Source organism: Sus scrofa, unplaced genomic scaffold (genome assembly GCF_000003025.6).
Source record: "Sus scrofa isolate TJ Tabasco breed Duroc unplaced genomic scaffold, Sscrofa11.1 Contig44, whole genome shotgun sequence".
NCBI lineage: Eukaryota > Metazoa > Chordata > Mammalia > Artiodactyla > Suidae > Sus > Sus scrofa.
In genome coordinates this window covers 8,842-80,930 of record NW_018085208.1, presented here as the reverse complement: position 1 = coordinate 80,930, position 72,089 = coordinate 8,842, and the positions used below count along the sequence as shown (strand labels likewise).

At 38.1% G+C, this 72,089-nt stretch overlaps 2 protein-coding genes and 1 pseudogene across 2 annotated transcripts; all 3 read right to left on the bottom strand.

Annotated features, from left to right (window-relative positions):
* Window positions 1-16,944: 16,944 nt before the first annotated feature.
* LOC110258796 lies at window positions 16,945-17,738 on the bottom strand (annotated as a pseudogene).
* A 159-nt stretch (window positions 17,739-17,897) lies between these two features.
* LOC110258795 (olfactory receptor 1571-like) lies at window positions 17,898-48,879 on the bottom strand. The gene is made up of 5 exons (XM_021082066.1): window positions 48,687-48,879; window positions 29,201-29,322; window positions 28,478-29,119; window positions 24,576-24,585; window positions 17,898-17,929 (listed from the first exon to the last, which is right to left on the bottom strand). Exons 1-5 carry the CDS (start codon window positions 48,877-48,879, stop codon window positions 17,898-17,900), a joined length of 999 nt encoding a protein of 332 aa, XP_020937725.1.
* Window positions 48,880-52,167: 3,288 nt separating this feature from the next.
* Window positions 52,168-53,100, bottom strand: LOC100521715 (olfactory receptor 7A17-like). Its single transcript, XM_003123444.1, has one exon. It carries the CDS (start codon window positions 53,098-53,100, stop codon window positions 52,168-52,170), a length of 933 nt encoding a protein of 310 aa, XP_003123492.1.
* Between the last annotated feature and the right edge of the window lie 18,989 nt (window positions 53,101-72,089).

Sequence of the window (72,089 nt, the reverse complement as noted above, 5' to 3'; positions counted from 1 at the left end):
GTCCAAGCTCAGGAACTGAGCAGAGGAGATATTTACCGCTCTATGCATCTGCTCATTAGGTACAGTTGCTTCATGATTTCCCTGTGGGATTTGGTCTGGACAGAAGGATTTTTCCTGCTGATTCTCTGTTCCCAAGATACCAGTTATAAGCCAGAAGAATTCAATTTTTTTAAATTGGAGAATAGTTGATTTACAGTATTGTATCAATTTCTGCTGTACAACATAATGATTGAGCCATACATATATGTACATTATTATCTTCTATCCTGGTCTATCCCAAGAGACTGAATATAGTTCCCTGTGCTATACAGTTGTACGTCATTGCCATTCTTTTTTTTTTTTTTTTTTTTTTTTTTTTTTTTTTGTCTTTGGTTCTTTTAGGGCTGAACCTGTGACATATGGAGGTTCCCAGGTTAGGGGTCTAATTGGAGCTGTAGCCTATGGCCTATGCCACAGCCACAGCAATGCCAGATCCAAGCTGCATCTGTGACCTACACCACAGCTCATGGCAATGCTGGATCCTTAACCCACTGAGCGAGGCCAGAGATCGAATCTGCAACCTCATGGCTCCTAGTTGGATTTGTATCCACTGCTCTGTGAAGGGAAGACCCGCTTATCCATTCTAAATGTAATAATTTGCATCTGCCAACTATAAAGTCCCTGTCCATCCCACACCTCCCCCTGGGAAAACACAACCTATTCTCTATGTCCATGAGTCTATTCTGTTGTGTAGGTAGGTTTATTTGTGTCATATTTTAGATTCCACACATAAGTGATATCATATGTCACTTGTCCTTCTCTTGTCTGTCCTTGGGGAGGCCCCACAATTTCCTGCCCAGTTTCACACTAACTAACTTATACAATAATCTGATCAGATAGAACTGAGTGCAATAGTAATAATTTAATTCTGCTTGTTCCAGGCGTTCATTCTTCTATTTGAAGATAACATGCATGATTACTCTGTTATTCAAGTTTATTTCATATAACTGATTAAAAATTAACTCCATTAGTGTCCCTTTGGGGTCACATGGACAGATTGGAAGAACAGGGATATTTGCATGACACTTGTGACTCTGAATCACTACTTGAACAAGAATCTAAGGTTTCTGGGGAGTCATCCTTTCATTATGAAAATGATATATAATGGATGATATGGATAGTGTTCATTCTCTGCCTTTTTAATAGTTGTGAAAATATTGAAGAGTGGGAGATATTTTATTTGAAGAAACAGAAGGAAGCATATTTTGTGAAGGCACTGGATATTTTCAAAGAGAAAAAGAAAATAATCAAATAAAAAACCAAAACCTCCCTCCAGTCCTTCAGTTTACTGAATGCATCTTACAAATGGACATCGATACTCCATATTTCAATGAGTAGATTAAATACCTGAAAAGTATTTCTCATAGAATAAATTTATGATTTAATATTTTGTTTCTTCAGACTTAAGGTCAAATCAATCCTAAGGCTGTATTATATCAATCTTTTTTTTTCATAATTGTCTTTCTGTGTAGATGGCACATGGAGACATGTATTTTACTATCAATTTTTGCCAGTGGTTAGGGTAGATGTGGTGGATACACGCTGTATAGAAGAGCAAGATTCTAATGAGTAGAAAAATATCCTTGAGCAGTGACAACAACCAGTATGTTAAAATTTGGACTGTCAAGAAGAGCAATTAAGGTAGTGATATGCTACGAATGATGTTTGTGAAAGTGAAAAAAACCCCAGAGGTCCCAGATTTTTATCTGTAGTAAACTTAGAAATGGCTTTCGTTGTCAAGAACTGTTTTCTCCCAAAGAGATAGTATAACTCATGACTACTTTTTTTGTCAAACAAACAAAAATACTCAGTAGGTTATATTTCTTTTGAGAAGAAATTATTCTTGAGATCCCTTGAGATTATATGGGAATTTTCAAATGCTTCACATCCATGTTCAAGAATACAATTGGGACAGTATAAGAATGAAAAAAGGAAAAGGCTCTTGGATATCAGAGACCTCACAAAATTTACAAGTGGGTTAATAAATTGTATAGAGAACTTGAAATAAAAATAAAAATTCCAAGAATAATAGAAGAGGTATGTTCTACTTTCACAATGTGATAGAAGACTGGTAGCATTTTACTTGGTCTTTGGGCTCTTCTATCAAAGACAGTGCTTACACCATAGAACGATAGAACCTTTTATAGTTTCTTATCCAAAGAAAATTTTCAGAGTCCTCTTTAAGTCTTTATTCCTCAGACTGTAGATAAAGGGGTTCAGTATGGGTGTGACCACAGTGTACATCACTGAGGCTTTTGCCCTTGCGTGTGTGAGCTGTGGGTAGCAGCAGAGCTAAAGCATATTCCTAAACCTGTCTAATAAAATAAGGGACAATTAAGAGGTGAGATGCATGGGTGGAAAATGCTTTATACTTCCCCTGAGCTGATGAGATTCCACGTTTGGAGGAACCTATCTTTGAATATGAGTAAAATATACCAAAGAGGGAACCACCAGCCAGAAACACAACTATGAAATACATCACCATATTGTTGAGAAAGGTGTCTGAAGTGGCAAGCTGGCTCATCTGATTGAGTTCACAGAAAAAGTGGGGCATTTCTAAGACTGGACAGAAGGACAGTTATAATACCAGCAAACTTTCTAACAGGGAATGCAGGGCACTTATGACCCAGGACACCAGAACCAGCAGTCCACAGACTCAGGGTTTCATGTGTAGTGAAGGAGGTGTGTAGTGCAGGAGGTGACAGATGGCAGCAAATCTGTCATAGGCCATCACAATCAGGAAGAAGATGTCCAATGCTATGAAGAATGTAACAAAACACATTTGGATGATGTAGTTTTCATAGGTTATTACTTTGCTTTGTGTTTGAATGTTAAGAACAACTTTGGGTGGTGGTGGAGGTGAAACAGATGTCTGCAAAGGAAAGATGGAGAGGAAGAAGTACATGGGTATGTGGAGATGAGAGTCAGAGATGGTGGCCAGGTTGATGAGAAGGTTTCCAGACACTGTGATGAGGTACATGGAGAGAAAAAGCAAAAATCTGAGTGGCTGCAGTTCTGGCTCCTGTGAAAATCCCATAAGAAGAAATTCTGAAACTCTGGTCAGGTTTCTTGGTGCTAGGTGGTGAAGGTGACTGCCAGGAAAGGGGAAAATAATATGACTAATCTTCATAATTGGGGCATTACTCACATTGTTGAAATGCTACCATTTCTATTTTGCCAACAATAAATGAATCTCAATATTTTTTCATGGATTTGTTCCCCTTTAGAGAATCTCCTGTGTCATCTCTAAATAGCAAAAGTGACCCAATCTCATTTTTTTCACCCAAATGTCATGTATTCCCAGTTTTAACAGGAAATTAAACTTCAAATGCAAGAAAATTGTAAATTGAAAATCTACATTTGAAAATTGTAAATTGAATTGCGATATTGTTCTAGATACTGTCAATGCAGGGAGCATAGGGTGCTAAAATACAAAACTCCTAAAATCCAGTTATGATGAGAGCATGTAAGGAAATAAAAATTATGTAGCATATCAGATGGTTACAGGTGTTATGAAGAAAAAGAGTACAGGTGTAAAAGAGAGAGGGAAGAGGGATTACTATTTTTTTTTTAAATGGGCATATCCACTGCATATAGATGTTCTCAGGCCAGAGACTGAATCCAAACTGCCACTGCCACCTATGTCACAGCTATAGTGCCAGATCCCTAACCCACTGTTCTGGGGCCTGGATGGAACCCACAACCTCTGCAACAACCTGAGCTATTACAATCAGATTTTTAACCCACTGCATTACAGCAGGAATTCCGAAGAAGTACTATTTTTTTTGTCATCATTTCTGGGGCCACACCTGTGGCATATGGAGGTTCCCAGGCTAGGGGTCAAATCGGAGCTGAGGAGGTCCTATCTTTAATGTGTGTTTAGGCAAGACCTGTGAACACGGTCCTATTTGAACAGAGATATCAAGGCAGAGAGAGTTGGTGCCATGAGCTTACCTGCGAAGTATGTGTCTGGCAAGGGAACAGCCAGTGTGAAGGCCCAGAGGAAAGTGCTTGTTTTATATGGTCCAGTCCTTAAACAGAAGCCAGTCTTGTGACGAAATTGAGCAGGAGGGTGAGTAAGGAGAGATGGTGTCAGAGACTGTTGAAGATTAGGTGTCCTCCCTGCTACTTCTGGAAATTCAAGTCAGAAGGGTCCCTCATCCATGTTATGTATCTATGGCAGTTTATAAAATTCAGTATTAAAAAACTAAATGAAAGAAAATCAAAGGAAAATCCCAAACTAAATTCTAAAAGATATATGGTTATAATTGAATAGTATCACTAATTCAATTTTTGATTGCAAAAGACACGAAAAGAAATAACCTGACAGCAAATTTTAAAAACATGAGATTGAAGCACTAAGTTTATGATACCCTCTTACATAGAAATACATGGATTCAATTAAGCATACACAAGATAAAGTGACATTTCGTCAAATGTAAAGAAGAACATCTGAAGAGAGGCTGAACATAATTCAACTTATTGAAATATGTCTATTCAGAGAAGGATGGAAAGACACTAAGGAACAAATGATTTAATAGAAAGCAGTTGGAAATATGCATAAAACATGATTTATTTGCACAAAGTATGAAGAACATTCATTTTTATTTTTGTGTAAGGCAAGGATTCACAAGTGAAGTATATTTAAGTGACAGCTTAGTTCCTTCAGTCAAAAAACAAACAAGGGGGAGAACATAAGATGACTGACAGATTTTACAACAAAATTTTGTTTTTTGTTTTTTGTTTTTGTTTTTGTTGTTGTTGTTTTTGTTGCTATTTCTTGGGCCGCTCCCGCGGCATATGGAGGTTCCCAGGCTAGGGGTCGAATTGGAGCTGTAGCCACCAGCCTACACCAGAGCCACAGCAACGCGGGATCCGAGCCGCGTCTGCAACCTACACCACAGCTCACGGCAACGCCGGATCATTAACCCACTGAGCAAGGGCAGGGACCGAACCCGCAACCTCATGGTTCCTAGTCAGATTCCTTAACCACTGCGCCACGACGGGAACTCCCACAACAAAATTTTTAAACTCTCAGACATTCTGTATGAATGATTGTATATATATACATGAACTACCTAAATGGTCTACAGCAACTTATGACAAAAATCCAATACTTAGTTTGAAGGAATACCGTGAAAAACAGGAACAAGAACATGCTCAATTCACTGTAGGAAAGCAAAGGACTTGAATATCAATTTCATTTATTTTTTGTCTTTTCAGGGCAGTGCTCCCAGCATATAGAGGCTCCCAGACTAGGGGTTGAACTGAAGCTGTAGCCACTGGCCTCCACAACACCCACATCAACACCAGATCCAAGCCATGTCTGCGATTTACACCACAGCTCATGGCAACACCAGATCCTTAACTGACTGAGAGAGGCCAGAGATCAAACCTGTGTCCTCATGGATACTAGTCAGATTTGTTCCCACTGAGCCACGAGGGAAACCCCTGAACATCCATTTTAAAATGAGAAAGTAGTGGGCTAAATAATCTGCAGATGTATTCAATCTTGAAGGTAATGAAATAAATGCAAAGTAAGCTCTTAGAATACTAATTTTCACATAATAAATAAAAAATATTTAACTATTAATAAGTTGGAGATACTGTGAAATGTGTGTCTCCTGAACTGCTGCTGCAGGAAAATGTTTGCCCACATTCCTTGATCTGGATATTACTCATCATAGTCAAATATGCTCATTTGTAGAAAAATATCCTACATCACAGTACATGCCTCCACAGCTCATTGTCTAACTTCACTTAGCATGATATTTTCTAGGTCTACCAGGTTGCTGCAAATGGCATTATTTCATTCTTTTTATGGCTGAGTAATATTCCATTGTGTATATATACGACATCTTCTGGATCCACTCCTCTGTTGATGGGCATTTAGGTTGTTTCCATGTCTTGGCTATTGTGAATAATACTGAAATAAACATCGGAGTCCATGTGTATTTTTGAGTCATGGTTTTCTCTGGGTAGATGCCCAGGAGTGGGATTGCTGGGTCAAATGGTAGTTCTATGTTTAGTTTTCTGAGGAATCTCCATGCTGCTTTCCACAGTGGTTGCACCAATTTACAATCCCACCAGCAGTGTACTAGGGTTCCTTTTTCTCCACACCCTCTCCAGCACTTATTGTTTGTAGACTTTTGGATGATGGCCATTCTGGCTGGTGTGAGGTGGTACCTCATAGCGGTTTTGATTTGCATTACTCTAATAATGAGTGACACTGAACATCTTTTCATGTGTTTCTCGGCCATCTGTATGTATTCTTTGGAAAACTGTCTGTTTAGATCTTCTGTCCATTTTTGGATGGGGTTGTTTGTTTTTTTGGTATGGAGTTGCAGAAGGTGTTTATAAATTTTGGAGATGAATCCCTTTCAGTTGATTCATTTGCAAAGATTTTCTCCCATTCTGTGGGTTGTCTTTTTGTGTTGTTTAGGGTTTCCTTTGCTGTGCAGAAACTTTTAAGTTTAATTAAGTCCCATTTGTTTACTTTTGTTCTTATTGTCATTACTCTAGGAGCTGACTCTGGGTAGATGTTGCTGTCCTTTATGTTGGAGAGTGTTTGGCCTATGTTGTACAATTTAACATTTAGAAAACTTTATTCTATGAGGTAGAACTGCTATGAACTCCATTTTCCGTTGCAGAAATGAGGTTAATGGGGACTAGTGATCTGCCAGTTACACTATGAATAAGACATGGGAGCTTTCCTTGGAATTCTGTCAAGTTGTTTCCAGTGTTCAAACTCTAGGCATGTGGTACGCAACTGAGGATGACCCGAGGGATATATGGTCATATTAAAGGGATGCTTCTAAACACCTACAATGTAAAATACAACACCCAACACAAATTTATCAACAGTGAGAGAATGAGTAAACCTATTCTAGACAATTATTTTTCCCACTTTATTGCACATACCAGTCACCCAGATGCTAGTAAAAATTCAGCTTCTGATTCAGCAGTTCTTGCTTGTGAGCCAAGAGGCTCCTGGATGATGATAATGATGCCAGTGAACTGTGGAAAAATCTTTATGCAAGCAAGCCTATGGTTATATTTTAGAATCATATGTATATAATTGTATCTTCTTCACTCAAAAATCATCTTCACATGAAATTTTGAATGAAAAGGTTGTGAATTCATTTCAGACTTGTGAAAAATTTTGTATCTAATTCTCTTATTTAAGGACTCTTAAACCACAACAAATAATATACTTCTGAAATAGGTTGAATAGACGTTTCTCAAAGAGGACATATAGATGACCAACAAACAAATGTAAAGGTGTTCTCATCACTAATTATTAGAAAAATGGAAATCAAAACACTGAGATATCACCTCCTTCCTGTTAGAATGGCTATTATCAAAAAACAAGAAATACATGTGTATGAGAATGTGACTGTCCTTTATTGAAGTGACCGTCCTTTTCCCATTGTATCTACTTTGCTCCTTTCTTGTAAATTAATTCCCCCTCTACTCTTTTTCTCTAGTATATATATGCATTTATCTATATATCCCATACTTTTGATAGGAGTGTAGATTGGTACAGCCATTATGGAAAACCCCATGGAGATTGCTCAAAAGATTAAGAATAGGACTACCTTATAATCCAGCTATTACAGTTTTGAGTTTTGATCTCCCACATACAAAAACATTAATTTGAATTGATGTAGGCACCCCTAAATTCATCACATTATTTTAAATAGCCAAATATGGAAACAACCTAAATACCCATAATGAATGGATAGAGAAGAAGGCACATTACACAATGGAATACTAATCAGTCATAAAAATAGATGAAATCTTGGAGGAGATCAAGATGGCAGAGTAAGAGGGTGTGGAGCTCAGCTTGCCCACGAACACATCCAAAATACATGTACATGTGGAATAATTCTCACTGAAAACTATCTAGAAACTGACATAGACTGTTGTACAACCAAGACTGAAAGAAAGATACATACCTAATTGGGTAGGAAGGGAAGAAAGGCAATTGTGACTAGACCTGTGCCTCTGGGAGGGGTCAAGGGGAAAAAAGAGATTGCATGGGTGGATAATTGTCCTGGGGAGTGAGCAATTCAACCACAGGCTTAGCATCCCATCTTGGGGTCCTAAGTGAAGGATATAATCCCCCTTGGGTGGTTAGAGATTGTTGGAACACGATAGAAAGGATAGAGAAGCCTGAACTCTACTTGTGAGGAGTACATTCCCATATGCTGCCATCCCCAAAGTCAGGGCAGAGAAAAATCTGTTCTAGCTTCTGCTAGGTTTTCCATGACCACCTCATCAGGCAACAAAGCTGAGCTTAGTGAATGTCCAGCCCTGGTCACTCCATGCCACATCACAGCACTGGAGCTGGGACAGCAAGACTGGGGAAAAGACTCAGCCTTGGCAAACAGAGATGACCTGGTTTCAGGGAAGATTCTGAGGTTAGGCTGAAGCAGCCATTGTTAAGTCTTACTCAAGCAGTGCCCCAGAAGGAGTCTAAATTTGGATGGCAGTTGCTCTATCACAGCTCATCCCCTGTTGCGAGACATGTTTTTATAATATTTTCTTAGCCTCTTTGCTGAAAACTCCATCTTGTCCTTCCTTACTTTGTCCTGTCTTCCTGCTTGAGAAACAGTCATGGTGATGGTAAATGACTTAAGCTTAAGAACAAAAACCTAAAGGCATGGGTTATTCATGGGGTCAGCTGAATGAGGACATAATACATTGGTCTAGGCACGCTGGACCTGTGCAGATTGGCATGCCATTCACACAAGCTGATATATCCTCTAAAGAATAAGAGAAAGAGGAACCTCATGACCAAGTGGTTTATGAGTGGTCATTAGCAGAACATGCATTAGCAAAGAGAACCAAGGTGCAAACCTAGGCACACAGGGTTGCCACAAATAGGCATGCCATTTTGGAAGCACAATGAGGATTCTCTGAAATGCTATGCATAGATAGCTAACTCAAATGCTAATGATTCTTAAATGCCTAAAGTTTAGAGTAAAAGTTTAACCATCTACCAGCTAAGTGACTTTTAAAATAATAAAAGAACTTATAAAATAATAAAAAAACCCTATATCCTGCACCTACAACCCCCTTTTTACTTGATGTAATCCTCAAGAGCACAATAAAAGCAGTGTGGTTTCTTGAGGCAGGGCTCTTGGTCCCTGACACCTTGAGTCCCCCAGTTCCCACCTTACTTAAGATAAATGTCTCTGTGTCTTATGTTAACTTTTTTTCCTTAAGTTCCACAGCGCCTGTTTTTCAGCCCCATCCTGCTGAGCTGGTCTCAGCAGTCCCCCAATAAACACAGAAAACATATGGGCCCCGCCTTCCCTGTGGTGCATGGCAGAGGCAGAGAGAGTGATCAACTGTAAGGAACAGGAGGATTTTGCCCTGAGGCAGGGCCGAAAGAGCCCTGCCCTAATGGCTGCTGGTTTTCTCTCAGCTCTCTCACCACTTACTCCAGCCTGAGCTGAGTGAATGCAATGTCCCCTGTTCATTTAATACCACAATTCAGCACTGATCTCCTTCACCAGGATGAAGAAAAAGACCTACTATGGGCTCCATTTGAGTGGAGACACAGACACCTACACTGGCACACATTGTATCTCTGTATGTGCACATGTCTCACTCACTTCAATACTACCTCCTCTGGGACAAAGATTCCAATGTAGGGAGAGGAAAAAAATCACACTTAAAGGGAACAGAGACAGTTTGAGATAGACCCTCAGGGCTTCTACTACAAACTGGGGATCAGATTCCACCACTGACAGGGCAGTGACAGCAACTGAGCAAAAAGCAGTACCACATCACATATGGTGCCAGCTCTAGCTCTTCAGTCAACAGAGTCACCAGTTACAAAGGTGATAGCTGCCAGCACACCATGAGGAAGCATCCACTTCAAATCCAGCCATTGTACCACAGACATTGGGCACACTCAATCTACATAGGGCTGCCCCCACATAAGTAAAATGAAAAGGAAGATGAAAAATGATTAAAAAGGAGAGAAAACTGTTGAAAAAATAATAAAATAGAAATAAATAATTCAGTAGGTGAAGAATGAAAACATTAGCAATAAAGTGTTAAGTGAATCAGGAAAACAAGTGATCTAATTGTTGAATATTTTACAAGGAACTAGAAGCTACAAAAGAGACCCAATCAAAAAGAAGTAATTCAATAACTAAAATAAAAACACACTAGAAGCAATGCACAGCACACTAAATGACACAGAAGAATCAAGAAGTGTTCTGGAGGCAGAGTAATGGAAATTTTCCAATCAGAACAGCAAAAAGAAAAAAAATAAATTAAAAAGGAAAGCAATTTAAGAGATTTCTGAGATAACATTTAGCATTTCAACATTTGCATTAAGGGTGCTAGAAGAAGAGAGAGGAGGGAATCGATAAGTGTTTGAGGAAATTATGGCTGAATACTTCCCAAACCTGAATTAGGGAACAGATATCCAGATACAGGAAGCACAAAGGATCTCGACAAAATGAACCCAAGCAGACACAGTATAAGACACACTGTAATTAAAATGGTAACAGTTAAAGAGACAATTATAAAGGCCGCAAGAGAAAAACAAAACATCATATACAAGGGAACACACCTCCTCTTCCAGTAAATCTAGGCCATCAGTTTATTTCTCTGCAGAAACTCTTCAGGCCAGAAGAGACTGGCATGATATATTCAAATCCCTGAAAGGGAAAATCCTGCAACCTAGGATATTCTACATAGCAAGATTATTATTTAGAATAAAAGGAGAAAAAAAAAGAACTCCTAAGATAGGTAAAAACTAAAGGAATTCATTGATACTAAACCTACCCTAAAGAAATGTTGAAGATTCTTCTTTAATAGGAAAAGAAGTAAAAAATTTATAGGATGGTAAACATCCTACTAGGTAGGCAAATATACAGTAAAGATCAGAGAACATTTAAATAAGCCAGTCCGTAGGTTAAATAACAAAACTATAAAAGCAACTAGAACTATACTAAATAGTTAAAGGATAAGGATAAAGACGAAAAATATGCCATCAAAAACAAAATGCCAGGGAGAGGAGTAAAAATATATCTATTAGATGTGTTTGTTTTTGGTCATTCTTAATTTTAAAGAAGTAAGAATAATTATGGGTCAACATATAGGAACCTCATGGTATACAAATCAAAATATTACACTAGATACACAAAAACCAAAAAGAGATGAACACAAGCCGTGTACCAAAGAAATGATCAAATTTCAACAGATAAAAATTAATACACATAAAAAAATGACAAAACAACCAGAAAACAAGTAATAAAATGGAAATAAGTACAGACATATCAATAATTATTTTAGATGTCAATGGACTAAATGCTTCGATCAAAAGACATAGGATAGCTGATTGGATTAAAAAATAAGATCCTTCAATCAGACTGAAAGTGAGGGGATGCAAAATGATATTTCATGCCAAAGAAAATGACAAGAAAATGAAGGTAGCAATACTCTATTGGACAAAATAGACACTAAAAAAGTTGTAACAAAATCCAAAGAAGTGCATTATTGAATGATAAATGCATCAAAACAAGAGGAGAATATTACACTCTTTAATATATATTCACCCAATACAAGAGCATGTAAGTATAGTAAGCAAATACTAACTGATATTTAAAGGAGAAATTGACAATAATACAATAATAGTGGGGGACTCTAGCAATGTACAACAATGGATAGATCATCCAGACATAAAATCAATGAGGCATCAGTGGTCTTAAATGACTCAATAGACCAGTTGGACTTAGTAGATATCTACAGGACATGACACCCCCCAAAGCCGAATACGCATTCTTTTCAAAATCACAAGGAATATTCTTTAGGATACATCACATACTAGGCCAGAAAACAAACCTCACCAAATTTAAGATGGTATAAATTATATCAAGCAATTTTTCCAACCACACTGGTGTGAAACTAGAAAAGTAGAAACTAGAAAAGCACAGAAAGAAAAAATGAAAATAACCAACATGTGGAGACTAAATATGCCACGAAAAAACCCAATGCATCAATGAAGAAATCAAAAGAGAAATCAGAAAATACCATGAGATAAATTAACATGAAAAGAAAACACTTCAAAATATATGGGATTCAGCAAAGCAGTTCCAAGAAGGAAGTTCATAACAAATCAGGTGCTCATCAAGAAATAAGAAACATCGCAAATAAACAAACTAACCTTTCTTTTTCTAAAGGATAGAAAAAGAAGAACAAACAAAGCCCAAGGTCAGCAGAAGGAAGGAAATAATAAAGATCAGAGAGGAAATAAAATAATAATAAAAATGGAAAAGATCAATAAAACCGAGAACTGGTTCTTTGAAAAGATAAGAAAAACTGATAAATCTTTAGTCAGACTCACCAATAAGAAAAAAGACCCAAATAAACAAAATAAGAAATGAGAAAGGCGAAATTATACCACTACTACAGAGGTTAAAAAAAAATCGTAAGACAATACTATGAACATTATTAGCCAACAAATTGGACAACGTAGAAGAAATGGACAAGTTTCTAGACACCTACAACTTGCCAAAATCGAATCATGAACAAACAGTTTGAACAGACTAATCACTACTAGTGAAATTGAATTGGTAATAAAAAATTATAGGAGTCAAAATACCGGAAATACATGCCTTCACAGGGTAATTCTACCAAACACGAAGAATTACTAATAGCTATAAACAAAATAAGAATGAAAAAGGAGAAATCTCAACAGATACTGCAGAAATTAAAAAAACCATAAGAACAACTATATGCCAGCATATTTGACAAACTAGAAGAAATGGACAACTTTCAAGATGCATACAGTCTGCCAAAACTGAATCAAGAATAGATCAATTGAACAAACTTATCACTAGAAATGAAATTGAATGTGTAATAAAAACAGTCCCTACAAACCAAAGTCCAGGACAGATGGCTTCACAGGCAAACTCTACTAAACATGTTAAGAATTTATACCCATCCCTCTTAAACTTTTCTAAAAGATTGAAGAGTAAGGAATACTCCCAAAGAGATTTTATGAAGCCACCATCACCCTAATTCCAAAATCAAACAAAGAAACTACCAAAAAAGAAAATTATAGGCCAATATCTTTGATGAATATAGACGCAAAAATTCTTAACAAAATTTTAGCCAACTGAATCCAACAACATATAAAGAAGGTCATACAACACAACCAAGTGGGATTCATCCCAAGTTCACAAGGATTGTTCAACATATGCAAATCAACCAACATCACATACCACATTAACAAAAGAAAAGTCAAAAACCACACGATCATCTCAATAGAGGTGGAAAAAGAACTCAACAAACTCCAACATCCATTCACGATAAAAAGTCTTACCAAATTGGGTATAGAGGGAACATTCCTTAACATAATCAAAGCCATTTATGACAAACCCATAGCAGATATAATACTCAATGGAGAAAAATTAAAAACCTTCCCACTAAAATCTGGAATAAGACAAAGATGCCCACTCTCACCACTGTTATTCAACATAGTATTGGAAGTTCTAGCCACGGCAATCTGACAAACAAAAGAAATAAAATTATCAAAAATTGTCACTGTATGCAAATGACATGATACTATATATAGAAAACCCTAAGGAGTCCACACAAAAACTACTCAAACCGATTAATTTGGCAAATTAGCAGGATACAAGATTAACATTCAGAAATCAGTTGCATTTCTGTATACTAATATTTCATTAAATATTAGAAAAGGAATATAAAAATGCAGTACCTTTTAAAGTTGTACCCCCCGAAATTAAATACCTAGGAATAAAACTGACCAAGGAGGTAGAGGACTTATATGCTGATAACTATAAAACATTAGTCAAGGAAATAAAAAAGGATTCAAAGAAATGGAATGATATTCCATTCTCCTGGACTGGAAAAATTAATATTGTAAAAATGGCCATACTACCCAAAGCAATCTACAGATTCAATGCAATCCCTAACAAGTTACCCATGACAGTTTCCACAGAACTAGAACAAACAACCCCAAAATTTATATGGAACCACAAAAGACCCAGAATTTCCAAAGCAATCCTGAGAAACAAAAACCAAGCAGGAGTCAAAACTCTCCCAGACTTCAGGCTATATTACAAAGCTACAGTCATCAAGACAGGGTGATACTGCTGCCAAGACAGACATACAGACCCATGGAACAGAATAGAGAAGCCAGAAATAAACCCAGACACCTATGGTCAATTAATCTTTGAACATAAAATGGGAAAAGACAGCCTTTTCAGTAAGTGATGCTGGGAAAACTGGGCTGCTGCATATAAATCAATTAAAGTATAACACACCCTCAACACCATGCACAAGAATAAACTAAATACCTAGTTTAGTTTAAATACCTAAAATAAAATAAGACACAATAAAATTCCTAGAAGAGAACATAGGCAAAACATTCCCTGACTTCCACTGTACAAATGTTTTCTTAGGTCAGTCCCTCAAGGCAACAAAAATAAAAACATAAATAACCTAGTGGGACCTAATCAAACTTACGATCTTTTGCATAGCAAAGAAAACCATAAAAAAAGACAACCAATGGAATGGAGAAAATATTGGCAAAGGACTTATCTTTAAAATGTACAAAAACCTTATACAACTCAACAACAACAACAACAAAAAACCCCAACAACCCAATGAAAAACGGGCAAAAGACCTGAATGGACCATTCTCTAAAGAAGATAATCAGATGGCCAACAGGCAAATGAAAAAATGCTCAACATCACTAATTATTAGAGAAATGCAAATCAAAACTACTATCACCTCACACTGATCTCAGTGGCCATCATTAGTAAGTTAATAAATAACAAATGCTGGAGAGGGCGTGGAGAAAAGGGACCCCCCCCCTTTACTGTTGGTAGAAATGTAAATTGGTATAACCGCTATGGAAAGCAGTATGTAAATACCTCAGAAAACTAAAGATAGAACTACCATATGACCCAGCAATTCCACTCATGGGCATATATTCAGACAAAACTTTCTTTGAAAAAGACACATGCACCCATGTGTTCATTGCAGCACTATTCACAATAGCCAAGACATAAAAACAACCTAAATGTCTATCCAAATGAATGGATTAAGAAGATGTATATATACACAATGGGATAGTACTCAGCCATATAATAGAACAAAATAATGCCATTTGCAGCAACATGGATGGAACTGGAGATTCTCATACCAAGTGAAGTAAGTCAGAAAAAGAAAGACAAACACTATATGATACCACCTATATGTGGAATCTAATATATGGTATAAGTGAACATATATACAGAAAAGAAACAAACTCCTTGACAGGGAGAACAGACTTGTGGTTTCCAAGGGTGAGGAGTGGGATGGACTGGGGGTTTGGAGTTAGTAGATGCAAACTATTGCATTTGGAGTGGACAAGCAATGAAATCCTGCTGTATAAAACTGGGAACTATATCTAATCACTTAAGATGGAGCGTGATAGAGGATAATGTGAGAAAAAGAATGTGTATATATGACTGGCTCACTTTGTTATATAGCAGAATTTGACCAAACATTGTAAATCAACTACAATAAAAAATAAAAGTCTTAAAAAAAAAACAATGATTTGGAGTTCCCATCTTGGTGCAGTGGAAATGAATCTGAGTAGGAACCATCAGTTTGCGGGTTCCATGCATGGCCTCGCTCAGTGGGTTAAGGATCCAGCATTGCCATGAGTTGTGGTGTAGGTCGCAGATGTGGCTTGGATCTGGCATTGCTGTGGCTCTTGCATAGGCCAGCAGCAATAGCTCTGATTAGACTCCTAGCCTGGGAACTTTCATGCGCCATGGTTGTGGCCCTAAAAAGTAAAGACAAAACAAAACAAAACAAAACAAAAACAAAAACCCCAAAACCAAAAACCAACCAAACAAACAAAAAACCAAAGAAAAAAACAAAACAAACCAAACCAATGACCAATACCTAGGCTTCTCAAACAATTCCAAAAACCTGAAGAGGGTGTAGCACTCCCAAATTCATTCTACAAGGCTGCCAGTATCCTGATACCAAAACCATACCAAAAAAGAGAGAAAATTACAGGACCATATGTTTAATAACATAGATGCAAAATTTCTCAAGAAAATATTAATAAACTGCATCTGACAGTATATTAAAAGGATCATATACCATAATCAGCTTGGATTAATCTCAGTGTTACAAGTATGGGTCAACTTGGCAAGTCAATTCACACACCTATGGTTCATTAATCTATGAGAATGTAGGTAAGAGTATTGAAAAAATTCTCTTCATCATGTGGTGAAGTGAAGTCAGACAGCAAGACACTAACATCATATGCTATCACTTACATGTGGAATCTAAAAAAAGGACACAATGAACTTCTTTGCAGAACAGATACTGACTCACAGACTTTGAAAAACTTATGGTTTCCAAATGAGACAGTTTGGAGGTTGGGGGATGTGCTGGGGATTTGGGATGGAAGTGCTATAAAATATCATTGTGATGATCATTGCACAACTATAAATGTAATAAATTTCATTGAGTATAAAAAATAAATAAATAAAGCAAATGAAATAAAAACAAAAATAAATGTGACTTAGACTTAAAAAGTGCAAGGAAAAACATTTACTACCAGGGAACAATCATAAAGAGGACATATATAATGAATGGTTTTCATAAAGTACATTCATTGCTCCTTTCATCATTATGACTAATGTTAGAAAAGATGGAGATATTTCATTAAGAGAATGGAAAGATTCATGAGTGGGAAACACTGGAAGTTTTCAAGGAGAAATAGGAAGATAAAACAATAAAAAGGCATAAAACAAGTCATCAGCCCCTTCATTCCAATGTGTAAGCACCCTTCTTCATGAACATTGATTTTCCATAATTCAATGAGTAGTTAAGACTCATGACCCTTCAATCATGTGATCTTCCTGAGTTGAGGACAAGTGGCCTTTTTATAGCTGTCATTCTGAAGAATGCCATCAGAACCCTCTTTATGTCTCTGTTCCTCAGACTGTAGATGAAGGGGTCAAGCATGGGCGTGACCATAGTGTACACCAATGACTCTGTTGCACTTGAGTGTGAGCTGTGGGTAGCAGTAGAGCTAAGGTATACACCGATGCTTGTACAATAAAACAAGGAGACAACAGAGAGATGAGACACACAGGTGGAAAAAGCTCTATACTTTCCCTGAGCAGATGAGATTCTATGTATGGAGGAAGCTATCTTAGAGTAAGAGTAAAATATTCCAGTGAGAGGACCACCAGCCAGCAGCACAGCTGCAATATATATCACTACATCATTAAGAAATGTGTCAGAACCGGCAGGTCGGACCATATGGTTGACTTCACAGTAAAAGTGAGGGATTTCCACCTCTCTACAGAAGGATAGTTTCCATACCATTAAGGTTTGTAACAAGGAATGCAGAACACTGATTACCCAGCTAACCAGAACCAGAATTCCACAGAGTTGGGGGTTCATAATGACTGTGTAGTGCAGGGGGTGGCAGATGGCCACAAAGCGGTCATAGGCCATCACAGTCAGGAGGAGGTCATCCAACCCTGCAAACAGCATTAGAAAATACACCTGGATGATGCAGGCTACATAGTTTATAACTTGTCTTTGTGTGTAGATGTTCCACAGCATCTTTGGGATGGTGGTGGAGATGAAACAGATGTCTACAGAGGACAGGTTGGAGAGGAAGAAGTACATGGGTGTGTGGAGGTGGGAGTCTGAGCTAATGGCCAGAATGATGAGCAGGTTTCCAAACATAGTGATCAGGTACATGGAGAGGAAAAGCCCAAATATGAGGGGCTGCAGTTCTTGTTCCTCTGAGAATCCCATAAGAAGAAATTCTGAAACACCTGTTATGTTCGTTGGTGCCATGTGGTGGAGGATACTACAAGGAAAGGGGATAATTTTCATACAAGTGGACATTACACACATTGTTGAAATGTTAATATTCATATTTTTTTCTGTTAAAAAATAATTTCAATATTTTGTTCTTGGACTTGACAATGTGTTTATGATTGTTAAAAATAGAATCTCCTAAAATTCAGTCATGGAGAATGAATACAGGAAATAAAAAATACATATAGTATATCAGGTAGTGACAAGAGCTATGAGCTAAATGATAACAAGTATAAGGGAAAGAGTAAGGAGGGGTTGCTATTTTTTTATGGCTATTCAGGCAAGACATGCACATAAAGTGACATTTGAATAGAGACCTCAAGGTAAAGAGAGCAGAAGCCATGAGCACTTCAGGAGAAATGGGTGCCTGGCAGGGAGAACAGACAGTGCAAAGGCCCTGAAGATGATGCTTGCTTAAGATGTTTGAATTTAAAAAAGGAAGCTAGGAGTTCCCCTTGTCGCACAGCGGAAACGAATCTGACTAAGAACCATGAGGTTGCAGGTTTTGATCCCTTGCCTCACTCAGTGGGTTAAGGATCTGGCATTGCCATGAGCTGTGGTGTAGGTTGCAGATGCGGTTCAGCTCTGATGTTGCTGTGGCTGTGGCGTAGGCCGGCAACTGTAGCTCCAGTTCGACCCCTAGCCTGGGAACATCTATGTGCTGCAGGTATGGCCTTAAAAAAAAAAAAAGCCACTGTGGGGACGGTAAAGGGAAAGAGGGAGAGTGAGGAGAAATAACGTCAGAGATTGTTGCAGAACTAAGTGTAGGTGGCCTCCCTGCTGCTGCTGAACCTTCAAGTCACAAGGATTCCTTCATCCACAGTGTGTACCTCTAGCACTTTATGAAATTCTTGCAAAGGTGGCCTGTATGTATAAATGAAATCCATCTGTTGATTGAGTTCTGCCCTTTTTATATAAGAATCCCCTTGGAATATATGAGTTCAGTACTTGTTGAGACCAGCTCAGCAGGTGAGGGCTGAAGAATGGGTGCTGTGAAACTTAAGGAAAAAAGTTAACATAAAACAAGACACAGAGATATTTATCTTAATTAAAGGTGGGAACCAGGGGATTCAAGGTCTCAGGGACCAAGAGCACCACCTCAAGAAACCACATTGCTTTTATTGTGCTCTTTAGGATTACATCAAGTGAGGAGGGATAGGTGCAGGATATAGTTTTTTTTTTAATTTTAAAAGTTCTTTTATTATTTAAAAGTCACATATCTGGTAGATGGTTAAGATTATACTCTGACCTTTAGGCATTCAACAATCATTAGCATTTGAGGAAGGTTGGCCTTAGCTATCTATGCATAGAATCTAGAGAATTATCATTGTGCTTCCACAAAAGGCATGCCTATCTGTGGCAACCCAGTGTGCCTAGGTTTGCATCTTGATTCTCTTTGCTAATGTATATTCTGCTAACACTGCTCATAAACCACTTGGGGCCATGAGGTTCCTCTTTATCTTATTTTAACAGGACACATCATGCTATGCAAATGGTGTGCCAATCTGCACAGGTCTGGCATGCCTAGACCAATGCATTATGTCCTCATTCAGCTGACCATATGAATGACTTAGGCCTTTTGGTCTTTGTTCTTAAGCTTAAGTCATTTACCAGCACTGCAACAGTTTTTCAAGCAGGAATATGGGGTAAAGTAAAGCAGGACAAGATGGAGTTTTCAGCATAGAAAATAGAAGCAAAGAGGCTAAGAAAAGATTATCGAAACCTGTCTCCCAACAAGTGCTCCTGCTCTGAGGACTTCTTGCACTGCACAATCCATGGACACACACACACACACACACACACACACACAACTTTGGCTTACCAGTTTGTGCTACTTCTGTGTATTTTCACCCCTAACTACTCTAGCTTAGAGGTTGATGTAACTCAAGTTAATTAGATCAAATTATGTACAAACAACATCCAGAAATTCCAGTTTGTAATCTCAGGTACCAATAAATTTGGGAGTTCCATTTTGGTATGGACATTTTCTCCTTTATATTAAAGATACATAAAAAATCTTTTCAGTGAACAAATATGCCTGTATATATACCTATAATCTTTCTGTAAACCTGGATATTAATGCATATCTATATATTTCTCTATAACTGTCTATCCATCTGTCTATCATCTATCTATAGAAAATAGACATGAAAGGGAATAAAGATCTGATGAACTCAAATTGTCCCTGAGAGACTGTGGTAAAGAAAATCTTCTTTGGTTCTGGAGACATTTTGTAGGCTGTTTGAGTTCCTTGATGCCCAGGAAAAATAATAAAAAAGAAAAAATAAATTTATCCAGAAGTGAAAGTAGCAGTGTAGTTATGACCTGAAACACAAATTGTACAGATGGAGAGAAAACTGAGCAAAGGGAATAAACCAAGACTTTATAAAAGGATGTATAAAAAGTACAATGAATATGAATTGAATGTTGGCCATTTTTAATAACAGGCAGCAAATTTTGTTTTAGCAAGTGTGTGAATATGAGTACACTCCTACAAGGATAAGTTTAGAAAAACAAAAAGTTAGGAAAGCAAAAGAATGACAAGGAGAATGAAAACATGCTAAACAGTGTGATTCAAAACAAGTGTGGTAAACAGAGTCAAATGGAAAATTAAAAACTTTTGAATAAGAGATGAAATAGTAGTAATTTATAATATCAATGTGGATTAATTGAATTGACAATGACTTAAATGTGAAATAATATATTAAATAATGTTCCTAGAATGTCCTGGCAGGTAGTACCTGCTCAGTTTTATTATTTGATGAATGAACTGTGACTTAGGTCTTATTATATACAAACATTTAATATGAGGTAAGATTGTATTTCAATTCATTTGCAAAAATTGAATTGTTGATGAAAGTTGTCATAATCACCTACCTTGAAAAAATGAAGTTTTTTGCCTCCCTCAAACAGCTTACAAAAATTAGAGCGATTAGGACTGAGCGTAAGAGTAACCTACACATTTTAGATGAATATCTTGACATCTAAATATATAAAATTAATGGGCCAGAAAAACCATCTTAAATAATGCAAGAAATTTAGAAGAAAGACACAGACATGTGTAACATAGTAAATTAAAAAAAATTGACCCAAAATATGCCTCAAAATCAATTGTAGAAAAATTGGGACGTAGAAAAATGAGCATATAATACATGGGTAAATGATAATAACAAGCAAATCAAAATGGTGACTATATATATATAAATCTTCGCTCTAACTCAGTACATAGTTTAGGTAACAATAAGAAAGCTCTCTGCAGTCTGTCATACCACAGTCCTGGGGAAAAAACTTAAACATCCAACACATTTTAGGGTGGGAATTTTTGAACTAGTAGCAAAGATATACTCTTTAATTTTCCTTTCAGAAATGTAAAGTGTTAAAAGATTTTAGGGAAAAATGTTGGCGTTCCCGTCGTGGTTCGGTGTTTAACGAATCTGACTAGAAACCATGAGGTTGTGGGTTTGATCCCTGGCCTTGCTCAATGGGTTAAGGATCCGTCGTTGCCGTGAGCTGTGGTGTAGGTTGCAGATGCGGCTCAGATCCCGAGTTGCTGTGGCTCTGGTGTAGGCTGGTGGCTACAGCACTAGCCTGGGAACTTCCATATGCCACGGGAGCAGCCCTAGAAAAGGCAAAAAGACCAAAAAAAAAAAAGAAAAAGAAAAAGAAAAGTTTTACGGAAAAGTGTGAAGATAGCTATATATATTCAAAATATAGATATTCTTTAACTAAGTGTTCTTCAGTGTTGGCACAATGGACATTGGACATTCTGGGCCAGATCAGTGTTTGTGGTGGGGTCTGTTCTGTGAACTGTCCCAAGTTTAGAGCATTCCTGACTTATGTATAATACTTCAGTATGATCCCTCCCTGTGTGACAGCCAAAAAAGTCTCTGGACATTGCCCAGTTAACCCTGGGAGACAAAATCATTCATGGTAAGAATGACAGTTTGAATGTCATTCTCAATACATTTGTGTAGCATTGATATTACAGCAACTTGACGATAAAGGGTACGAAAATCCATCAAAGTGAGAGTAGCACAGGCAGACTATGACCTGTTATACAGATATATAATATAAATACATTTAACAATATGGAATAACAGTTATGAATCTTCATTAAATTAGTGATTGGAGACAAGTCTGTGAGGAATTACTAAGCAGGAAAACAGGACAAAACTTAGGAGCAATGATGCAGTAAAACACAGAGTATTTACAATGTGCAAGGGTCTTATTCTTGCATTTGTATAAAAGTGTATGAGTATGCATACTTGCATGGTATAGAAAGAAAAGGTTTTTTTTTTTTTTTTTTGTCTTTTTGTTGTTGTTGTTGTTGTTGTTGCTATTTCTTGGGCCGCTCCTGCGGCATATGGAGGTTCCCAGGCTAGGGGTTGAATCGGAGCTGTAGCCACTGCCCTACGCCAGAGCCACAGCAACGTGGGATCCGAGCCGCGTCTGCAACCTACACCACAGCTCACGGCAACGCCGGATCGTTAACCCACTGAGCAAGGGCAGGGACCGAACCCGCAACCTCATGGTTCCTAGTCGGATTCGTTAACCACTGCGCCACGACGGGAACTCCCGAAAGAAAAGTTTTAAAATAAACTCAGAACTTGGGGGAAATATCAATGAGAATGAAATTAGATTAAGTGGAGTTGTTTCAAAACAACTGCGTGTAACACAATAAAAGGCAAACCTTCAAGTATGTTCTATAAAGAGGATGCAAACTATTTTACATTTAGAATGGATAAGCAATGATATCCTCCTGTATAGCACAGGGAAATATATCCAATCTCTTGGGATAGAAAATATGAGAAGAAGAATGTGTATATATGTGTGACTGGGTCACTTTGCTGTACAGCAGAAATTGGCACGACATTGTAAATCAACTATACTTTAAAAAATAAAAATGGTAAAATTAAAAAAGATAATGGTAATAATCTAACACATCAACATGGGTCATAAAATAAAATTAAATTGCCAATGACTTGGACATAAGAGACTATAATGGAAGGGCTTTAAAATGTACGGAGAAAAGAGGATCTAAGTTATAACTTCATCTTATTTGAAGATTTGTGGATTTCAGTATCCTTAAGAGAGATACAGGTGATCTTGTGTCAACTGGTATAGAAGGATACCTTACTAATGATGGCTGAATGTGATGCAACATTTAAATACAGATCTGATCACAAAAGATAAAAAAATGAACCTATCTACAAAACAGAAACAGACTCATAGGCATAGAGAATAGACCTGTGGTTGCCAAGGGGGAGGGGGAGGAGGAAGGAGTGGGATGAATAGGGAGTTTGGGGTTAGTAGATGCAAACTGTTACATTTAGAATGAATAAGCAATGCAGTCCTACTGTACAGCACAGGGAACTCTATCCAATCTCTTGGGTTAGAATATGATGGGATATAATATAAGGAAAATAATGTATATATGTATATCTTGAGTCACTTTGCTGTACAATGAAAATTGGCACAATATTGTAAATCAACTATACTTGGATAAAGAAATGTTGAGGAATAATCGAGACTTAAAATCTTGGAAACTTATAAAGGATGATTTATCAGCACTAAGGATGCATAATTTTCACTATCATTTTTTTGTTTAAAACAATGATTTGCTTAATGCATAAGCCCAATTCTTTGGAAAAGTTGAAATTAAAAAGCAATGGAGAGAACAAATATGACTTACTGGTAGATGTGACTACATTACAGAAAATTTATGTACACTCAAAATTCCTTTCAAATACATCTATATTTACATAAGAAAACTTAAAATCAAACAACCAATTTGTGAAAAAATCTCCAATTCTCTTTTTGAGAGCTTGCACTCAAAAACAGGAATCAAAGTTCTCTGATCCTATTATCCAAAAGCAGAGAACTCATGCAGATAATGAGGTACAGAGAAATTTAAGTGACTAAAAAAATCCACATACATATTCAGCCTTAGAGACAATGAAATAATTTCAAAGTAAGATCATTAGCAACCCATCTTTACATACAAATTGTTTTTCTTTGTTTTTTTGTTTTTTTTTTTTTTTAACAGAAGATACTATGAAGTGTATGTCTTTGGCAACTGGTGTTTCAAGAAGGCATTGCAAGCATTCTTTAGTGTGAATTTTTCTGATCAATATTACTAAAACATGGTCAAATATGCCCCATCAAATATTAGAAAGGAATTGGGAGTTCCTGTCGTGGCAGAGCAAAAACAATTCCAAGTAGTATCCATGAGGATGTGGGTTGGATTCCTGGCCTCACTCAGTGGGTCGGGGATCCAGTGTTGCCATGAGCTGTAGAGTAGGTTGCAGATGTGGCTCTGATCCTGTGTTGCTGTGATTGTGGTGTAGGCTGGCAGCTGTAGATCCAATTCAGACCCTAGCCTAGGATCCTCCATATGCCGCGTGTGCGGCCCTAAAAAGCAAAAAAATAAAAAATAGAAAGAAAGAAATGCCTTCACTGTGTTTTAGATCCCTCCATTGCTAATACCCTATTTCTCTATTCCAGTTAATTAATATGATATTGGACAAATACTATACTTTTACTGGAAATACTTTATGTCTCTTATCACTCTTCTTATTGGGCTTCCATTCCTATCATTTATTGGCATCACCTTACTAAGATTAATGTTCACGTACCCTTTAATATCTAAAAATATATTGATATTTAATCAAGCAAGCAAACACCCATAGTAGTCTCTGGGCTCCGGGTTAGGCTGAAATGTTTCTCACGTTACCTCTGGTAAACATCCTTTCTGACCTTTTCTTGCAGGGTCTTTTGGGTTCTTGGAATCTTGCATGGGAACTGTGAGAGAAAGGTATCTGTTTGAAATTCTGAATCCCCTCCTGGATGGTTGATGATGGAGAGTAGAGCTCTGTCTCCAGATGAGACAGCAGTAAGGAGTCAAGCACCAGTCTTTTAGTATGATTAAGGACTCCCAAAGCAAGAACCTGTTTCTCCCATGCCCAGGGAGGGCTGCAGCAGAGGAGAGATTACAGCTCTCTATGTCTGCTCATTAAGTGTATTTCCCTCAGGTTACAAAGACCTATAAGTACATTATTTCCCTGTGGACACTGATCTGGACAGAAAAGATATTTTTCTTCTGATTCTCTGTTCCCAGGATACCAGTTATAAGTCAGGAGATTTTTGTGTCTATTAATCCTTCTCCATTAACTCTCTTGCCTTCCAGAGGGCTCAACTCCCAGTACCTTATCCTAACTCTGAATTTAAGTTTTTGCCAACATATATGAGGCAACTGTATTGACAGGTCCCCTAGATCATTAAAGTATTGTCTTGTGCTGGTACACAGCCCATGACACCCTTAGAAAATTATCATTCTCCTCTTGTAAGAGGGACAACTTTGTTCTTTTAATGTAAAACATTGGGCAGTATACTCTTTGGCTTCCTACATTTTTGCTAAAGCCATTAGGAATTTTATACTTATGTCTGAAGTTGAGAGCTATCATTTTGCCCTCATAATAAAATATTTTTAAGTTATGAGACAGACTTAGATATTTTTAGGTGCCAAAACCTGGCTTAGAACATGATAGGTATTAACTGATTTAATTTTTAGAGAAGTTCATTCTGTAAGACGATATCATTATATCTCCATCTTCTGTTCCAGGAATGGTGTTCAGGGGAAATGAATGTTATGCTGAATATTACAAAACTGATTTGTGGATGGGTCATTTTTATTTTTTATTTTATTTTAATTAGAGTATACTTGATTTATGGTATTATGTCAATATCTACTGTACTGCATAGTGACCCAGTCTCTCTCTCTCTTTCTCTAGATGCGGGTATATGCGTGCACACACACACATACACGTTCTTGTTCTCGTACTATATTCCATCATATTCTATACAAAGGGATTTTGTCTAGTACTCTGTGCTGTACCTTATTGCTTAACCATTTTAAATGTAAAAATTTGCATCTGCCAATCCCAAACTCCCCATCCATCCCACTCTCTCCCCTCTCTCCCTTGGCAATCACAAGTCTATTCTTTATGTCTGTAAGTCTGTTTCTCTTTTTGTAGATAGGTTCATTTGTGCCTTATTTTATATTCCACATATAAATGATATCTTATATGGTATTTGTCTTTCTCTTTCTGGCTTGCTTCACTTAGTATAAGAATCCCTATTTGCATCCATATTGCTGCAAATGCCATTATTAGATCTTTTTAATGGCTGAGTAGTATTCCATTGTATATATGTACCATATCTTCTTAATCCATTAATCTATTGATGGACATTCAGGGTGGCATGGATGGTGTAGATTCGATGGATATTTAGGTTGTTTCCATGTCTGGACCATTGTGAATAGTGCTGCAGTGAACACAGGGGTGCAAGAATCTTTTTGAGTACAAGTTTTATTGGGATATATGCCCAGGAATGGGATTGTTGGATCATATGAAAGTTCTATGTTTAGTTTTCTGAGGAACCTACATATTGTTTTCCACAGTGGTTGTACCAGTAATAGTGAAAGCTTCTCATATATACATGGAACATTCTCCAGGATAGATTACTTCTTGGGTCACAAATCAAGCCTCAGTAAATTTAAGAAAGTTGAAATTATATCTATCATCTTTTCTGACCAGAGTGCTATGAGACTAGAAATTGACCACAAGATAAACACTGAAAAACCCCCCAAAAATATGTGAATGCTAAACAATATGCTACTAAACAACAAATGGATACCTGAAGAAATTAAAGGGGAAATTAAAAAAATACCCAGAGACAAGTGACAATGAAAACACGACAATGCAGGAGTTCCTGATGTGGTGCAGTAGGATAAGGACCCTGTATTATCTCTGCAGTGGCTCTGGTCATGCTGAGACATGGGTTAATGATCCAGCTTGCTGCAGTTGTGGTGTAGTTTGCATCTGTGGCTCAGATTTTATCCCTGGTCCTGGAACTTCCATATGCCATGGGTGTGCCCAAAAAAGAAAAACACATGAAAAGAAACAAAACAACCCCCCCCCCAAAGTCCAAGACAATCCAAAATGTATGGGACACAGCAAAGGAAGTTCTAAGAGAAAAGTTTATAGCAACAAAATCTTATCTCAGAAAAGAAGAAAAATCTCATGTAAACAACCTAAACTTACAACTAAAGTAACTAGAGAAAGAAGAACAAACCAAACCCCAAGTTAGTAGAAGGACAGGAATAAATATCAGCAGCAATAAATGAAATAGAGACAAAGAAAACAGTAGAGATCAATGAGATCTTCAAACTTTCAACAAATGGGAGTTCCCATCATGTCTCAGTGGTTGATGAACCCGACTAGGATCCATGAGGTTGCAGGTTTGATCCCTGGCCTTGCTCAGTGGGTTAAGGATCTGGTGTTGCTGTGAGCTGTGGTGTAGGTCACCGAAGGGGCTTGGATCTGGTGTTGCTGTGGCTCTGGTGTAAGCTGGCAGCTATAGATCTGATTAGACCTCTAGCCTGGGAACCTCCATATGCTGTGGATGTGGCCCTAAAAAAAGAGAAAAAAAAATTTATATGAGGAATCTACAAAAAGGAAACAAGCAAATGTATATATAAACACATAAACAAATTTACAGATATAGAGAACAAACTAGCAGTTACCAGTTGGGAAAAAGAAGGTGGAAGGGGCAAGATAAATTATTTTTAAATAGAAAAAATAAATAAGCAACAAGCACATATTATAGAGCACAGACATATTTTTCAATAATTTTAAATGAATCATAACCTGTAAAATGTTGAATCACTATGTTGTACACTGAAACTCATATACTACTATAAATCAACTATACTTCAATAAAAATAAACTTAAATGGAAGAAAAATTAATAACTGGGAGTTCTCATCATGGCTCGGTGGTAGTGAACCTGACTAGTATCCATGAGGATGTGAGTTCCATCCCTGGGCTTGCTCAGTGGATTAAAGAGCCAGCATTGCTGTGAGCTGTGGTGTAGGTTGCAGATGTGGCTCAGATCCCATGTTGTTTTGGCTGTGGTGTAGGCTGGCAGCTGTAGCTCTGATTCGACCCCAGTATGGGAATTTCCATATGCTGTGGGTGTGGCCATAAAAAGACAAATAAAATTAATAACACATAGGGAAAATAATCTGAAAAAGTATTTACAACATTGTAAATCAACTGTACTTCAATAAAAAAGATAAATCTTTATAGTCATATGAAAAATGGGACTTCCCTTGTTTTTCAGATCCAAGGTTGAGAATAAATTTGAGAGAGTCAGAAAAAGCATAAAAGGGAAAAATTTTTAGATATGATGGAGTTCAAAAAGCTTAATCAAGTGATTTCCACAAATTGTAAGGAAGAGTTGAAGTCAAATAAATGAAATTTCAAAAAATAAAAAGAAGGAAGTTTGATTCCCATAATCTGATCAAGAATATGATCAAAGAGCTGAAATTTATGGCTCTGAGCCTTTGAAACTTTCAATCATGTGACCTTCTCAGCTGAAAACAAATGACCTTTTCTAGATGCCATTCTAAAAAATACCTTCAGAGCCCTCTTTATGTCTTTATATCTCAGGCTGTAGATGAAGGGGTTCCACATCACAGTGTACATCACTGAGGTAATTGCACTTGAGTGTGCACTATGAGTAGCTGCAGAGCTAAGGTATACACCTAAGCCTGTAAAATAAAATAAGGAGACAACTGAGAGGCATGATGCACAGGTGGAAAATGCTTTATACTTCCCCTGAGCTGATGAAATTCTATGTATTGCAGAAACTATCTTAGAGTATGAATAAAAGATACCAACAAAGGGACCAGCACCTAGCAGAGCAGCTGCAAAAAACATCACCATGTCATTAAGAAAGTTGTCAGAACAGGCAAGTTGGATCAACAACTTGAGTTCACAGTAATAGTGAGGGATTTCCACCTCTCTACACAAGGATAGCCTTAAGGTCATTAAGGTTTGTAACGAGGAATGCAGGACACTGATGATCCAGCTAACCAGAACCAGAATTGCACAGAATTGGGGGTTCATGATGACCGTGTAGTGGAGGGGGTGGCAAATGGCCACAAAGCGGTCATAGGCCATCACAGTCAGGAGGAAGTTGTCCAACCCTGCAAACAGCATGAAAAAATGCACCTGGATGATGCAGCCTTCATAGGTTATTACCTTGCTCAGTGTCCAGATGTTCTGCAGCATCTTTGGGATGGTGGTGGAAGTGAAACAGATGTCTACACAGGACAGGTTGGAGAGGAAGAAGTACATAGGTGTGTGGAGGTGGGAGTCTGAGCTGATAGCCAGGATGATGAGCAGGTTTCCAAAAACAGTGATCAGGTACATGGAGAAGAAAACCCCAAATATGAGGGGCTGCAGTTCTGGTTTCTCTGAAAATCTCAAAAGAAGAATTTCTGAATCTCCTGTTATATTTTTTGGTGTCTTGTAGGTGACTACAGGGAAAGGGGAAAAATAACATCTTTATTTTTATACTCATGGGCAATAGTCACATTGTTAAAATGCCACCATTTATGTTTTGCTGTCAAAAATTAATATCAATATTTTGTTTTTAGTGTTGGTCCTCTTGGAATTGCCTGTGTCATCTCTAATTAACAAATTTCTCCAATTCTCAGCTCCCCCCCATCAAGATGTCATGTATTCCAGTTTCAATGAGACAGTATTCATTCATTTGAGGAATATAAATTGAGTTGGCAATATTTCAAGTGATGAGTATTGAGTGATGAAAACAAAAGCTGCAAAAATCCAGTGACAGAGAAATAACATAAACAAATAAAACATATATATAGCATGTCCAATGATGACATGTGCTATGAAGAAAATGAAAACAAGTATGAGAGTAAATGTAAAGAGGGCTGCTATTTTTTTTTTTTTTTTTTTTTTTTGCTTTTTAAGTCCATGCCTGCAATATATGGTAGTTTCCAGGCTAGGGGTTGAATTTGAGCTGCAGCTGCCAGCCTACACCACAGCTACAACAATGTAGGATCCTAACCACAACTGTAACCTACACTACAGCTCACGGCAATGGCAGATCCTTAACCCACTGGGTGAGGCCAGGGATTGAAGCTGCATCCTCATGAATACTAGTCAGGTTTGAAACCTGCTGAGCTACAATGGGAACTCCCAGAAGGCTGTTATTATTATTATTTTTTAATGGATTTGGGCAAGACTTGAAAATAAGGTGACATTTGATCAGAGACCTCAAGGATAAAAGAGCAAGAGCCGTGACCATTAGGAGAGGTGTATGCCAGGCATGAAAAATCAGCTAGTGCGAATCTCCCAGAGAGGTGTTTGTTTAAGATGGTCAAGTTTAAAAAAATGATGCTGCCATGGGGAGGGTAATGGTCAGGCGGGAGAGTGAGGGGACAGGGTGTCAGAAACTGTTGAGGAACAAAGTGGTCTCCCTACTGCTGCTAAATCTTCAAGACATCAGGAATCCCTTATCTACAGTATGTAACTCTTGCACTCTATGAAATTGTTGCAAAGGTAGCTTGTATGTTTAAATGAATCCTTTGCATTGATTTGGCTCTGGCTTCTGTATATGTGAGTCACCTTGGAATACATGAGCTCAGCACCCCAACTCTGAGGGCTTCTCACATTCCACAAGGCATGAACAGAAACACACAACACATAGACAAACACATAAAATCCTAGTCTTCCTAGGCTATATTATTTCCATGTCTTTTTCACCACTAACTCCTCTGATTCAAAGTCAGAGGCTGTTATGGCTCCAGTTGATCAGCTCAGATTATGCACACATGGTATCTGAAAATTCTGGCTTCAATTTTCCCAGGTACAAGTAAATTTGTGCCTTGATTTTGGCATTGCCTTTTTTATGCCTTGTACTAAAGACACATGAGAATCTGTTAACATAAGTCTGTATGTATATAAAAACACAAAACTTTCTATCTATCATCTATCTATCTATCTATCTATCTATCTATCTATCTATCTATCTATACATATGTAAAGAATATATACATAAGAATATATATATATATATATATATTCTTTCTCAAAAACCTGGATTTTAAGATATCTGTATCTATGTATACATATACATCTAACTCGGGATATAGTTTAAGAAACCAGCATGAAATATTTCATACCGTAGTCCTGGGAAAAAATGTAAAAGATGTGAAAATGTAAAGATCTGTCACATTTGTCGCCCTATTTTGGGGTGAGAACTTCTGAACTATCAGCCAGGGTGTACTCTCTGATTTTTCTGTCAGAGAAGTGAAGTGTTACAACATTTAAGGGAAAAATCTGAGGACAGCTATAAATATTCAAAATACAGTTATTCTTTGACTCAGGATTCTCCAGTATTGACACACTGACATTCTAGGCCAGGTTATTGTTTGTGTATGTGTAGGTCTGTCCTGTGCACTGTAGGATGTTTAGAGCATCCTTGACCTCTATGGAGCCCTATTGTGTGTGACCGTCATAAAAATATCTGGACACGTCTTGGTGAACCCTGGGGACAAAATCATGCACAGTTGGATCTTCGCCATGTCAACATACTTTTGTAGCACTGACATAATATCAATCTAATGATGAATATGAAAGACCACCAAAGAGAGAGGAGCACAGGAACACCATGAAAAGTTTTATAGCCATAAAAAAAATGTCTTCATTATGCTGTTGTTTGGAAGCAGGTCTGTGAAGAACTTTTGAGTAAGAAGGAAAACAGAACAAAAGATAGGAAAAATTACTTTACTAAAACATAAAGAGCATTTAGAATGTATATAGGATTCTATTCATTCATAGTGTAAAAGAAATGAGTATGTATGTGTACCTCATACAGAAAAGGAGTTTTAAAAGAACATAAGATCTTATGGGAAAAATGTCAGTGAAAATGATACATTAAGTAGGGAGGTTTCAAAACAACTGTATGTAGTAAAATGGAATGAAAATCTATGAGAAAGTTATGTAAAAATATGAAAGAGTAGATAATGTAGCAATATTAACATGGGTCACTATATGACTTGGAAATATAAACATAACCAAAGTGCATTTTAGATATAGGGAGAAAGTAGGATATAAGTGATAATTTCATCTTACACGAAGATTTGTTAATTTCAATGTGCTCAGGAAGATGTGTGTTTTCTCAGTCAAACGATAAAGAAGAATGCTTTTCAAATGATGGTTGATGAAACATTTAGGAATAGATCTAATTGTACAGGGTCAAAAATAACAATAAAGAGTAACAGAGATGTGAAATTTCTGGGTAAAAATATAATGGGTGATTTATTAGCACTAAGGATGCAGACCTTTCACTATCATTTTTGCTTAGAATGAAAATTTTCAAGAAAGAATATTAAAAAGACAGATCATTTCTTTCAGAAAAAAACAATGGAGAGAGCACAATATGAGTGGTTGATAGATTTGACCACACAGAATTTATATACACTCATATTTTCCTCAAATACATCTATACCTACATAAAATAACAAAAAGTCAAACGACTAGCTTGTGAGTAAAACTTCAATTATTTTCTTGAAAGATTGCAATCAACAGCAAGAATAAAATGTCTCTGATCGTAGTATACAACAACAAAGGACTCACACAGATAATATTAGATAAAGTAAATGGTTAACAAATCTACATACATATTCAGCCTCATGGGAAATGAAATGATTGCATAGTAAGCTCACTAACATTCCCCTCTTTGCACCTCAATTTTTTCATTTGTTTGTAGAAGACACTGTGTAATATATGTCTCATATACTGTGAAATATGTGTACTATTGGTGGAAGGATATATTTGCAAGCATGCCTTGGTGGTGTTTTTCTCATCAAGGAAGAAATGTAGTCAAATATGCCTTATCTTAAAAGTTAGAAATGCCTTCACTTCATTTTACATTCTTCCATATATAATACTCCATTCTCTGCTCCAGTTAATTAATAAGATACTTGGATATTTTCTGGAAGCACTTTGTGCTCTCATCCCCCTTCTAATCAGGCCTCCATTCCTGTCATTTATTGGCATCACTAAACATTGTCTTACTGAGTTTAATGTTTGTTTCTCTTTTTAGCTTCATAAAAATACATTGATATTTAATCAAGCAGGCAAACAACCACAGTGGTCTATGGATTCTAGGCTAGGCTGAGTTAGTGTTCAGGTGACCTTAGGTAAATATTCTTGGAGTTCATTCCCTATAAACTTTTCCTGCAGTGACCTTGGGTCTCTTGGACTCACCTGCATGGGAACTCTGAGAAGAAGGTCTCTGTGTGGAAGTCAGAATCTCTTCCATGCCTGGTTAATGATGGAGACTGAAGCTATGTCCCCAGACAAGACATCAGGAAGAGGTCAAGCATCAGTATGCACACCAGACTTAGCAGCAACCAAATCTAACCCACCCAAACTGCACAGGCTGAAGGACTGAGTAGAAGAGATATTTACAGCTCTCTATGTCTGCTCATCAGGTACATTTCCCTCATTTATAGTGACCTATGTGCACATGATTTCCCTGTGGGGCTTGGTCTACCTGTTGATTCTCTGTTTCTCAGGAGATAGGTTATAAGCCCTGTGAGACTGAGGCAACTGTCTTGAATAGGTTCTTTGAGTCTTCAAAGTATTGACTTGTGGTGGGGACATACCCTACAATACCCTTAGAAAATTATGATTTCCCTCTATACAAGAGGGACAACTCTGTTTTCTTTAAGATAAAACTTTGGGAGATACTTATCTTGGCTTCCTGACACTTTTACTAGTGCTATGAGGAGTTTCATACTTCTGTCTGAAGCTAAAGTGCAATTAGTCCCTAATTAAAAATGTTTGTAAGTTCTGAGATATATTTAGATATTTTTAAGCACCATAACCTACCTTAGCACATTATAGAGATTAAATGATTTAATTTTTAGAGATGTTCCTTCTGTGAGGTCATACAATTTTAACTCCATCCTCTATCCTGCTGAAAATTGCAATCTGATTTTGGGAAGGAGTTTTGAATGGAATTCTACCAGGATGCTTCCAGTTATTAAACTCTGGGTCATGGTTCTCAACTAGAGATGGTTTTGCTTCTGGAGTTTTGACAATGTCAGGAAGGATGCTGTTAAATTCCCACAATACATAAGAGAGCACTCAAAACAAATAATCGTGCTACCCCAAATTTGAACACTAAGAAAGTGAGAAAGCCCATTTTACACCAGCATTCTCTCACATTACTCTGTGCACAAGTCACCAGGGATTCTAATCCAAGTGCAAATTCTGATTGAATAGGTCTTCAATTGGGCCAAGGACTCTACATTTCTAACAACTCTCAGAGGTTTGATGCTGCAGGTCCTGGCCTGTTGTCACACTTTAACAAGGCTGCGATTTTAGGTTAGAGTAAGATGTGGGTAAATTTAAATCTTCTGTGCCCCCAATAATTTTTGTATATAATTTTGCAAGAAAAATTTTATTCACTGCAGAGGCTGTAATGCATTCTGTGTTTGATTCTTCCTCTAAGGACTCTTGAATGACATCACATAATATGCATCAGAAAACAACTTTGTAGTAGGCAGAATAAGGGCTTCAAAAAGATTTTCACATCCTAATCCCAAGAATTTTTGAATATATAAGCTTATAATAAAGGGGAGTAAAGCCAACAGGTAAAATAAATTTTCTAATCATTGATTCTACAATGAGATTAGTTTGGACTATCCAGGTTGGTGTAAAATAATGGCAATGATCTTTTAAAAGTGTAGGAGAGAGGAAGAAAAATTGGTCAGAGAGAGATTTGAAGATGCTACGCTTCTAGCTTTGAAGATGGTGGAAGCACCATGAGACACAGAATTCAGGTGGACCTTAGAAAGTGATCTAGGAAGGCCATGCATTCTTCCCTGGAACATCCAGGTGGATCCCAGCTTTCACAGACATCTTGTGTTCGGTCCAGTGAGAGGAACAGAAACTTCTGACCTCTAGAACGTTAATTTTTCATCCATTACCGTAGTAATTTGTTAAGGCAGCAATAGGAATACCCACATTTCTCCAATAATAAGTGGTTCATGGGAACTGATTATAAGTTTTTCAGTCTAGTCATCTAGTTTCCCCTGGATAAAGGTATTTTGTTTTGAAATCTCACATTAATAGAAAAAAATTAGCATCAGTCAGTTTGGAGATATTTGCCTCATTTTCTGGTGAACTGAATTCCCCATTCCATAAATATAAAAGTGAAACTGACTTTGAGGCTTAATATAGAAAAATTAATTCATATCACAGGTAAGGTCACACATTGTACTTAATGTCATTTTGTCTACATTTCTGTAATCCATCATTTTGCCTTATTTCAAATGTTCATTACTTTCATTTCTTTACCTTTCAACTTTCTGTAGAAGTTTCCTTCAGGAGTTCCCGTCGTGGCGCAGTGGTTAATGAAACTGACTAGGAACCATGAGGTTGCGGGTCTGATCCCTGCCCTTGCTCAGTGGGTCAAGGTTCCGGCATTGCCATGAGCTGTGGTGTAGGTCACAGATGCGGCTCGGATCCTGCATTGCTGTGGCTCTGGTGTAGGCTGGAAGCTACAGCTCTGATTCGACCCCTAGCCCGGGAACCTCCATATGCCACAGGAGTGGCCCAAGAAATGGCAAAAAGACAAAAAAAAAAGTTTCCTTCAACATAATACATGAAATTTTAAACATCTTTGTGCATTTGCATATGTGTGTGAGTTTGTTTATTTGAGAGAAAAAACATACAAACATTGCATAACCATATACACTCCATATGCTTGAATATGTTCTTTGGACTACACAAGAGTTTTTATAGATTATGTTTTTTCTTACTGCATCCCTCAGAAATTATGTTTATTATTCCATTTTTCCTTCTGAAGTAAGGAAAGAGGGACTGGGGCATTAACTTTAAAACAAATACTTAACAAAGAAGTCAATCTTACTGTATACCTTTTCAAGTTGTCTACAAATGGAACCAGGTAGAATATAGTCTTAATAGTTAAATGCCTTTTAAATTTCTTTAATTTTTAAACACTAAATGGATATAGTATATCATGTATAATTGTGCTTTAGTAAGTTTATTAGTATTAAAAATTCTAATGTTTATGCCAGGGTACGATCTTGGCACAGGTAGCTGAATCAATACACAACTAACAGGGGTGTAAGATATTGTTGCAGAGTCCAAACTCATACTGGTTACCATAGTACACACCAATAAATTGAGAGATGAGGTGTTGTGGCAAGGAAGATCACTTTATTTGGAAAGCCAGAAGCTGATGAGAAGATGATGGACTAGTGTCCCAAGTACCATCATCCCCAAATTAGAATTCAAGCTTCTTTTATATTAAAAGAGGAGGGTATAAATTCTGGGTTCCAGCCAGATTCTGGAGTGGATGTATCAATTTCTTCCTTCCTGCAGCCATTCACAGGTAGGACTTGTCAGAATGTTTCTTGTGAGCTAAACAAAGGTATTTTGTCTTAAAGGTCATTACCTGAGAGGCAGGATTTCCAGAAGTGGGCCATTATGTATTTAAGCTTATGGGCAACATCCCTTTAGCGATTAACTTGCAATAGAGCACAGAGTTTCTTCCCTATTACTATACCTCTCCTAACTGGGAAAAAACAAAGTTTCATATTCATGTATTACAGTAGTGGAATTAAATGAAGGAAATTCACATATAAAACATTCATTTCCCTCTGCAAACTAGATGATTAGCCTACATATATCAAAGGAGTAAAATGACAAATTAATTCAAGATAGAAGTGCAGTATGGCCTCACATGACATCATGGATGAGCTTTAGAATCACAAGGTACAGATTCTTGCCTGACTACAGACTCATGATAAGCCCTGCAGAGAACAGAGCAGGTCCCCACCATTCCAATCACATTTGATAATAAAGATGTTATATTGAAACATTTTATTCTAGGAAAGTTGGTATGCAGCTATTGATACTGAACTAAACTTGAGTCTTGCTCCCCCACGTGCAGTAAAGCACAAAGACTGGGTTGTGATAAAGGAAAGCACAGCATTTATTGTAAGATGAGCAAATGCGTCCAAGCAAGGAGAATTGGCAGTTTATGCTCAAAAGAGCTGAACTCCCTAAAGGCTTTCAGGGAAGAGTTTTTAAAGACAGTGTAAGGGATATCATCACTTATATGTGAAATCTAGTAAAAATGATACAAAAGGACTTATTTCAAAAACAGAAAAAAACTCGCAGTTTTCAAAATGGATCTTATGTTACCATAGGTGAAACCACTGGGGTGAGGAAAGAATTGGGAGGGTGGGAATAGCGTATACACACTACTGTATAAAATAGATGATTGACAAGAACCTACTGTATAGCACAGGAAGGTCTACTCAAAAATTTGTAATAACCTACATGGAAAAAAAAGAATTGATATATTCATATGTATGACTGATTCACTTTGCTGTACAACTGAAATTAATGCAACATTGTGGACCAACAATATTCCAATGAAATTAAATTTTTAAAAGACATGATATGTATAGACAATGGAATACTATTCAGCCACAAAACAACAAAATAATGCCATTTGCATCAATATGGATGCAACCAGAGATTCTCATATAAGTGAAGTCAGAAAGAGAAAGACAAATACCATAATGATATCATTTACATGTGGAATCTGATATATGGCATAAATGAAGCTATATACAGAAAAAAAAACAAACTCATGGACATGGAGAACAGACTTGTGGTTGCCAAGGCAGAAGGGGAGTGGGATGGACTGGGAGTCTGGGGTTAATAGATGCAAACTATTACATTTGGAGTGGATAAGCAATGAGATCCTGCTGTACAGCACAGGGAAGTCTATCTAGTCACTTGCAGTGGAACATGATGGAAATAATGTGAGAAAAAAGAATGTATATATATATATGTGTGTATGTGTGTATGACTGGGTAACTTTGCCGTACAGCAGAAATTGGTACAACATTGTAAATTAACTGTACTTTAAGAAAAAACTTTAAAAAAGAAAACAAAGACAGCATGAAGGAGAGCGTCACAGGGCACATAATCAGCTTGTACACAGTTCTTCTGATTAATTAATGGTGGGGTAACATGGTGATGTTTTGGTAATTTAACAACCTTCTGGTTCCAACCAGTTGGGTTCTATGTGCTTGTGGTCAGAATATAATTCATATTTTGGGGGACTTAGCCTCTGTAAAACAATACAATGTTATGGTTTAGAATACTATCCAGAGCCCTTGAGGAAGAACTAAAAATCCCTGACTTTATTTATTTTTATTTATTTATTTTTGTGAGGTCTTTTTTTTAATCTCTTTATATATATTTTTTTTCTACTGTAGAGCATGGTGACACAGATACACATACATGTATACATTCTTTTATCTCACACTACTTGTTCCATCATAATTGACTAGACAGAGTTCCCAATGCTACACAGCAGGATCCCATTGCTAATCCATCCCAAAGGCAACATTCTGCATCTATTTACCCCATGCTTCCAGTCTCTCCCACTCCCTCCCCTTCTCCCTTGGCAACCACAGGTCTATTCTCCAAGTCCATGCTTTTCTTGTCTATGGAAAGTTTCCTTTGTGCCGTATATTAGGTTCCATATATAAGTGATACCATATAGTATTTGTCTTTGTCTTTTTGACTTACTTGACTCAGGATGAGTTTCTCTAGTTCCATTCATGTTGCTGCAAATGGCATTGTTTTGTCCTTTTTTATGACTGAGTAGTATTCCATTGAGTATATGTACCACCTCTTCCTGATCCAATCATCTGTCAATGGACAGTTGGGTTGATTCCATGTCTTGGCTATTGTGAATAGGGCTGCAGTGAACATGCAGGTGCAGGTGTGTTTTTTAAGGAAAGTTTTGTCTGGATGTGTACCCAAGAGTGGGATTGCCAGGTCATATGGTAGCTCTATGTATAGATTTCTAAGGTACCTCTATACTGTTCTCCATAGTGGCTGTACCACCTTACATTCCCACCAACAGTGCAAGAGGGTTCCGTTTTCTCTACACCCCCTCTGGCACTTGTTATTTGTGGACTTATTAATGATGGCCATTCTGACTGGTGTGAGGTGGTATCTCATGGTAGATTTGATTTGCATTTCTCTAATCATTAGGGATGTTGAGCATTTTTTCTTGTGCTTGTTGGCCATCTGTATATCTTCCTTGGAGAAACGTCTATTCAGGTTCTTTGCCCATCTTTCCACTGGGTTGTTGGCTTTTTGGCTGTTGAGCTGTATAAGGTACTTGCATATTTTAGAGATTAAAGCCTTGTCAGTTGCATCCTTTGAAACTATGTTCTCCCATTCTGTAAATTATCCTTTTGTTTTCTTTTTGGTTTCCTTTGCTGTGCAAAATCTTGTCAGTTTGATTAGGTCCCATTGGTTTATTATTGCTCTTATTTCTGTTGCTTAGGGAGACTGACCTGAGACAACATTTGTAAGACTGATGTCAGAGGATGTTTTGCCTATGTTCTCTTCCAGGAGTTTGATGGTGTCTTGTCTTATATTTAAGTCTTTCAGCCATTTTGAGTTTATTTTTGTGCATGGTGTGAGGGTGTTCCTACAACATATTGAAAAGATAGTACACCAAAACCAGGTTCACAGGGATGGTTCAACATAGGCAAATCAATCAATGTCATACACCACATTAACAAAAGAAAAGTCAAAAATCATATGATCATCTCAATAGATGCAGAAAAAGCATTTGACAAAGTCCAACATCCATTCATGATCAAAACTCCTACCAAAGTGGGTATAGAGGGAACACTCCTGAACATAATCAAAGCCATTTGTGACAAACCCACAGCAAATATAATACTCAATGGAGAAAAGCTGAAAGCCTTCCCACTAAAATCTGGGAACAAGACAGGGATGCCCACTCTCACCACTGCTATTCCACATAGGTCTGGAAGCCCTAGCCACAGCAATCAGACAAACAAAAGAAACAAGAGGCATCCAAGTAGGAAGAGAAGAGATAAAACTGTCACTGTATGCAGACGACATGATACTATACACAGAAAACCCTAAGGACTCAACCCCAAAACTACTTGAACTGACCAACAAATTCAGCAAAGTAGCAGGATATAAGATTGACATTCAGAAATCAGTCACATTTCTGTATACGAACAATGAAATATTAGAAAAGGAATACAGAAATGTAATACCCTTTAAAATTGCACCCCCAAAATCACACACCTGGGAATACACCTGACCAAGGAGGTAAAGGACTTATATGCTGAGGACTATAAAACATTCATCAAGGAAATTAAAGAAGATGGAAAGAAATGGAAAGATCTTCCATGTTCCTGGATTGGAAAAATTAATATTGTAAAAATGGCCATACTACCCAAAGCAATCTACAGATTCAATGCAATCCCTGTCAAATTACCCATGACATTTTTCACAGAACTACCACAAACAGTCCAAAAATTCATATGGAACCACAAAAAACCCAGAATTGCCAAAGCAATCCTGAGAAACAAAAACCAAGTGGAGGCATAACTCTTCCAGACCTCAAGCAATATTACAAGGCCACAGTCAAGACGGTGTGGTACTGGTACCAAAACAGACATACATACCAATGGAACAGAACAGAGAATGCAGAAATAAACCCTGACGCCTATGGTCAATTCATCTTTGACAAGGGAGGCAAGAACATAAAATGGGAAAAAGAAAGTCTATTCAGCAAGTATTGCTGGGAAACCTGGACAGCTGCATGCAAAGCAATGAAACTAGAACACACCCTCACACCATGCATGAAAATAAACTCAAAATGGCTGAAAGCCTTAAATATAAGACAAGACAGAATCAAACTCCTGGAAGAGAACATAGGCAAAACACTCTCTGACATCAACCTTATGAATATTTTCTCAGGTCAGTCTCCCAAGGCAACAGAAATAAGAGCAAAAATAAACCAATGGGACCTCATCAAACTGAAAAGCTTTTGCACAGTAAAGAAAACAAAAAGACAACTTACAGAATGGGAGAAAATAGTTTCAAATGATGCAAAGGACAAGGGCTTAATCTCTAGAATATACAAGCAACTTATACAGCTCAACAACAAAAAAACCAATCAATCAATGGAAAAATGGGCAAAAGACCTGAATAGACATTTCTCCAAGGAAGATATACAGATGGCCAACAAGCACTTGAAACAATGCTCAACATCCCTAATGATTAGAGAAATGCAAATCAAATCTACCATGAGATACCACCTCACACCAGTCAGAATGGCCATCATTAATAAATGCACAAATAACAAGTGCTGGAGGGGCTGTGGAGAAAACAGAACTCTCTTGCACTGTTGGTGGGAATGTAAGGTGGTACAGCCACTATGGAGAACAGTATGGAGGTACCTTAGAAATCTATACACAGAACTACCATATGACCCAGCAATCCCACCCTTGGGCACATATCCAGACAAAACGTTCCTTAAAAAACACCTGCACCCGCATGTTCATTGCAGAACTATTCACAATAGCCAGGATATGGAAACAACCCAAATGTCCATCGACAGATGATTGGATCAGGAAGAGGTGGTACATATACTCAATGGAATACTACTCAGCCATAAAAAAGAATGACATAATGCCACTTGCAGCAACATGGATGGAACTAGAGACTCTCACCCTGAGTGAAATAAGCCAGAAAGAGAAAGACAAATACCATATGCTATCACTCATATCTGGTATCTAATATACAGCACAAATGAACTTTTCCACAGAACAGAAAACCATGGACTTGAGAATAGACTTGTGGTTGCTCGGGGGGAGGGGGAGGGAGTGGGAGGGATTTGAAGCTTGGGGTTAATGGATGCAAACTATTGCTCTTGGAATGGATTAACAATGAGATCCTGCTATGTAGCACTGAGAACTATGTCTAGATAGTTACAATGTAGCATGACAATGGGAGGAAAAATTATGTATACGTGTATGTATAACTTGGTCCCCATGCTGTACAGTGGATAAAAAAGTGTGTTGGGGGAAATAATAATAAAAAATAAATTAAATAAAAAAGTAAAAAAAGAGAATGGGGTAGCAAATGCATCAGTGTGTCAATGTGGCTATGTGAAAGAGAATGTATGCAAACTCATACCCATGTGTACACACACAGAAGTTTTGAACATTTTGTTAGGACTCAACAAAATGCTGCCACATTTTTTTTGTTTTGGGATCAAATCTTTAATGTAGAAATTTCAAAAAATATATACTTCGCTCCTGGGAAAGCCAAAGTTTTCCCACTGTCAAGGCTGTTTCAGTAACACTGGTGTTGAGATCAGCCAGTCTCTGAAGGTATGACTCATACAGTAAAAATCCACATTGAGGAAAGGGAATTTGGGATTGGTAGATATAAACTATTACATTTAGAATGGATAAACAATGGGGTCCAACTGTACAGAATTATGTCCAGTCTCTGCGTGGGTAGAGCTTGATGTAAGATGGTATAAGAAAAGGAAAGCATATGTGTGTGTGTGTGTGTGCGTGTGTGTGTGTGTGTGTGTGTGTGTGTGTCTGGGTCATTATGCTGTATAGCAGAAATGCACACATCACCATAAATCAACTCCAACAAAAAGAAATACCCACTGAAAAAACACGGGGTCTCAAAGTATGGCAGGCAGCTTTCCTTAAACAGCTATCTATGAAGTTGCCACATGTATCTTTGATTCCTTCAAACATCCATCTGAATTCTGTTCAGTATCCTGCATTACATTCAGAACTAATAAAACAACCTTAGTGAGTTAAGATTGCTCACAATTGTGCACAAAACAAAGAAAAATTATTTTGAATTTACTTGATATATACAAATAGAATCAGACAGTGTATACTCAATTTTTATATGGCTCCTTTGTTTCTACAAGTTGTACATTTTATTTCATTTTTCCAGCCCTAATGAAATGTAATTGACCTACAACATTGCATAAGTTTGCTTACAGCATAATTATCTGATATATTTATATATTATAAGATGATTATCCCTAAATTAGTTAACACTTTCACCTCAGAAAATTAATTTTTTTTCTTGTGGTGAAAACATGTAATTTTCATTCTTTCCTACTTTCAGGATAGAATACAGCATTATTAACTATTGTCATCGCAGACATCACTAAAAATGTCTCTTAGATCCTCCAAATTTATGGATCTTATGATTGGACATTTAGAACCTTTGACCAATATCTCCTGAAAAACCCCACCCCTGACTTCTAGTAACCATCATTTCACTCTTATTACTAAAATTTTGGCATTTTTTTTGGATTTCTCATATATGTGTGATAATACAGTATTGCTTCTGTTACTGACTAATTTTTTTACTTAGTGTTATAACCTCTAGGTCCATCCATGTTGTAGCAAGTGGCAATAGTTCATTCTTTTTAAAAAATTTAATTATGATTGATTTAAAATGTTCTGTCAATTTCTGTTGTACAGCAAAGTATATATACATATATATATATATATTCTTTTCCTCACATTATCCTCCATCATGTTCCATTACAGGTGATTAGATATATAATTCCCTGTGCTATACAGTAGGATCTCATTGCCTGTCCACTCCAAATGCAAGAGTTTTCATCTACTAACCCCAGATTCCCAATCCATCCCACTCCCTCTCTTTCCTCCCTGGCAAAAAATAAGTCTATCCTACATGTCCATGATCTTTTCTGTTTTGTTGGTAGATCATTTGTGCCATAATTTAGACTCCACTTATAAGTGATATCATATGGTGTCTGTCTTTCTCTTTCTGACTTATTTCACTCAGAAACAAGAGTATGAGAGTCTCTATTTCCAACCATGTTGCTGCAAATGGCATTATTTTGTTCTTTTTTATGGCTGAATAGTATTCCATTGTATATAAGTACCACTTTGTCCTAATCCATTCATCCACTGATGGGTATTTAGGTTGTTTCCATGTCTTGGCTATTGTGAATAGTGCTGTGATGAACATACAGGTGCATGTAACTTTTTAATGAATTTTTTTTGTCCGATATATGCCCAGGAGAGGGATTTCTGGGTCATGTGGTAGTTCTATATTTAATTTTCTAATGTATTTCCATGTTGTATTCCCTAGTGGTTGTACAAATTTACATTCCCACCAACAGTTTTACCTAGTGGTTGTACCAATTTACATTCCCACCAACAGTGTACATTCCCTTTCCTCTACACCCTCTCCAGGATTTGTTATTTGTGGATTTGTTAATGGTGGCCGCTCTAACTGGTGTGAGGTGGTACCTCATTTTTGCTTTGATTTGTTATCATTTTTCTAGTAATTAGTGATGTTGAGCATTTTTTCATGTGCCTGCTGGCCATCTGTTTGTCTTCTTTGGTGAAATGTCTATTTAAGTCTTCTGCCAATTTTTCGATTGAGTTGTTTGCTTTTTTGGGGTTGAGTTGTATGTGTTGTTTGTATATATTGGAGATTAAACCTTTGTTGGTTGAGTCATTTGCAAAAATTTTCCTCCCATCTGTAAGTTGTCTTTTCATTTTTTAATGGTTTCATTTGCTGTGCAGAAGCGTTTGAGTTTAATTAGTTTCTGTTGATTTGTTTGTGTCTTTATTGTTTTTATTTTAGGAGGTGGATCAAGTAAGATATTGCTATAATATTTGTCAAAGAGTGTTCTGCCTATGTTTTCCTCTAGAAGTTTTATAGTGTCTGGCCTTACATTTAGGCCTTTAATCCATTTTGAGTTTATTTTTGCGTGTGGTGTTAGACTATGTTATCATTTCATTCTCTCACATGCAGTTGTCCAGTTTTCTCTGCACCATTTATTGAAGGGACTGTCTTTCCTCCACTGTATGTTCTTGCCTCCTTTGTCATAGACTAATTGACCATATGTGTTTGGGTTTATTTCTGGACTGTCTATCTTGTTCCACTGATCTATATATTTCTGTTTTTGTGCCAATACCATTCCGTTTTGATGACTGCAGCTTTGTAGCAGAGTATCAATTCAGGAAGACTGATTCCTCCATTTTCGTTTTTTTCTTTTCAATATTACTTTGGCTATTCAAGGTCTTTTGTGTTTTCATACAAATTTTAAAATATTTTGTTCTAGCTCTGTAAAGAAAGTCGTTGGTAATTTGGTAGGAATTGCACTGAATCTGAAGATTGCCTTGGGCAGTATTGTCATTTTGCCTATGTTGAATCTTCCAATCCAAGACTGTGGTATATTTTTCTATTTGTGTCTTTGATTTCTTTCATCAGTGTCTGATAGCTTTCAGAGTACAGGTCTTTTGTCTCTTTAGGTAGGTTCATTCTTTTTGTGGAGAAGTAGGATCCCATTGTATATATGTGTATACTACATTTTCTTTATTATTATCTATCTAGCACTTGGGTTACTTTCATATCTTGGCCATGGAAATACTGCTGCAGTGAACATACAAGTGCATACATATGTTTTGAATTAGTGCTTTCATTTTTTGATAAATATTCAGAAATGGATTTGCTAGATCATTTGTTAGTCCCATTTTTAGCTTTTTGAAGAACTTCCACACTGATTTTTTGTAGTGGCTGGGCCAACAAATAGCCACCAACAGAGCTTCAGGTTACTATTTCTTCACATTCTCATCTTCACTTCTGTCTTATTTTTTAGATAATCACTAGTCTCATTGCGTTTTTTGTGTGTGTGTGTCCCTGTGTGTACTGAACACCTTTTCTGTGCCTGTTGGCTATCTGTGCATCTTCTTGGAAAAATGTCTATTCAGGAACTTCTACTCAATTTTTAAAAATTATTGGAATATATTTAATTTACAAAATTATGTTAGTTTCAGGTGTACAATGTAGTGATTCAGTATTTTTATAGCTCATACTCCATTTAAAATTTTTACAAGATAATGGCTTTAATGCTCTGTGCTATGCATATATCCTGGTTGATTATCTATTTTATACATAGAAGTTTTTACCTCTTAATCCCATACCCTGAATTTGCTCCTCCCCTTTTCCTCTCCTTTTTGGTAAATACTCATCTGTTCTCTATATCTGTGAGCCTCTTTCTGTTTTGCAGGTACATTTGTTTTTATTATTTTTAGATTCTACATAAAAATGATATCATATGGTATTTGTCTTTCTCTGTCTCACTTATTTTGCTAACATAATATAGGTTCATCCATGTTGCTGCAAATGGCAGAATATCACTCTTTTTCATGGCTAATATATCCTGACTTCTTTGTCCATTCGCTTGCTGATTAATCAGGCATTTGTGTTGCTTCCATATCTGGGCTACTGTAAAATGGTCCTGCTATTAACATTGGGGTATGTGTATCATTTCAAATTAGGAATTTTTGTTTGTTCCAGACGAAATTGGGCACATTCAGGGTGGTATGGGCATAGACTGGTTTGTTCCAGATGTATACACAAGAATGGGATTGATGGATCATATGGTAGTTCTACTTCTAGTTTTTTGAGGAGCCTCTGTTCTGTTTTTCAATAAAGGCTGTACCAAATCACATTCCCACTGAATATCAGGGTTCCCTTTGCTCCACATCCTCACCAACACTTGTTATTCGTAAACTTTTTGATGATAGACATTCTGACAGGTGTGAGATGGTATCTTGTTGTGGTTTTGATTTATATTTCTGTATTAGTGATGTTGAGCATCTTTTTCTGTGCCTGTTAGCCGTCTGTATGTTTTATTTGGAAAAATATCCATTCAGCTCCACTACCCATTTTTTGATTGGGTTGTTGTTATTTTATTTTATTTTTTTTGTCTTTTGTCTTTTTAGGGCTGCACCCGTGGCATATGGAGGTTCCTAGGATAAGGGTCAAATCAGAGCTACAGCTGCTGGCCTATGCCACAGACACAGCAAATGGGATCTGAGCCATGTCTGTGACCAAACCACAGCTCATGGCAATGCTGGATCCTTAACACACTGAGCAAGGCCAGGGATTGAACCCACATCCTCATGGATCCCAGTTGGGTTCATTAACCTCTGAGCCACATTGGGAACTCCTGTTTTTTTTTTTAATATTGAGTTATATGTATTGTTTATATATTTTGGATATTAACTGCTTGTTGGTCATATCATTTGGAAATATTTTCTCCCATTCTGTAGTCTTTTTCGTTTCAGCAAACCGAAAGTTTGTTTTTGAAGTTTGTGAGTCCATTTCTATTTTAGAAATAGTTAATTTATACATATATATATTTTAGATTCTACATGTAAGTGACATCATATGGTATTTGCCTTTCTCTTGTCTTGACATACTTCACTTAATATGATAAACTCTTGGTCCGTCTATCTTGCTGCAAAAGAAATTATTTCATTCTTTTTAATGGCCTAGTAATATTCCATTCTATATATGTACCATATCTTCTTCTTCTTCTTCTTCTTTTTTTTTGGTTACCACCTTTCTTTTTTAAAATACATTTTATTGTAATATAGTTGATTTAGTATGTTGTGCTAATTCAGGTGTATAGTAAAGCAAATCAATTATACATATATGTATATTCATTCCTTTATAGATTCTTTCCCCATATAGGTTATTACACAGTATTGAGTAGATCACCCTGTGCTATACAGTAGATCTCTGTTACCTATCCATTTTATATATAGTAGTTTTTATACATCAATCCCAACACCCAATTCATCCCTCCCATCCCATATTTCCCCTTAGGTAAACTTAAACTTCTTTCAAAATCTTTGAGTCTGCTTCTGCCTTGTAAGCCCTTTTGTATCATTTGTGTTAGATTCCACTAATTAGCAATCTCATATGATATTTGTCATTCTCTGTCTGACTTGCTTTACTTAGTATGATAATTTCTAGGTCCATTCATGTTATCCCAGTGCATGTGAAACCCTGGGTATGGCCTCCAAGAGGGAAGTCTCTGTTTCCCCCCATTCTGTGGAGCTTCTGCACTCAAGCCTCACTGGTCTTTAAAGCCAAATGCTCTGGGGGATTCTCTTCCCTATGCCAGCCCCTCAGCCAGGGAGCCTGGTGTGGGGCTCAGAATTCTCACTCCTGTGGGAGAACCTCTGTGATATAATTAGTGTTCCGTTTGTCAGCCCCCCATCAGATGGGCATAGGATTTGGTTATGTTGCAAAAATGCCCCTATTACCACCTTGTTGTGGCCTCTTCTTTGTCCTTGAATTAAAAATGTCTTTTTTGGTTGGTTCTAGTGTTTTTTTGTTGATGATTATTCAACAGTTAGTTGTGTTTTTGGTGTTTTTGTGAGATCAAGTGAACCTAAGTCTTTCTATTCCATCATCTTTTCCTGAATCATGGGGTTGCTTTTAGTTTGGATGCTTGCTCTTTCTCTCTCCTCACTGTGCTTTGTTTGTTACCTCTTTGAAAGGTGGTGTGCATGTCGGCATTCCTTGCATCCCCCCTTGACAGGTTCAGCATCTATTCATGGGTTTTGCAGGAGTACCTAGGGCTGGCTGCATTTCAGTGACAGTGGGCACCGTTTCATGGGGGTATCTGAGGCTCAATGCATTCCTTGGATAGCAGGGGCAGGGCTGAGCATCTGCTAGCAGCTTTCACAAGGGTAACTGTAGTTAGTGTGTGCCCTTGACAGTAGGATTAAGACTTGGTGCCTTTTTGCAGGTTTCTCAGGGACATCTGGGACTCACTACATCCCAGGACAGTGAGTGCAGGGCCTACTCTTACTTTCAGGTTTTGTAGGTGTACCTGGGCTTACTGCATTCCCAGAACAGTGCAGTCAGGGCTGGCACCCACTTGCAGGTTTCACTGGGGTGACAGTGGCTAGAGAATTCCCAGGAGAGTGGGGTATGGCCCAGCATTTGCTGTACTCCCAGGACAACAGAAGTAGGATCTGGTACTCATTCACAGGTTTCATGGGGTAATCTGGAGCTCAGGCACTTTCAGGACCACAGATACAGAGCTCAGTGCCTGCTCTCAGGTCTCCTAGTAGCCACATACCTCTGGAGCTCACAATGGAGGCAGGCGCTTGCACCTGTCCCCAGACCTCTTGTAATCTGTGTCCTGTTGCCTGAGAGCACTCACAGGGGCAGAGGCTCTTATGGCAATACTTCCCCTCTCCTTGCATATCCCCAACAATGATGGTGCCTTGCCTCTCTGGCAGGACTAGGTTTTTTCCAAGTACCCCCTCCATGGTCACAGTCTAGCCTCTTCAGGCTGTCTCTGCATAGCCAACACTGGTCCTCTCCCAGGCCTGACTTCTGAAGTCTGAACTTAAGTTCCCAGCCCCCACCCACACTGGGGGACAAGGCTCGGGAGTGTAGGGCAGTGCTGTTGACCCTCTGTGCAGGTTACTCTTCCATTTTGCCTTCTCCAAACTGGTTGCTGCTCTTTCTTCCTAGGTCCCACCCCAATTCCTTTCTCTCTTTCTTTCTCTTTTTTCTTTTATTTTTTCCTTTTTTTCCCCATTATCCTACCTTGCCTATTTGGGGGTTTTATTGCATTTTTGGAAGTCTGATGTATTCTGCCAGCATTCAGGAGGTGTTCTGTGTCAATCATTCCACTTGTGGATGTATTTTTACTGTTTTCAGAGGGGGAGGTGAGCTCTAAATCCCACTCCTTTGTCGTCTTGATCCCAAATTGCCTATGTCCTCTTCTAGGAGCTTTATGGTTTCAGGTCTTGTTTTTTAGGTCTTTAATTCATTTTGAGTTTATTTTTTTGCATGGTATGAGGTAACATTCTAATCCCACTGTTTTACCTCTAGTTTTCCAAGAATCACTTGTTGAAGAGACTGTCTTTTCTCCATTATATATTCTTGCCTTTTTCGCCTTAGACGTATAGATGGTAGGTGCATAAGTTTATTTCTAAGCTCCCAATTTTTTTACATTAATATATGTATTTTATTTTGTGACAGTATCATGCTGTTTTGCTTACTGTGGCTTTGTAGTATAGTCTGAGGTCTAGGAAGGCTTTGCTTCTAGCTATTTTCTCCCCTCAAGATTTTCTTGGCAATTTGGGGGCCTTTTGTGGTTCCATATAAATTTTACGATTATTTCTTATTGTTTTTTGAAAACTGTCCTGGGTGTTTTTATAGGATTGCTTAAAATCTGTAGTTTGCTTTGGGTAGTAGGGCAATTTTAACCATATTGATTATTCCCATCTAAGAGCACTTGGTATCTTTTCATTTTTTGTGTCATCTTCAATTTCCTTCATCAATGATTTTTTAGTTTCTAGAGTATGTCTTTCACACCCTTAGTTAAATTTACTCCTGAATAGTTAATTCTTTTTGATGTTGTTTTAAAAGGGTTTTTTAAAAAAACTTTATCTTACTGATATTTCATTACTAGTATATAGAAATTAGTGTATAATATATAGATTTCTGTAACTTAATTTGTATTCTTCAAATTTGCTGAATTTATTTTATTTATGTCTTTAAATAGTTTTGGGGTGGGTGTTTTAGGGTTTCCTTTGTTGGCCTACAACTGTTAATAGTATTCTGTTACGACTTTTCAAAATCTTTGTGGTATCAGTTGTTATTTCTCTTCTTTCTCTTCTTATTTTGCTGATTTGGTTCCTCTCCCTCTTCTTCTTAGTGGTCATGGATAAAGATTCATCAATTTTTGTTTATCTTTTAGAAAATCTACTCTTGCATTTATGACCTTTTTACTTTTTTTAAAAAAATTTCTATTTTACTTAGATCTGTGTGCAAATGTGCACTCCATATCTCCGGGGAAGTGGGCACTTCTGGATGCCCATGGGGTATCCGCTCCTATAAGAATTAACTCCTTAGACAAGGCAAACAAATGAAAAAAATAAAGAAGTGGGACAGTATGAAACTAAAAAGCTTCTCACAGTGAAGAAAACTATCAAAAAAAAAAAGGCACAAACTAAATAAAAATGCCACCTATGAATGGGAGAAGTTAATTGCAAATGGTATATCTGATAAGACATTAGTATCCAAAATATATAAAGAACTCATAAACTCAACATCAAAAAGCCCCTCATCCAACATGATGGAATATATAGGAAGAGGATCTGAATAGCTAATTTTTCCAAAGAAGACATAATGGTGGCCAACAGACATATGAAAATATTTTCAACCTCACTAATCATCAGGGAAATGAACAACAAAACCACAAAGAGATATTGCTTCACACCCGTTAGAACGTCTATCATCAAAGATATAAGAAATAACAAATGTTGGTGATAATGTGGAGAAAAGAGAAACATTGTGCATGTTGGCTTTGAGATTGTAGCTTGATGCAGCCACTATGGAAAACATTATGGAGTTTCCTCGAAATATTAAAAATAGAATTGCCACATAATCAAGCAATTTCACTTCAGAGTATCTGCCAAAAGTAAATAAAAATACTAAATTAAAAAGAAATGTACACAGCAATGTTCATTGCAACATGATTTACAATAACCAACATAGTTACAGAAGTGTGATATACACATATATAATGGAGTAACACACCCTTTTGAAAATTAATTCTTGCCACTTGAGACAATATGGATGGACTTAGAGGGTATTATGCTGAGTGAAATAAGTCAGTAGAGAAAGACTCACTTATGTATGGAATTTCACTTTTATTTGAAAGATAGAAAACATGCAAAAATTAATGATTTGCTATAAATCACAGTAGAATGTTAAAGCCTAAATTATCAGAAAGAGCAGGTAAGATAATGATGTACAAAGGAATATTTGTGAAAAGTGAATATGGTGTCTCATATTTTCCTCTTTTATAAAATTATATAAATTTATTTGGCCATCAAACGTACGTTTTTGATTGGATTAGTACAACTCAAGATAATTTCTTTAGTAAAATCAAAGAAATATATTTGGTATGATATATGCCATTTGAGAAAAAGTATTTTTGAAAAAAATCTCTGTTGTCTCATTAGGAAATTTGGAATGGGAATTTCTAAATGTTTCTGATTTGTTGTTGAAATAAATTTGGGAGAGTAGGAATAAAAACAGGGAAAACCTGTTGGATGTCAGAAAAAGAAAAAAAGTGAGTTATGGAGTTCCCGTCGTGGCGCAGTGGTTAACGAATCCGACTAGGAACCATGAGGTTGCGGGTTCGGTCCCTGCCCTTGCTCAGTGGGTTAACGATCCGGCGTTGCCGTGAGCTGTGGTGTAGGTTGCAGACGCGGCTCGGATCCTACGTTGCTGTGGCTCTGGCGTAGGCTGGTGGCTACAGCTCCGATTCAACCCCTAGCCTGGGAACCTCCATATGCCGCGGGAGCGGCCCAAGAAATAGCAACAACAACAACAAAAAAAAAAAAAAAAAAAAAAGAAAAAAAGTGAGTTATATAAATTTAATAGAAAAGTTGCAGTCAAAGAAATGAAAATTTCAGGAAATAATTAAAAAGAACAAATTCTATTTCTACAGTTTGATAAAAAAAATTACAATTTCTAACTCTGAGACTTTGACCTCTGCAATCATGGGTGCTTCTTCACTTTAGGACAATTGACCCTTACATGCGTCCCTTCACAAACAGTGCTTTCAGAGCTCTCTTCATGTCTTTATTCCTTAGACTGTAGATGAAAGGGTTCAGCATGGGTGTGATGACAGTGTACATCACCGAGGCTGTTGCACTTGAGTGTGAGCTGTGAGCAGCAGCAGAGCTAAGGTATACTCCGAGCATTGTACAATAAAACAAGGAGACAACTGAGAGGTGAGATGCACAGGTGGAAAAGGCTTTATACTTGCCCTGAGCTGATGAGATTCTACATATGGAGGAAACTATTTTAGAGTATGAACAAAGAATACCAAAGAAGGGACCACCACACAGCAGGGCAGCTGCAAAATACATCACTATGGTATTAAGAAAGGTATCAGAACAGGCAAGTTGGATCATCTGATTGAGTTCACAGAAAAAGTGGGGGATTTCAAAGTTTGTGCAGAAGGACAGTTGCATCATCATTAAGGTTTGTAACAGGGAATTCAGGACACTCATGATCCAGGGCACCAGAACCAGCAGTCCACAGAGCCGAGGGTTCATGATGACTGTGTAGTGTAGGGGGTGGCAGATGGCCACAAAGCGGTCATAGGCCATCACGGTTAGAAGCAACATGTCCAATACCGCAAAGAGGATGAGAAAATAAATCTGTGTGATGCAGCCTTCATAGGTTATAGCTTTGCTCTGGGTCTGGATGTTCCACAGCATCTTTGGGATGGTGGTGGAAGTGAAACAGATGTCTACAAAGGACAGTTTGGAGAGGAAGAAGTACATGGGTATGTGGAGGTGGTAATCAGAGATGACAGCCAGTATGATGAGCAGGTTTCCAAACACAGTGATCAGGTACATGGAGCAGAAAAGCCCAAATATTATGGGCTGTGATTCTGGTTGCTTTGAAAAACCCAGAAGAAGAAATTCTAAAATTTGTGTATCATTGTCTGTTTCCATGCAGAGGAAGTGACTTCTGGAAAAGAGGGATATAACATGGCTAATTTTTGCACAAATTGGCATCACTCATATATTTTAAATGCTGCTGTTTATATTTTGTTGTTAAAATTAATTTTAATATTTTGCATATGGATTCGGTCTCACTTAAGAGATCCTTATGCTCCCTCTGATATGGAATTTTTGTCCCATTCAGCTTTTCCCTTAAAATTGGGTGTTTTACCATCTCAATGAAAAATTCTTCATGAACTTCAGGAATATAATATGAGACCTGATCATGTTTTAGGCACTGCCTAGGCAATGAGTATGAGGTCTGAAGAACAAAGTCCATTAGATTTTGATCATAGATGTAAAGTATATAAACAAATAATAAAATTATATAACATTCAGGATGACAGGTGGTATGAAGCAATAAACAGTAGGTATAAAGAAGAACTAGTTTACATGTGTGCCCAGCAGAAGAATGTACATGGCAAAATCCTGAGGAAAGTGCTTGTTTCCAATGTTAAAGTTAAAAAAAAACCGAAGCCAGTGTTGCAAGGTGAATGAACATGGGAAAGATTGGTAAGAGAGATTGTCGCACATGTTGAGGAGGGGCAAGGCCTCTCTGCTACTGCTGAAACACCAAATCACAGGGACTTCCTCTTGCACCTAATTCATCTTGTTGCAAAAGGGTTCCATGAATTGAAACTGATCCCTTCCTTAGTGCATTTCTTGATTGAGTTCTGGGTCCCAGTTTGTATGAATCACCTTGGAATATAAGTCCTGCTACCCTTGTTCTGAGAACTGTTCATACACACACACACGACAGACACACACACCATGGCCTCCAGAACTGTGTTTTTTTCCATGGTTTTCTCAGCGCCAGTCTTACTGAACATGCTATGAATGGATACAACACAAGTCAATGCAACAATGATATCTTTCCTGTATAAGGTAGAAATGGTTTCCAGAAATTCATTTTTTTTTTATGGATGCACCTTAGCATATGGAATTTCCTGGACTAGAGGTCTAATTGGAGCTTCAGGAGCAGGCCTTTGCCACAGCCATGGTAACACCAGATCTGAGCCACATATGCAAGCTATGCTGCATCTTGCATCAATGCCAGATCCTTAACCCACTGAGTGTTTCTAGGGATCAAACCCACATCCTTACAGAGAGTACGTTAGGTTCTTAACCCACTGAGCCACAACAGGAACTCCAGAAATTCTAATTCTTTTTTTTTTAATTTTATTTTCCCACTGTACAGCAAGGGGGTCAGGTTATCCTTAGATGTATACATTGCAATTACAGTTTTTTCCCCCACCCTTTCTTCTGTTGCAACATGAGTATCTAGACATAGTTCTCAATGCTATTCAGCAGGATCTCCTTGTCAGAAATTCCAATTCTTAAGCTTCCTATGGACATGTAAGTCTGGGGATCTATTCTGGAGATGGCTCTTTCCTGTTGTTTATTTAGGCAAACATAAAGTATCTGTTCAATGAACAGGAAGAGAGAAAAGATGAAATGGATGAGGAGGAAACAGGTCTAATCAGCTCTGGTGGTCACTGGGAGGTTGTAAGAAAGAATAGTAGTCCTTGGTCCTGGCAGCATTCCAACCCTGATTACATTCCCCTGATGCCCAGAAAAAACAGTAAGAGAACAAAAATAAACTTGTCCAAAAGACCAAAGGAGTGACATCTTTATGGTGTCAAACACCCTATATTGTACATTAAAAAGGAAAATGAGCAAAGGGATGAAACAATGCCAAGAAAATATGTAAAATACACCAAAAGTTGGGCATTTTTAGTATCAAGCAGTTGAAGACTTGTTTCTCCTGTGTCTATTCCCTAATTCCTTTACCAATTAGTTTTTATATGGTTCAGTAGGGGATGAAGTTAGTTCCTTTCTCTCTTTTCTCAGGTGGTATCTTTTATTTGTTGTTCTTGAGCTTTGGGTTTAATCTCCTTTTTTGTCAAACCCAATGGACATACCCTAATCCTGAATCTGGAGTTCATCCAACATGTAAGACATCCTCAGGTCATGCTCTATAAATCCTGTCCACACCATTACAAATATCTTTTCATACTGAATCACTTCATACGAGTGTGCCTGAAGACATATGTCATAGCACATTTATTTCATTGTACTCTGTCCTCATTGTTAGACTGCATGATGCTAAAGTGCAGGGACTTCACTTGTTTTGTTCATTTTTTTCTGGTGTTCACAAAGATATGTGAACATATATATGCTTATACAGAGAGATGTCTAAGAGTATGAAAATTTGTAAAATGAAAAGACTGAAGGGATAATGAAACCAGGTTAAAATGAGTTTCCAAACTCTAGTGAGCAAAACTGAATGGGAAGTCAAACATTACCTGAAACATGATGTGAAAAATAATAAATTAATGATATTAACAGAGATTAATAATTAAAATTTTAAAGACTTAAAAAACAGATAATATGTCTAGAATGTTTTGACACAGAGTGATTTTCAGCTATGATTTGTTGAATCAATCAAGAATTAGGTCTCTCTCTATATACATATTGACATTTATAATATGGCAAGGTTATATTTCAATGTAATTGGATAAGTTCAAATTGTTAAATGGCTATCTATCTGGAAGAATATGAAGTTGGTCCTCTCCCTCAGACATCATACAAAAAGAGGTGTTCTATACAACCTCAGTGTAAGAGTAACCAATACATTTTAGATGGACATCTAGAACTGCACATACAAATTAGTGGTGGCAAAACCATCTCCAACAAAGAAACTCAGAAGTGAGAAGGTAGATATAGTTAAATAAAATAAAAAATTTATGATAAAAAATATCCCCCAATGTCAATTGAGAAAAAATAATCTTTTGAACTGCTGAAAACTGTAGAAGAATGGGCAAATATTATATGGACATAAAATAGTAATAGGCAAATGAAAATGCTGATCAAATATGTAAAGTTTGCTGAACTGAGCAATAGTTTAAGAAAACAGGAAATGTCTTTCACATCCATTAGCCTGAGGAAAAAAAACTTATGGAGCTGTCATACTGGTTGGGGTTGGAACTGGCAACAGAAATTGTACTCCAATTTTGCTGGCAAAACCTAAAGTATTACAAGATTGGAAAACAAGCCTAAGACAGTTATATATGTTACAAATTTATTCTTTAACTCAGGGTTTCTCAGTCTTAGCCCTACTGATTTTCTAGGCCAGATCATACTCTGTTGTGTGCTCTGCCCTGTGCATAAATGATGTTTCTATCCTTCCCTCTCCAGTGTGAAACCAAAAAAATGTCCCTGGATATTGCTTAATGTGTCCCTCTATGCATGTGTGTGTGTGTGTGTGTGTGTGTGTGTGTGTGGAAATCACACCACAATTAGAACCATTGTTTAACAATCTCAATATGTTTTTCTAGCATTGGAAAAATAGAGATTTATTGACAAAGAAAATGAAAAATGATTAAAAGCATGTACAGTGTAGCCACAGTGTGAAATATGTAACCCCTGAAATAAATACATGAATCAATCAAGCAAACAAACAAAGAGCAATCTCTTGTTTCTGGGCTGAGTGGAATTGGTAATTGTCAAGTAAATGAGAGGTAAGTGTGGCTGACTTTGTTTCTCTCTGACCTCCTTGATCACAATCAAGCAGGTTATATTGGACTCACCTAGATGGGAACTCTGAGAGGAAGGTCTCTGAAAGGTTGTCCAAATTTGTCTCAGGATGATGATGAAGGAAACTAAGGCTCTGTTCTCAGAAAGACAACAGGAAGGAGTGAAGCTACAGTCCCTCAGCCTGAGTTAGGACTCCAAGCCAACCAAGCAAACAACCAACCAACCAGTCAGCCAACCAGCCAACCAACCAAGCAACCAAAAGACAGATCTATACCCTTTCCAGCCCTAATTTACATGGGCTGAGACTGTAGGTGTGGAGATATTTACAGCTCCCTATGTCTGATCATTAGGCTCATTTTTCCCTTGATATTTCAACCTCTAAGCATATAATTCCCCTGTGGAAAACTGTTCTGGAAGGAAGAAATTTTTTTCCTAATGATTCTCTGCTCACAAGAGATCAAGTAAAGTCAAAAGAGTCCCGTTTTTTTTTTGTTTTGTTTTGTTTTTTCTTTTTACTCCTACCTTGTAGATCTCTAAATCTCCCAGCGTCTTGTCTCAACTCTGAGTTAGACTTTTCTCTAAGACTGAGGAATCTGGATTAGCTCTCTTGTATTTTCAAATCTTTGCCTTGTGGTGGGGATGCAGAATCTGCATCTTCAGAAAATTTCTCTTCTTTCCAACAAGAAGTGAGTTCTTTTAATAATAAACCCTAGGCACTACATGTATTGTCTTCATGACACTTTTGCCATAACAATTAGGAAATTAGGAATTTCATTCTTTCATCTCTTGATCAGAGCAGTCATTTAGTCCTTCATTACAAAATGTTTACATTTAATAAAATCTATCTATCTATCTATCTATCTATCTATCTATCTATCTATCTATCATCTATCTGTCTTTTTATGAACTAAAGCCTGAGATTTAAACATGTAGGGTTTATTAAATATTGGTAAATGTCTAATCCATGAGAAACTACATTCAGGAATTACATTCACCATCACGGATGTAGGGCTTGGAGAGGGGTTCACTGATCTGCTCAAAGTTACTGTCTGTGTGTATGATTGGCCTTGATTGCATTCTTCCAGGATGATTCTAGGCCACTGAAAATCTAGGCCACTGGTTTTCATTTTCAGAAACAATTTTTCTGAAAATTATTTTTAGAAATGATTTTTCCCCTGGGAATGTTGTTGTTGTCTTAAGGGAATGCTGCTAAACACCTCCCATCCACAGAAAATCACCCACAAAGAAAAAGAGATCTGCTCAAATGTCAACAGTAAATGGTGAGAAAACCTATTCCATACCAGTAATTATTCAACCCAATGTACCCATGAATCAACAACAATCCTGATAGGAATGGAATAGGCACAGGTGGTTGTAGAATAACTACATAAAGGATTATAGAGAGGGAAATCTAGGGGATGTTGGGCGATCACTTTAAATTAATAAATTGCCCCCCAAAAGCCATCAGAACAAGGCAGTCTTGCTTGACTAGTGGAGGTGTGAGAATTGCCTCAGGTCATTGGGTGGGGAATGGGATTAGGCCTGCATTCAGATTCAGACCAAGGGCAGGAGTTTGAGAACCACCATTCTGATGATTTGAATACACACCTTACCTGATACCAAGGAGTACTCCTGAAAAGGAAGAGGTGGTCTTTTCCCACCCCCATTCCCCTTGGATGATAAACTGTAGCCCACCGGAGCCTGCCCGCTTGCATCTCTCACAAGCATCCTATCCTAATAAATCTATTTCTTGCCTATCACTTTGACTCTTACTGAATTCCTTCTGTGTGGAGGCACAAAGAACCTGAACCTCAGTAAGTCCAGACATAGGATTCTAATTTAAAACTGTGGGTTTAAGCCCCAATATGGGTTTAGGCTGGGTTTGAGTCCAGGTGCATGGGTTCAAGTCCCAGCCTGTGTTCTGGCTAGGTTCAGGCCATCAGTGCTGTCAGTTTCAATCCTACTACAAATGCAGAATCTCAATCATCTGGTCTTATGGGCCGAGAGAGTCTTTTTTTCTGACAAGCTTCCTTGGTGATATTGATGCTGGAGGTCCTGGTCTATGGACTACTCTTTGAGTTGTAAGGTTGTGATCCTGTGACAGAGTTAAGAGCAGGTAGTTTAGGAACACTGTTTTGCATATAAGTTTAAAGGAATAGTATATTCATTAATTCAGAGGCTCTGGTAAATTCCATGTTTATTTCTTTCATGTAACAGTCCATGAATGACACAAAATTATAGAAAACTGAAAAAAAACCTTATAATGATCAAAATAGATCCTAACATATGTCCATATTTTATTCTTAAGTACCTGAATATGTTATTTTTTACAGCAAGGGAGGAATAAGCTAGCAGATTGAACATGGTTGCTAATCAGCTGACATTAAGATAAAAAGATGAGCCATGATGATCCAGGTCGATTAGAGTAATCACAATAGTCCTCTAAATGTTGAAGATGGACACAAAATATTTGGTGTTAAGAGATTTTGAAGATGGAAAAAGGGCCAAGATTCAAAGTTTGAAATAGCTAGCAATACAAACTGAAATTGGAAAGGAAACATTCTCCCATGAGTCTCTAGGAGGAACCCAGTGCTGCAGATATTGTTCCTCAAAAATTGATGTAAAATTAGCAGAAATAAAGGAGTGGGGCTATATCAAACTGAAAAGCTTCTGCATATCAAATGAAAATATCAAGGCAATTAAAAGGGAATCTACAGAATGAAGGAAAATATTGCAAATCGGTTATCTGATAAGGGGTTAATGTCCAAAATAAATAAACAACTCAAACAACTCAGTATCAAAAAGTAATCCAATTTAAAAATTGGCAAATAATTTAAATAAACATTTTCCCCAAAAGATGTAAAGATGTTCAATAGGTATAAAAAAAGATGTTGAACATCATTAATCATCAGGGAAATTCTGATCAAAACCAAAATGAGAGATCACTCCACACCTGTTAGACTAGCTATTATCCAAAAGACAAGAATACAACCAGTATTGGCAAGATGTAGAGAAAAATAAACACTGAAACACTGCTAGTGAGACTATAAACTGGTGCATCATCACCAAAAAAAAAAGTTTCATCAAAAACTATAAATAGAGGAGAGGACAAGATGGCGGAGGAGTAGGGGGACACGCTCGCCCTCTCCCACAAACACAACAAAAAAAGCACATCTACAGAAGAAATGACTCGCACAGAACAACAACCAATCGCTGGCAGAGGAACCTAAACTCCAATAACGGCAAGAAGTTCGTGACATTATTGGGCAGAACGGGAGAAAAGAGGAGAGTGAGAGAAGGTGAATCCGAGCGGGACGGGCGCTCCTGAAAGGGAACTGCGGAGGAGAAAGGGATCCCGCACCCTGGAAAGTCTCCTACCGGGGGAAAGATCAAACGAACCGGAGGAATCTCCAGATGCAGAGAAGAGTGTAGCAGTAAGTCGGAGTACGGAAAAAAGATCAAGAACCCAACGGACCATCTGAACTACGGGCACAGTCACCAAAAATTGAGACGCCTGGGTGGGGGCTGGGCACCGAATCCTCGGCTCCAGAGGTTAGTCCCCGGGAAAGGGCAGGGGGACGCCTGGGTGGGGGCTGGGCACCGAGACCTCAGCTCTGAAGGTTGGTCCCCGAGAGGGGGCCGGGGGACGCCTGGGTTGGGGCTGGGCACCGAGACCTCGCCTCCGAAGGTTAGTCCCCAAGAAAGGGCCGGGGGACGCCTGGTGGGGGGGCTGGGCACCGAGACCTCGGCTCCAGAGATTAGTCCCCGGGCTAGGGGGGCGGGGAAGAGCGGAAACTGCTTGGGAGGTCTCTAAACCATTTGACGGGGCAGAGACTGCCTGGGAGACTAGAAAACAAAGCTGTCGCAGAGGAAGGGAGCAATACTCTAGGGGCGGGAAGTGGAAAGCCGCCTCAGAGGGAACCTGGGAGAAGAGCCTGGTCTGCGCCCGTGCTGGGGAGGGGAGAGAAGAAGGGGTGGGTCCCCATAGAATACCCCCACGCCACAGCAAGCTTACAGGCCCGCTAGCTAGCAGAAAGCTGTGCTTCCCAGTGCATTCCCTCCCCCACCCCCGCCACCCCCTATGCTCTCGCCGAACCTGGGGCTGCCTGCCATCCAGGAGGGCTGGCCTCAACAATTGCCTGAAGCCTACCACCGCAGGGGCTCTCCCTGCACAGGCCTGCTTGCCCTTTGGAGGGGCTACACTTCCACAGAGCAGCACCAAACACCACCAGCCCCCTAGAAAAGGCCTGCAGCCCAGAAAAGCTAGAACAAGCCTAGCCAGGCCGTGAATAGATCGACCTAATTCTCCGACGGTTTTTCTGAGACGGGCTCCCCCGGGGAGGAGCCTCTTGAGTCTCCAAGGGCCTTGCTACACGCCCAAGACCCCAGGGGGTGCTAAGACCTAGTGGACCAGCTGCATAGGACTGCCAGCTCCAGGCAGGACCCCCTGCAGCCCAGAAAAGCTGCAACAAGCCTGGCCGAATTGGGAAAAGATCTCAGACGGTCTTTCTGAGTCGGGCTGTCCTGGGGAGGAGCCTCTTGAGTCTCCAAGGGCCCTGCTACCCGCCCAAGACCCCAAGGGGTGCTGAGACCTAGTGGACCAGCTGCATAGGACTGCCAGCTCCAGGCAGGACCCCCTGCAGCCCAGAAAAGCTGCAACAAGCCTGGCCGAATCGGGAAAAGATCTCAGACGGTCTTTCTGAGTCGGGCTGTCCTGGGGAGGAGCCTCTTGAGTCTCCAAGGGCCCTGCTACCCGCCCAAGACCCCAGGGGGTGCTGAGACCTAGTGGACCAGCTGCATAGGACTGCCAGCTCCAGGCAGGACCCCTGCAGCCCAGAAAAGCTGCAACAAGCCTGGCCGACTTGGGAAAAGATCTCAGACGGTCTTTCTGAGTCGGGCTGTCCTGGGGAGGAGCCTCTTGAGCCTCCAAGGGCCCTGCTACCCGCCCAAGACCCCAGGGGGTGCTGAGACCTAGTGGACCAGCTGCATAGGACTGCCAGCTCCAGGCAGGACCCCCTGCAGCCCAGAAAAGCTGCAACAAGCCTGGCCGACTTGGGAAAAGATCTCAGACGGTCTTTCTGAGTCGGGCTGCCCTGGGGAGGAGCCTCTTGAGCCTCCAAGGGCCCTGCTACCCGCCCAAGACCCCAAGGGGTGCTGAGACCTAGTGGACCAGCTGCATAGGACTGCCAGCTCCAGGCAGGACCCCCTGCAGCCCAGAAAAGCTGCAACAAGACTGGCCGACTTGGGAAAAGATCTCAGACGGTCTTTCTGAGTCGGGCTGTCCTGGGGAGGAGCCTCTTGAGCCTCCAAGGGCCCTGCTACCCGCCCAAGACCCCAGGGGTGCTGAGACCTAGTGGACCAGCTGCATAGGACTGCCAGCTCCAGGCAGGACCCCCTGCAGCCCAGAAAAGCTGCAACAAGCCTGGCCGACTTGGGAAAAGATCTCAGACGGTCTTTCTGAGTCGGGCTGTTCTGGGAGGAGCCTCTTGAGTCTCCAAAGGCCCTGCTACCCACCCAAGACCCCAAGGGGTGCTGAGACCTAGTGGACCAGCTGCATAGGACTGCCAGCTCCAGGCAGGACCCCCTGCAGCCCAGAAAAGCTACAACAAGCCTGGCGGAATCGGGAAAAGATCTCAGACGGTCTTTCTGAGTCGGGCTGCCCTGGGGAGGAACCTCTTGAGTCTCCAAGGGCCCTGCTACCCGCCCAAGACCCCAGGGGGTGCTGAGAACCAAGTGAAATCTGCTACCATCGTGGGGTGGACCTCCCAGTCCTGTCTGCCCTCAGGAAGTCCTCCTTTGCTTCAAAGAAACACTGTTAGTCCCATCAACACTCCAGAAAAGCCACACTGCCTCAAAAAAAGATTGACCAACAACGACAGCCCTCAGGAAATATTCCAGGGCAGTGACAAGGCAAACACTACCCGATAACGGAGAGTACAACTCCCTCAGGAGAAAGAAGACAACAAGCAAGATGAAGAAGCTGAGAAACCACCCCCAGTCAAACCAACAGGAGAACTCACCTAAAACAGTCAACAATGAAACTGATCTCTGCAGTCTGACAGACCTGGAGTTCAAAAGAGAAATAGTGAAAATACTGAAGGAATTAAGAGAAGATATGAACAGCAATGCAGATACCCTCAGAAAGGAGCTAGAAAATATAAGGAGGAGCCAAGAAAAACTAGAACATTCATTTGCAGAGATGCAAACTGAACTAGGGGCAGTAAAAACCAGAATGAATAATGCAGAAGAACGAATCAGTGATATGGAAGATAGAATAATGGAAATCACTCAATCTGGTCAACAGACAGAAAACCGAATCAAAAAACTGGAAAGCAATATAAGAGACCTATGGGATAATATAAAACGGGCCAATCTACGCATAATAGGAATTCCAGAAGGAGTAGAAAAAGATAAAGGAATGGAAAATATATTTGAAGAAATTATCGCTGGAAACTTCCCAAATCTAAAGGATACTGGATTCAAGATACAAGAAGCACAGAGGGCCCCAAACAAACTGAACCCAAACAGACCCACACCAAGACACATCATAATAAAAATGGCAAAAGTTAGTGATAAAGAGAGGATCCTAAAGGCAGCAAGAGAAAAACAGAATGTTACCTACAAGGGAACCCCCATAAGAATATCAGCTGATTTCTCTACAGAAACACTACAGGCCAGGAGGGAATGGCAAGAGATATTTAAAGTGCTCAAAGGAAAAAATATGCAACCTAGAATACTTTATCCAGCAAGAATATCATTTAAAATAGAAGGGGAAATAAAAATTTTTCCCAACAAACAAAAACTTAAAGAATACAGCAACACAAAACCCAGGTTAAAGGAAATATTGAAAGGGCTTCTCTAAACCAAAAAGAAAGGAAGGAAAGGGAAGAAAAAAGAAAAGAAAAAAAAAAAAAGAAGAAGAAGAAGAAGAGGAAGAACTAGGACTGAGGAAGATACAATCAGAGAGCAGTCACTCAAATAAGCCAGCATACAGATTTAATCATGAACATGCTTCAAACAAAATAAAATTAAAAAGAAAAAAATAAAAGAGTCATCAAAACCATAAAATGTGGGCAAGGGATGTTAGGAGGTAAATAATCCTTTTTGTTTGTATGTATGTCTCTCTTCTTAATTTTAATATAATAATGAAGTGTTTGAACTTACAGGACCATCAGGCTAAAACACACAATTATGGGAAGGGGTTAGCATACTTAAAAAACAGGGCAACCACAAGCCAAAACCAAATATTGCATTTGCAAAAAATGAAAAAAAAAATACACTCAAGCAGATAATAACAGGAGACCATCCAACCAAAAAAAAAAAAAAAAAAAAAGAAGAATGGAGAACCATAGAATCAACTGGAACACGAGGATCAAATGGCAATAAATAATCATCTATCAATTATCACCTTAAATGTCAATGGACTGAATGCCCCAATCAAAAGACACAGAATGGCTGAGTGGATAAAACGGCAAAAAGCTTCAATATGCTGCCTACAAGAAACTCACCTTAGGACAAAAGATACATATAGATTGAAAGTGAAAGGCTGGGGAAAAGTATTTCATGCCAATAGACATGACAGAAAAGCAGGAGTTGCAACGCTCATATCAGACAAAATAGACTTTAAAACAAAAGACATAAAGAAAGACAAAGAAGGACACTATTTAATGATTAAGGGATCCATCCAAGGAGAGGATGTTACTATCATCAACATATATGCCCCAAACATAGGAGCACCCAGATACATACAACAAATATTAACAGACATAAAGGGAGATATTGATGAGAATACAATCATAGTAGGAGACCTAAATACCCCCCTCACATCAATGGACAGATCCTCTAGACAGAAAACCAATAAAGCAACAGAGATCCTAAAGTAAACAATAGAAAAGTTAGACTTAATTGATATCTTCAGGACACTACATCCAAAAAAATCAGAATACACATTCTTCTCAAATGCTCATGGAACATTCTCAAGAATCGACCACATATTGGGACATAAAGCGAATCTCAATAAATTTAGGAGCATAGAAATTATCTCAAGTATCTTCTCTGACCACAATGCCATGAAATTAGAAATCAACCATGGGAAAAGGAAAGAGAAAAAACCTACTCCATGGAGACTAAACAACATGCTACTAAAAAACCAATGGGTCAATGAGGAAATCAAGAAGGAAATTAAAAACTATCTTGAAACAAATGATAATGAAGACACAACCTCTCAAAATCTATGGGATGCTGCGAAAGCAGTGCTCAGAGGGAAATTTATAGCAATCCAGGCCTTTCTCAAAAAAGAAGAAAGATCCCAAATTGACAACTTAACCCTCCACCTAAATGAATTAGAAAAAGAAGAACAAAGAAGTCCTAAAGTCAGCAGAAGGAAGGAAATTGTAAAGATCAAAGAAGAAATCAATAAAATAGAGACTCAAAAAACAATAGAGAAAATTAATAAAACCAAGAGCTGGTTCTTTGAAAAGGTGAACAAAATTGATAAACCCCTGGCCAGACTCACTAAAAAGAGGAGAGAAAGAACCCAAATCACCAAAATTATAAATGAAAAAGGAGAAATCACAACGGATACAGCAGAAATTCAAAAAACCATAAGAGAATACTATGAACAACTATATGGCAATAAGTTTGACAATCTGGAAGAAATGGACAATTTTCTAGAATCTTACAGCCTGCCAAAACTGAATCAAGCAGAAACAGACCAACTGAACAGACCAATCACTAGAAATGAAATTGAAGAGGTCATAAAATCACTCCCTACAAATAAAAGCCCAGGACCAGATGGCTTCACAGGTGAATTCTATCAAACATATAAAGAGGAATTGGTGCCCATCCTCCTTAAACTCTTTCAAAAGGTTGAAGAAGAAGGAATACTCCCAAAGACATTCTATGAGGCCACCATCACCCTCATTCCAAAACCAGGCAGAGATACCACCAAAAAAGAAAACTATCGCCCAATATCATTGATGAATATAGATGCAAAACTTCTCAACAAAATCTTAGCCAACCGAATCCAACAACATATCAAAAAAATTATACACCATGACCAGGTTGGGTTCATCCCAGGTTCACAAGGATGGTTCAACATACGCAAATCAATCAACATCATACACCACATTAACAAGAAAAAAGTCAAAAATCATATGATCATCTCAATAGATGCAGAAAAAGCATTTGACAAAGTTCAACATCCATTCATGATCAAGACCCTCGCCAAAGTGGGTATAGAGGGAACATTCCTGAATATAATCAAAGCCATTTATGATAAACCCACAGCAAATATAATCCTCAATGGGGAAAAACTGAAAGCCTTCTCACTCAAATCTGGAACAAGACAGGGATGCCCACTCTCACCACTGCTCTTCAACATCGTTTTGGAAGTCTTAGCCACAGCAATTAGACAAACAAAAGAAATCAAAGGCATCCATATAGGAAGAGAAGAGATCAAACTGTCACTGTATGCAGATGACATGATTCTATACCTAGAAAACCCTAAGGACTCAACCCCAAAACTACTTGAACTGATTCATAAATTCAGCAAAGTGGCAGGATATAAGATTAACATTCAGAAGTCAGTTGCATTTCTGTATACCAGCAATGAAGCATTAGAAAAGGAATACAAAAATACGATACCTTTTAAAATTGTACCTCACAAAATCAAATACCTCGGAATACACCTAACCAAAGAGGTAAAGGACCTATATGCCGAGAACTATAAAACCTTAATCAAAGAAATCAAAGAAGATGTAAAAAAATGGAAAGATATTCCATGTTCCTGGATTGGAAAAATCAATATTGTGAAAATGGCCATCCTACCCAAAGCAATCTACAGATTCAATGCAATCCCTATCAAATTACCCATGACATTTTTCACAGAACTAGAACAAACAATCCAAACATTTATATGGAACAACAAAAGACCCAGAATCGCCAAAGCAATCCTGAGAAACAAAAACCAAGCAGGAGGCATAACTCTCCCAGACTTCAAGAAATACTACAAAGCCACAGTCATCAAAACAGTGTGGTACTGGTATCAAAACAGACAGACAGACCAATGGAACAGAATAGAGAATCTGGAAATTAACCCTGACACCTATGGTCAATTAATCTTTGACAAGGGAGGCAAGAACATCAAATGGGAAAAGGAAAGTCTATTCAGCAAGCATTGCTGGGAAACCTGGACAGCTGCATGCAAAGCAATGAAACTAGAACACACCCTCACACCATGCACAAAAATAAACTCCAAATGGCTGAAAGACTTAAATATACGACAGGACACCATCAAACTCCTAGAAGAAAACATAGGCAAAACACTCTCTGACATCAACATCATGAATATTTTCTCAGGTCAGTCTCCCAAAGCAATAGGAACTAGAGCAAAAATAAACCCATGGGACCTCATCAAACTGAAAAGCTTTTGCACAGCAAAGGAAACCCAAAAGAAAACAAAAAGACAACTTACAGAATGGGAGAAAATAGTTTCAAATGATGCAACTGACAAGGGCTTAATCTCTAGAATATACAAGCAACTTATACAACTCAACAGCAAAAAAACCAATCAATCAATAGAAAAATGGGCAAAAGACCTGAATAGACATTTCTCCAAGGAAGATATACAGATGGCCAACAAACACATGAAAAAATGCTCAACATCGCTGATTATAAGAGAAATGCAAATCAAAACTACCATGAGATACCACCTCACACCAGTCAGAATGGCCATCATTCATAAATCCACAAATAACAAGTGCTGGAGGGGCTGTGGAGAAAAGGGAACCCTCCTGCACTGCTGGTGGGAATGTAAACTGGTACAGCCACTATGGAGAACAGTTTGGAGATACCTTAGAAATCTATACATAGAACTTCCATATGACCCTGCAATCCCACTCTTGGGCATCTATCCGGACAAAGCTCTACTTAAAAGAGACACATGCACCCGCATGTTCATTGCAGCACTATTCACAATAGCCAGGACATGGAAACAATCCAAATGTCCATCGACAGAGGATTGGATTCGGAAGATGTGGTATATATACACGATGGAATACTACTCAGCCATAAAAAAGGATGACATCATGCCATTTGCAGCAACATGGATGGAACTAGAGAATCTCATACTGAGTGAAATGAGCCAGAAAGACAAAGACAAATACCATATGACATCACTTATAACTGGAATCTAATATCCAGCACAAATGAACATCTCCTCAGAAAAGAAAATCAATCATGGACTTGGGAGAAGAGACTTGTGGTTGCCTGATGGGAGGGGGAGGGAGTGGGAGGGATTGGGAGCTTGGGCTTATCAGTCACAACGTAGAATAGATTTACAAGGAGATCCCGCTGAATAGCATTGAGAACTATGTCTAGATACTCATGTTGCAACAGAAGAAATGGTGGGGGAAAAACTGTAATTGTAATGTATACATGTAAGGATAACCTGACCCCCTTGCTGTACAGTGGGAAAATAAAATTAAAAAAAAAAAAAAAAAAAAAAAAAAAAAAAAAAAAAAAAAAAAAAAAAAAAAAAAAAAAAAAAAAACTATAAATAGAGAAAAAGAATGGAAAAAATTATAAATAGAACTACCATATTACCCTGGGTGGTCTTGCTACTGGGTATTTTATCTGAATAAAATAAAAACACTAATTTGGAAAGATATATGTACCTGATATTCATTGTAGCATTATTTTTAATAGTCAATATATGGAATGCCCATGGATACATACATGTCCATTGATACACACACACATTCACACACACACAATGGAATACTTCTCAGCCGTAAAAAATGTAGGCCATCTTGCCATTTGAGACAACATAGGTGGACCATGAAGGTATTATGCCATATGAAATAAGCCAGAGAGAGAAAGACAAATTCTGCTTGATTTCACTTGTATATGGAACCTAGAAAACAAAACAAAGGAATAAAGAAAATAAAACAAAAGTCATAGATAACAGAGAACAGGTTGGTGGTTTTCAGAGGGAAAGTGGATCGTGATGGGGGAGCAATAGGTAGGGAGTCAATTGTGTGGTGACAAATGGTACCTGTACTGATCATGATGATCATGATATCATGTGTACAATAATTGCATTATGTTTTGTTTGATATCTGAACCTAATAGAATGTCATTTACTAATTTTACCTCATTTTTGAGAAACAATTTCTGCAGGACTGGTTTCCTCTATATGCCATGGGCATGGCCCTAAAAACACGCACACACACACACACACACACACACACACACACACACACAAAGAAAATAGAACACAATTTAACACAGTATACAAAAGTAACTCAACATGGTTTAAAGACTTAAATATAAGGCCAGTACTATAAAACTCCTAGCAGAAAACATAGGCAGAATGTTCTTTGACATAAACTGCAGCAAATCTTGTTTGATACACCCTCTAGAATAATGACAGTGAAAACACAAATAAACCAATGGGACATAATTAATCTCAAAAGCTTTTGCACAGTGAGGGAAACCATTAAAAACAGTGTGTATGATACTTGCTGCTTTGTTCTCAAGGTTGCTTTGGCTATTCATGGTCTTTTGTGATTCCATAAAAATTTTAGAATAATTTGTTGTAAAAATGACATTGGAATTTTGTTAGGAATCTCATTGGATATGTAGATTGCTTTGGGTAGTACGTGCATTTAAAAAATATTAATTTTTCTCATCCATAAACACAAACTATATTTCCTTGTATTTCTGTCTTTCAATTTATTTCATCAATGTCTTAACGGTTTTCAGTGTATAAATTTTCACCTCTTTGGTAAATTATATCAACTTATTTTATTCTTTTTTATTTTTATTAAAAATTTATTAAATTATAGTTGGTTCATAGTGTTGTGTCAATTTATGCTATACAGCATAGGGGCCCAGTCATATATACATATATAATTTTTCTCATACTTCCTTCATCAGACTCTATCCCAAGAGATTGGATATAGTTCCCTGTGCTATACAGTAGGAACTCATTGTTTATCTGTTCTAAATGTAATAGTTTGCATCTACCAGCTCCAATCTCCCCATCCCATCCCACTCCCTCCTCCCTTTCCCCTTGGCAACCACAAATCTGTTCTCTATGTCTGTGGGTCTGTTTTGTAAATAGGTTCATTTGTGCCATATTTTAGATTCCACATATAAGTGATATCACATGGTATTTGCCTTTCTCTATCTGACTTACTTCACTTAGTATAAGAACAGAGAACAAACTTGTGGTTGCCAAAGGGGAGGGAGTGGGATGGGCTTGGAGTTTGGGGTTGGTAGATGCAAACTAATATATTGAGAATGGATAGGCAGGAGTTCCCATTGTGGCTCAGTGGGTTAAGAGCTTGACATAGTGTCTGAGAATGTGGGCTTGAACCCTGGCCACACTCAGTGGGTTAAGTATCTGATGTTGCCGCAAGATACAGTGTAGTTTGCAAATATGGCTTAGATCTTGCATTGCTGTGGCTGTGGCTGTAGCTGTGATTCAAACTCTAGCCTGGGAATTTTCATGTGCCAGAGGCGTGATCCTAAAAGAAAAAAGAAAAGAATGTATAAACAATGAGATCCTACTGTATAGGACAGGAAATTATACCCAATCTCTTGTGACTGAATGGAAGATAGTATGAGAAAAATAATGTATATGTATGTATGACTGGGTAACTATGCTGTAAAACAGAAATTGGCACAACACAGTAAATCAATGATACTTTAATAAAAAATAAATTCCTGTAAAAAAGAGCAGTTTTTCCATTTGCTACATCACCTTGGGTCTCATGGACATAAGCCCTGATGTTTTTCAAAAACAGATAATTTGGAGGCTCATCTTCCACATGCAAGTCTTAAGAACTGTGGTTCCTAATGTAGGCTATGAACCTTTTAATCCTCAAGAAGAGGGTTTGGATTTGTAAGACTCCTGCAGATGTTGGGATGCTGCAACAGAGGTGGGGTTTTTAGCAGGATAGTATCTGAGCCTCTCCTACCTGCCTTAATGTGGTCTTTTGTCATTTGATCTAAACCAGTTTTCCTAGTATTCAGATCTTTTTCAGAGGGAATTGTTCCATATGTAGCTATAGATTCAGTGTGTTCATGGGAGGAGGTGAGTTCAAAATCTTCCTATACCGCTGTCTTGGACCAGCCCCTCTACTATTTAAATATTTGTGTCTAAGCTTCTACATTCTTTTAATTTCATTTTAATCCAAGCAGTCTTGCTTTTAATTGTATCCTCTCCAACTTTCTCTCAAGTTTTCTTTCTACCTAAAGTATGAAACCACAAATACATCTCTGTGTGTCATAATGCATATGATTATGCTTATTTGAAAGAGAAATGTGTAAAGATAACGACACATAGAATAATACACCACTTTATATCTAAACATTTACTTTGGATTCCATAGTAATTTTATTTATTTCTTGAAGCCCTCCTCTGGAGTTATGTTTATTATCCCACATTACCTACAAAAATAAGGATTGAAGCTCAAGGAGAATAAAATTTTCACAATTACATTAACAAGCCTTTAAAGTTATTTTGCCCTTTCCTAAATTATATGAAAACAGAAACATAAGTTTATACTATAATTTTCTATGGTTCATTTATTTAATTAGTTATTTTGTTTGCTTTTTAGGGCCACACTTGTGGCATATGGACTTTCCCAGGCTAGGGGTTGAATTGGAGCTGGAACTGCTGGCCTATGCCATAGCCACAGCAATGTGGGATCTGAACTATGTCTGTGACCTATACCACAGCTCATTGTAATGCCAGATTCTTAACCCATCCTCGTGGATGCTAGTCAGTTTTGTTACAGCTGAGCCACAATGGGAACTCCCCCATGATTCATTTTATTTGTCATTTCAAACTGTGCAGTTTGTAATATGAAATTATTTTCCAATAAATCACTTAGAAATCTAAGGATGCATGGATCAGAGCAGAATTTAGAGCATAAGTAGCTGATTCACAATGAGCAATGATAGGAGATAATCCCTTCTACTTGGGTAGAAATGAAATTGTTATTTATTTATTTATTCTTTTTTAAGGCTGTACCTGTGGCATATGGAAGTTCCCATGCTAGGGGTCAAATCAGAGCTGCTGCTGCTAGGCCTATGCCACAGCCATAGCATCTCCAGATCTGAGCCACATCTGTGACCTATGCTGTAGCTTGTGGCAACATGGGAACCTTAACCTAGTGAGTAAGGCCAGGGATTGAACTTGCATCCTCATGGACACTATGCTGAGCCACAACGGGAACTCCAAAAGTGTCATTTATGGATATAGAAATAGTAGAAGTAAATTATAGTAATTCATACTTGTCATTCTTTTCCTGTAAAATAGAAGATAAACTAGGTATAGAGTAAACTGCTCATATTGGATCAAATGAGAAGGGCACTGTGCCACACACAGCATG

Coding starts and splice junctions, on each gene's coding strand:
- LOC100521715 (XM_003123444.1), bottom strand. CDS start 53,100: ATGGAAACAGACAATGATACACAAATTTTAGAATTTCTTCTTCTGGGT.
- LOC110258795 (XM_021082066.1), bottom strand. CDS start 48,879: ATGGAGGGGGTACTTGGAAAAAACCTAGTCCTGCCAGAGAGGCAAGGC. Junction 29,323..48,686: donor CTCCATTGTGAGCTCCAGAG/GTATGTGGCTAC, acceptor CTTTCCCTGTAG/TCACCTACAAGACACCAAAA. Junction 29,120..29,200: donor TCTCCATGTACCTGATCACT/GTTTTTGGAAAC, acceptor TTCCTCTCCAAC/CTGTCCTGTGTAGACATCTG.